Here is a 71,772-nt window from a genome sequence, read left to right as displayed (position 1 = left end):
CTGGGCATTGCTCTCTGTGTCCAGCCACCAGCATTTTGAATTGTGTCTGTGAGCATCTGCTGTACTTTATCTCCATTTATTTTGGGCATCCATGAGGATGTTGTGTCCTGAGTTGTAGAAAGAGCCAAAGAGAAGGAACTTTTGGTGTCTGAGCATGCTCACTCATTTTTCTGTAGAAATGGAATGGTGGTTCATTTTTCCATTTGCACCACTTCTGCTGTGAGAGGTTTCCTAGGAACACTCTACTTTCAAGTAGTGGGGGAGCCTGTACCCATCCTGCAGGGTAGCTTTCGTCTCCATGCTGCACAGAACATTCCCTGACTTGTGGATTTTATCACTCAAACATGGCACCTTTAGTGGTTTAGATTAAATACCCAGTTGTGCAGTTGCAGGCTTGTAGGGTAGCTCTATTTTCAATTTCTTGAAGAACCTCGACACTGTTTTCCAGGATGGCTTCTCCAGCTTGCATTCCCACCACTGTGTGAAAGTGTTCCCCTTTTCCACATCCTTACCAACACCTGTCATTTCCTGACTTGTTCATTTTAGCCATTCTGACTGGTGTAAGGTGGTATCTCATTATGGACTTGATTTGTATTTTCCTAATATCGAGGGATGTTGAGAACTTTTCTAAATGTCTGTTGGCCATTTGGATGTCTTCTTTGGAGAGATGTCTGTTCATGTTTTTGCCCTATATCTTTTTTTTTTAAAGATTTTATTTATTTATTTGACAGACAGAGATCACAAGTAGGCAGAGAGGCAGGCAGAGCAAGAGGGAGGAAGCAGGCTCCCTGCTGAGCAGAGAGTCAGATGTGCGACTCAATCCCAGGACCCTGAAATCATGACCCGAGCCGAAAGCAGAGGCCTTAACCCACTGAGTCACCCAGCCGCCCCTGCCCTATTTCTTCTTCTTCTTCTTTTTTTTTTTTTTAAGATTTTATTTATTTATTTGACAGAGATCACAAGTAGGCAGAGAGGCAGGCAGAGAGAGAGAAAGAGAGAGAGAGAGAGAGAGAGAGAGAGAGGAGGAAGCAGGCTCCCCGCTGAGCAGAGAGCCCAATGCGGGGCTCGATCCCAGGACCCTGGGATCATGACCTGAACTGAAGGCAGAGGCTTTAACTCACTGAGCCACCCAGGCACCCCCCTGCCCTATTTCTTGATTGGATTATTTTTTCTGTGGGTGTTGAGTTTGATAAGTTCTTTCTAGATTTTGGATACTAGCCCTTTACCTGATATGTCATTTGAAAATATCTTCTCTCATTCTCTTTCTTGTCCTGGTTTTGTTGACTGTTTCCTTTGCTGTGTAAAATTTTGCTATCTTGATGAAATTCCAATAGTTCCTTTTTGCTTTTGTTTTCCTTGCCTTTGGAGACATGTCTAGCAAGAAGTTGGCTGTGGTTGAGGTCAAAGAAGTTGCTGCCTCTGTTCTTCTCAAGGATGTGGATGAATTCCTGTCTCAAATTGACATCTTTCATCCACTTGGAGTCTATTTTTTGTGTGTGGTATAAGGAAATGGTCCAGTTATATTATTCAGTATGTGGATTTCCCTTGTTCCCAACACCATTTATTGAAGACACTTTTCCCCCCATTGGATATTCTTTCCTGCTTTGAGGAACACTAGTTGAACCCTAGAGTTGAGGGTCCATTTCTGGTTTCTCTATTCTGTTCCATTGATCTGTGTGCCTGTTTTTGTGCCAGGATCATACTGTCTTTATATTACAGTTTTGTACTAGACCTTGAAGTCTGCAATTGCTTTGCCATCAGCCATGGTTTTCTTTTTCAACATCCCATTGGCTATTTGGGATATTTTCTGCTTCCATACAAATTTGGTGATTATTCATTCCCATTCTATGAAAAACGTGGATTGTATTTTGATAGAGATTGCATTGAATCTGTGGATTGTTCTGGGTAGCATGGACATTTTCACAATATTTGTTCTTCCAATCCATGACCATGGAAAAGTTTTCCATTTCTTTGTGTCTTCCTCCATTTCTTTCATGACTATGGTATGGTTTTCTCAGTACATATCCTTTGCCTTTTTGGTTAGATGGAGTCCCAAGTATCTTATGGTTTGGGGCATGATTATACATGGGATGGACTCCTTAATTTCTGTTTCTTCTGTTGCACTGTTGCTGCAGACAAATGCAAGTGATTTCTGTGTATTGATTTTATATCCTGCCACTTTACAGAATTCCTGGATGAGTTTTAGCAATTTTGGGGTGGAGTCTTTTGGGTTTTCCAGAGAAAGTATCCTATTGTCTGAAGAGACTCATAATCAGCACCAACCTTGAAGTAGTCATCAAAAATCCTCCAGGAAACAAGAGCCCAGCACAAGATGGCTTCCCAGGGGAATTCTACCTTTAGGATACTTTAGGATACTTTAGGAAAGTATCCTAAAGTATCCTAAAGGGTGAGAGTTTGACTTCTTCATTCCTCATTCGGATGCCTTTTATTTATTTTTCTTGTCTGATGGCTTAGGCTAAGAATTCTAATACTATGTTGAACAGTGGTAATGAGAATGGGTATCCCTGTCATGTTCCTGACCTGAAGGGAAAAACTCTCAGTTTTTCCCCATTGGGATTGGTATTCTCTGTTGGTTTCCCATAGTTGGCCTTTATGATGTGGAGGTATATACCCTTTATCCTTCCATGGTGAAGAGTTTTGATCAAGAAGGGATGCATTAATTTGTCGAATGCTTTTTCTGTATCTAATGAGAGGATCCTATGGTTCTTGTTCTTTCTTCTATTAAGGCAGTGGATTCCATGGATTGATTTGCTGTTGTCGAAACATCCTTGCAGCCCAGGCATAAATTCAATCTGATTGTGGTGAATTATTTTTTTAATGGGCTGTTGAGTCTCATTGGCTAGTATGCTGGTGAGAATTCTTGCATCCATATTCATTGGGGATAGTGGGCCATAATTATTTTGGGTGGGGTCTTTGTCTGGTTTTGGGATCAAGGTAATGCTGGCCTCATCAAAAGAGTTTGGAAGTTTTCCTTCCAGTTCTATTTTTTGGAGAAGTTTCAGAAGAAGGGGTATTAAATCTTTTTGAAATGTTTTGGTAGAATTCCCCTGGGAAGCCATCTTGTGCTGGGCTCTTGTTTCCTGGAGGATTTTTGATGACTGCTTCAAGGTTGGTGCTGATTATGAGTCTCTTCAGGTTTCCCTTTCTTCCTGGTTCGGTTTTGGTCGTTTCTATGTTTCTCGGAATGCATCCATTTTTTCAAGACTGATTTGTTGACATAGAGTTGGCATCCTATGTTCTTAGACTTTTTTGTATTTCCTTGGTGTTGGATGTGATCTCTCCTTCTTGATTCATGATTTTATTTATTTGGGTCCTTTTTGTGTTCTTTTTGAGAAATCTGACCAGGGGTGTATCAATCTCATTAATTCTTTCAAAGAAGCACCTCATAGTTTGTTGAATTGTTCTACTATTTTTTTGCTTTCTACTGCAATGATTTCTGCTTTAATCTTTATTATTTCTCTTGTCCTTTTGGGTTTAGGCTTTCTACACTACTCTTTCTCCAGCTCCTTTAGGTGTAGGGTTAGGTTGTCTATTTGAGGCCTTTCTTGGTTCTTGAGAAACACTTGGAGGGCTATATACTTTCCTCCTAGGACCGCCTTTGCTGGATTCCAGAGATATTGAACGGTTGTGTTTTCATTCTGTGTTTCCATGAATTTTTAAAATTCATCTTGAATTGACTGGTTGACCCATACATTCTTTAGTAGGACGCTCTCTAGCCTCCATGTATTTGAGTTCTTTCCACATTTCTTCTTGTGATTGAGTTTCATTTTCAAACCATTGTGGTCTGAAAATATGCAGGGAATGATCCCAATCTTTTGGGATAAGAATGAACGTGGAGGCCTCCCTATCTCTGGTCCCAGACCTGAGAGCTCAGGACCCCAGTCCTCAGTGCACCCTCACAGAAAAATGGTCAATCCTTTGTGTCTCCCTGGTCTCTGCCCCCACTCTGTGCTCACCGGTCCTATGACCAGGCATTTCTGTCTCTGGCGCACAACCCCATTTGGAGTCTTAAAGCCAGCAGACTCCTGCAGCATGCTCAGGCTCCATCCCTCTTGGGGGAGGAAAGGGGCTCTGTCCAGGTGTGCCGCTTGTTGGGCCCCTTCTTAAAGAGGAGTGGCCAGACTGTGCTGTGGATCAGTTTATGGTAACCTCCAGTTTAGAGCCCACTCCTGGGCTCATTCTTTGGAGCCAGCTTCCCTGCTCTGATGCCTGGGAGCTCTGCTGCCCTCAAGCACCCCCGTTCTTCCTGAGACCCCAAGGATCCTGAGACCACACTGTCCTGTCGAGGGTTCCACCCCCTGCCCAGCCACCAGAGCGACATCCCTCACCAGAGCAGACTTCTAAAAGTTCCAATTTTGTGCTCTGCTGTCCCTAGCACCTGGCAGTAGCCGGCTGACAGAGACTCCTCCCTGTCAGGGTTTATCTTCCCACCTATCAGCTTAGACTCACTTTTCTCTAGTTCCTACCATGTGGGAAGTGATCACTTTTCTATTTGTAGTGTTGCTGCTATTGTTTTCTTGGATCTGTGCTTGAATTTGCAGGTGTTCGGGATGGTTTGATAGCTATCTAGCTAAAGTCCTTGTGGCAGATGAAATGAAGGTGTCCTACTCCTATGCCATCTTGGACTCTCTCTCTTTTCTTCATTCTCCAGAATGCTTTGGATACGGTGGACATGTAAAGATTATTAACTCTTCCAGTTAATGAGCATGGCGTATGCTTCCATCTATTTCCATCATCTTCCAAATCTTTGGCCCATACATTCACCCACTGACACACACATATTTTTCCTTCCTTTTCTACCATGTGTTCAGTATACCAGGTCTTTCTCATTCTTGGTTACTTTTATTCCTAGATTTTTTTTTTTTTTTTTTTTTTTTTTTTTTTTTTTTGCTTGATGCAATTGTCAATGGCATTGCTCTCTTAATCTCTTAGTGAAAGTTGGTTATCAGTATATAGAAATACAAGTCGGGGCACTTTAAATTCATCATGAATTGACTGGTTGACCCATTCATTCTTTCAGGATGCTCTCTGTCCTCCATGTATTTGAGTTGTTTCCACATTTCCTCTTGTGACTGAGTTCCATTTTCAAAGCACTGTGGTCTGAAAGTATGCAGGGAATGATCCCAGTCTTTGGGGATGAGAATAAACATGGCAACTTCCAGTCTCTGGCCCTGGAGCTGAGAGCCTGGGGCCCCACTCCTCAGTGCACCCTCACAGAAAAGTGGTCAATCCTTCGTGTCTCTCTGGTCTCTGTCCACACTCCGTGCTCATTGGACCTGTGGCCAAGCATTTCTGTCCCTGGCACATGACCCCGCTTGAAGTCTCCAAAGCCAGCAGACTCCTGCAGCATGCTCAGGCACCACTCCTCCTGGGGGAGGAAGGGGGTTCTCCCCACTTGTGCCACTTCTTGGGCCCCTTCTCAAAGAGGAGTGGCCAGACTGTGTTGTGGATCACAGTTGATGGCAGCCTCCAGCAGCCTCCAGCTTTGGTTGTCTGTGTGGTTTTTTGTTCCCTGGAGGCTTTCCATACCGGGTCAGAGGACCAGAGCAAAAACGGCTGTACCCAGATTTCTGGCCTTGAACTGAAAGATTGCAGCCCCCCTCTCCAGTCAACCCTCTGGGACAAAGAGTTTTCACTTTTGTGGGTGCCAAACTTCACAGACTCTTGTGGTGCACACCCACTGCACTCCCCTGGGGGGAGTCCCAGGGACCCAAGAGCACCACTGCCCTTTGTGTACTTAGGTCTGCTAGCTATTGCCAGCTCATGCATACACCCTGCTCTGCTGCTCCTGGGTCACGGCTGGCTGCTGTCCTGTCCAGGGCCACCCCCACCCTGAGAGTTGTTGCCACACATGGGCACAGCTGTTTGCTCCTCCCTGGGGATGGTAAATGGCCTGCAAGTTCCAGTCCTTTTCAGGGTGCTCAGGGGAAGAGTGGTCACCCGACTGGTCCAGCTCACAGTGAGCCAGGCTGAGAGTCCCTCTTGGGCTTGCTGACCGTAACCAGTTTCCCTGCTCCAATGCTTGGCGGCTCTACCAGCTCAGGCACCCCCATTCCATCTGTGTCTCCTGGGATCCTGAAACCACAGTGACTCACCTAGAATTCTGCCCTTTTCATCCTCTGAACCCCTTTCAGAGAGGGATGTCTCTCACTGGAGCAGTTTTCTAAGGGTTCTGATTTTGTGCTTCTGATGTTCTATCACTTTCCAGGAGCCAGCTTATGGAGGTTCCCTCCCTGCTCCATTTATCTTCTTACAACTACTTGCAGATTCAGGACTCTGCACATCCTGCCTTGCAAAAAGCAGTCACTGTTTTACTTGTCGAGATCCGATATATTTTCTTACATCTCAGGCTGAATTCATGGGCATTCAGAATGGTTTGATAGATATCCAGCTAAATTCAAGGAACCGGATGTAATTAGGTCCCCTACTCTTCTGCCACTTTGCCTCATCTTGAAAAGATAGTCTTTTAAAAAATTGTCCTGTTATAATCAGGACCATACACTAACACCCCAAAGTATTTTCATCTGGACCTCTTTATCTCACTTTATATCCTCACAAGGGATCACAGACCTTACTGCTAAACTATAAAAATTCTAGAAGAAAATTTAAAATTGGATATTTTAAAAAATGGGTATTCTCCTCAAATTTCTCTATAGATACAGTACCTATTTAAAAAGCAGGATTTTTTTTAGAAATTGACAAGCTAATCTTAAAACTTATATGGGAATACAAAGAACTGAGAATAGCTAAAACAGATTTGTAAAGAAAAAAGAAAAAAACGGAGAAATTATATTCTCTGATTTCAAAACTTATTATGACCTTGAGAGATAAAAACAGTGTACTAGTGATGTAAGGATAGACATATAGAGCAATGGAACATAATAGAAATATCCACAAATAAAGACTTATATTTTAAGGATTTCTTAATTGATGTTTGAGAGTGGATTGGTATTTTTTCCCAATTATCAATAAAGGAAAAGAAAAGTCACAGTAGGTTCTGAGTGAGTTTGGTTTACATTTCTGAAGCAAGATTCTAGATGTCAAAGCAGTTTTACAAATACCATTCTGGGAACCATTAAAGAGACAGGAGAGAGGCCTCTTTGAAGGATTCACAGGGCAGTGAGCTGCCCAAGACTGCCCATCAGCGAGGGAGTCACACTGGGAGGTCTGTGTATATCTGAGACATTTGTTTTATGACCTGGTGAGATCTTCATAACCTTTTACCTTGGCTGGTTTCCTGAATTTGTCAAAGGGCAGATGGAAAGAGATCCTTCCACCTCTGAAAACATTTATTGTGACACAGAAGGGAAAAAAAGGTCAGATTGATAGTGTGCTAGGAAGCAGGGTGGAGGTCAGGTCCTGGGGAGAAATCCTAGCTGTGACTCCATGGGGGACAGCCCTTGCCATGGAAGGGAACTATGCAGAGAAAGGGAGGAGGGAAAAGAGAGAGGTCAATGTCTAGGTTTGTATTCTGATTCCTTGAAAGGACAGTGTTTCTCAGGATCCAGATCCTGGCTGGGTAGGGAATCCCCTGAATCAGTAACTCCTGGGAGAATCTGAGGCTGGCCTTTCTGGTAGCTCCCTGCTGGAGATCCCCTGTGGCTGAGACGAGTGTGACAGTGGCACAGTTAACCCTCCCAGTCCTGGGCGGGCTGCCATCCTCCCCCAGGCTCTGCCTGCTGCACTCACAGGCTCTTTGCCCATGGCTGCCCCATGGTCTAGGTACTCCCTCTAGGGAGGATCCTACCTGCATAGGACCCAGAGCTCTCCTTGCAGGCTCTGCTTTCCTTGGTCTGTCTGCACCTCTTCCCTGATATGTACCCTCCTTGTAATGCACAGGCATGCATGTCAACCCCCCCCCACCCCTTTCCACTGGGAGAAGATGAGCAGAAGGACAGCCGTCGAGATTTGAGCCTGAAGAATTGCTCACCTGCTCCTCCCAATGTGACTGGGTGAGCTCACTGCATGGCGTGCAGTGGGGAAACGGACACTTACCTCATTAGAAAGCTAGAACAGTGCATCAGGGGCCATTTATGAACACCTGTACAGCTCCTGAAGTCTAGCAAGTACTTGTTAAATGTTATTTTCCAATTTTGTTATTCACTTACTCATTTTTTTTTTTTTTTAGTTCATTCATGCATTTGCTAAATGCTAAGTATTTACTGTACCAGACAGCATGCCTGGGAAGTGCTAGAGATCCAAATTAGTCAAGACACAATCATGGACTCCCCCACCCCACCCCAGGTCTCCAGTGTTTCATGGAGGCAAATAGACAAATAAGCAGATGATCTTCCTGCTGGAGACACTTGCTCTGAGGGGCTTGGGGAAGGTGAACAATTGGACAGAGGATGGGCACATGATCCAGACTGGGACAGGAGGTAGGGAAGGCTTCCTGGAGGAGGCACAGCTTACATCTTGTCTCTGTGTAAAGAGACAAGGTGTCAGGGGACACCTGGTAGAGCTGGAAGGAGATGCATGCTTTGTGACCTGGTGGCAGGGAACTCGGAACTGTGCACAGAAGCTGCTAGACTTGCAGATCTGCCGCTCGGATCTGGGCTGCGGGTACAGCTCTGACAGACACCATTCCTGAGAGAGGTGGCTCCTGGGATCTCCATGCAGGAGCTTCTCTCGAGATTCCCTGCTCCCCCGAGAAAGGAGGCCTCTGCCCCAAGATGGTGTAGGCTGCCCAGGCAGGAAAGGCTAGAAGGGGGAGGAGGAGAAGAATGATTTAATGCTAAGCAGCTTTAGACACCTCCTCTCTGCTTCCCTTTCCAGGAAGGAGGCAAAGGGCTAAGAAGGTAATGAGTGCAGCTAAAATGTGGAAATGAGGAGCCCAGGCTTGTGAGATTCCCCTCTATTCCTGCTGTGGGCTTGTCCCTGCCTCCATCCACCTGATCTGATCTTTTCTGCTCAGTTTTTTGAAAAAAGATTTTATTTATTTATTTGACAGACAGAGATCACAAGTAGCCAGAGAGGAGGAAGCAGGCTCCCCACTGAGCAGAGAGTCCAATGTGGGGCTTGATCCGAGGACCCTGAGATTGTGACCTGAGCTGAAGGCATAGGCTTAACCCACTGAGCCACCCAGGTGCCCCCCTTTTCTGCTAAGTTACTGGTGATGTTTCAGAATCCACAGATCCTATTGGATGATGAATGTGGGGTGGGGGTGGCAGCTTCTGCAGATCCAAGATGACAGTCTTGATTTATGCACAGAGCAGATGGTAGGAACCTGGAGAGACCTCTGAAGGGAGACTGGCAGGGCCCACTGTTTCCTGTCTGTTCCATCAGACTCTTTTCTCCCTCCACTCTCATCCTATATGTTTGAAATAGCATCTACCCCAAAATACATTTAACTAAAAATTTTCCAAGTTTATGGCTATCTAATAGGAGCTTCAAATAGGAGAACCTGATTTATGTTGAGTTTTTTGAAACCCTGGACTGGTGCTTACCAGAAGTGCCATTACTCTGTATAGGCAATTCTAGAAACCACATTCTCCAGGATGGAAAGTCCTGCAGTAAAATGGGATCATTTGACATCTACCAGTGCTGAAGATACAGTAAATGGCCACTAAGAACACAGCAAAAAAGATGATAGTGACATTTTAATGGGATTTTTACTTTGAAAAAATTGGGAGTTCCTTTCATAAAGGCTTTCTTGGAGATGTGTTTTGTGGCACTGTCCTGGGAGTTTGGGGGAGGGCAGGGATTCCTCTGGAATGTTAGGAGGATCAGAGTAGTAAAGTAGTTTCTCTGAGGGCACACGGCCTGTGCCCTCCCTTCTTGTCTGATCCAAACCTCCAGAGCCAGGGAGGGAGGAGCAGCATGGTGTGTGTGATATCACAGAGCACAGGGAGTAGAGAGTGTCCAGCAGTAAATCCGGGGAAACAGAGTCACCGCAGTGTGAGAGCCTATGTGTATTGTTCTGCTACATGGGAGGTGGGCTTAGCCCTTGATTGTTGGGCCAGGATTGTTCTAAGTACTAGATTTGGGCTGCTGGTTCTGAGCCAGGAACGGAAGTGTGCTAGAGAGCTCAAGACCCAGGGATGTAAGGTCTATTTTACAAACTGTGTTCTGAATTCTCACCAATCATGTCACGTTCACTGGAAAACAAACATCTCAGGTGGTGAACAGACTTGCCCAAGTTAAGGGAGCAAGTGGCACCCCAGGACTGAAACTCCCATCTCCTCTCAGAGTAGGCTGTGTATCCTGTGTGATCTGGAGGCATGCCTCCCACTCTGCGCGGCTGGTGTGAACTGTCTGGTCATGGTCTCATCACTCCTCATGGACTCCTACCTCCTCTCCTGGGCCTCTCGCTCTACCTGGCTGGTGTGAACAGGCTGATCACGGTCTCATCACTCCTCACGGACTCCACATCCTCTCCTGGGCCTCCCATTCTGCATGGCTGGTGTAAATAATCTGGTCATGGTCTCATCACTCCTCACAGACTCTACATCTTCTCCTGGGCCTCCCACTCTGCCCAACTGGCTTGAACAGGGTGATCACGGGCTCATCACTCCTCACAGACTCCTACATCTTCTCCTGGGAAGCCTTGCTCTCAGGAAAGCCCCTGAGTGATGCATGGGGCAGGTTCTCAAAAGCAGCAGGAGAGGACCATCTAGTAGTAAAGGTCTTGAAGTAGGTGAGGGCCCAAAGCTCTGGGCAGGGCAGTCATAAGTCAAGACTGTAGTGGTGGGTTGTTAAGTGGGGAAGTTCTCCACAGAGAGGGACCATTCTATGTTGGGAAGAGGAGGGCGGGTGGAATGGAGGACAGGAATGTTTTGATCAGAGAGTATTCTCTGTGTGTACTGACTCTGTCCAAGTGAAAGTGAAAGACAATTCATGACATCTTAGGAGGACAAAGGGTGTGGGCACAGTGGTTCAGGCAGGGGATTTCTAACTCAGCTTGTGCATAAGCTGGATACCAGTCCTATTCCTCAGCCTTCTGTGTCTGCTCTGTTGGTTGTAGACATGGCATCTGGCTCTTCTCGCCTCCATGTAAGCTGGGGTTGAAAAGTGAGGATGGGGAGAGGGAAAGCACCGCCAAGGGTTGGGGAGTGATTTCAGGAGTCCACGAGGGACAGAGCTTGGGGAGGTGGGGGCAGAGTGGCTGAGAAGGCATCCTACAGGGCCCGAGACAGGCTCTGATCTCTACAGGAGCGGAAGGAAGGTTCTGGGAATAGAAGTGACTTGTTTGGCTCCTCAGTGCTCTTCTGTGTCAGGCCCGACCAGCACTGTTAGGGGAGAATGGTGGGAAGTGGGAGTGGGCTTTGGGCCCACAGTGCTTGATTTGAACCTATGGAAATGTTGTCTGGAGCCCTTTGTCCTCCTTTTGATTAGGAACCTTGGGCTCTTCAACATCTTCTCCTCCCAAAAAAGAGGTACACAAAACTCCTTCACTCTAAGGTGTTAATGACCAGATCTGTGAGCCTTTAAGGAACACGTGCAGTACATGTGGGCTGGCATGGGGGAGCTGCTTAGCACAGAGGGGCATTGGTCCTGTGAGGAAATGTCTGTGACGTCCAGACTGGGAAGATGGTTTTAAATAGAGCAGGAAGGAGGTCCTCCCAGGCTTGCCAGTGACAACACAGAAGTGCACTGGCCAGCTTCAGGCTATGGAAGGAAGACTTCGATCTGGCCCTACCTTCTGTGAGTGAGGCCCTGGTCTAGCTACAGGAGACCATATTCTGCAATAGGTAGATAGAAACACAAAGGAAGTCCAGGGGAACAAGTCACACTGAACACTGTGTCACTGTAATGTGTGAGTTATTACACGGCCATGGGACAGTAAGAAAGAAATCAGGAGTACGGAGAGTATGTGTCCTGTCCAGGGTTTCCTTCTAAAGTAGTCATGGAGGGCAGTGTGTGAGTGTCCCATGAGCTGACAAGTCTTGATAATTCTCTTTGGGAGCTGCTTTTGGCATCCAGTATATAACTGTGGGTGCTTTGTAATTGGATTTAGTTTTTGGCATTTGACAACCTTTATCTGGATAGGAGGCGTGTGGAGAATGTGGGAAATCACTAATGACATTGGGATGAATGAGACGTATGGTTGTAAAGGAAAAGAATGATTTTCCTGTGTTATAAGCTTGAAATTCCTAAAGAGAAGTTCCACAAAAGGGAAGGACATAGCCTGTTGTATAGGAGCTGGAGGGCAGGGCCAGGCAAGGAGGTGACAGTGGTGTAAAGGTGGCAGGCGTTCCAGGCACCTTGATTTGTGGTCTCTTGGCCTTTGTTGTCCAGGTGAAGGTCTATTCCAAGGGAAGGACATTAATGACTTTCACAGCTAACTTGGAGGACAGAGTGAGGAAGATCAACGAACATGTCTGGGCTAAAACCAAGATCCCGTGCAGGACTGTTGCTGGGCTCCAAGATGCTTAAGCCCCAGAGGAAGCTGTCGTCTCACGGCATTGACAAGGAGATGACTGTCCACCTCACTCTGAAGGTGGTGACACCCAGTGATGAGGAGCTGCTGGTGTCTCTGGTGCAGTCAGGTGAGGGGCACAGAGGCACCTCCTCCAGGTGTGAAGGTCCAGCTCAGTGGCCCAGGTGAAACAGATGATTGAGACCAAGACAGAGATCGAGCCTGAGCAACAGATTGTGACTTGCAATGGCAAGAGGCTGGAAGACGGGAGGACCATGGTGGATTATGGCATCAGATGGGCACTTCACTCTGGCTGGCAGACTACTGCATTGGGGGGTGAGCCTGCTGTTAGCTCCTACTCCTCCCACATCCTTTGATGATTTTCCCAAATGAACGAGAAAGAGAAAGGGAAAGTTAGGGGTGAAGTGGGAAGGAGGACTGCAGAAAACTTTTTAACTCCATGATTTTTTGATTGAACACAATTGATTAGGTGTCTGGGTTGTGTATATTACTGAAAATAGAAAATAGTATTTTAAGGCACAGTAGAGATAGCATCCGAACCAGCTTGCAATTTAATCCTCTCCCTTGTTCCTCTGATTTTTAGAAAAATTCATATTTCTTCTTCTGCCCAACAAGATAGTAAGTTTCACATTGGGATCCATGTTTCCCTAATTTCCCACCGATACATTTTATCTGTAATATCACTCAATGTGTTGAATTAAATTGAATTTCTGCTTGTAGAGAACAGTGAAATGATTTATATTGAAGTGTGTTAATTCCTCTGATATGATTACAATCTAAGTAATAAAGAATTTAGAAATTCATCTAAACTACCTTCTCTGTCCTTATTTAACGTTGTTTGGTAGGAAATGAATCCCAGCACAGTGTGCTATCTTACTCTTTACGCCCCACTGCGAATTCAGCTCTTCTTATTTCTGGAGATGATAGTGGGCGTGGGAAGACACCTCTCCTGGGGACTCAGAGATTTTGTTCTCTAGTGGGGGGTCCCTGGGGGAGGTATGGTTGTGGAGCCGTCTCTGTCTTGCCTGCCTTAGGGTCTAGCAGGTCTTCTCTGGGGGGGGGTATGGTTTGGGTGGGGGCTTTCGATTGGTCTCCCGTTGACTCCCAAGGTTGTGCCCAGGTCCTGGCTGACAGAGCCTTTTCTTGGCTGCCTCTTGCACCCCCCACCCCATGTCTGCTCCTCCCTGGGGAATGTGGGTCTCTTCCTCCATCTTCCTCCCTCCCTCACTCCTTTGTCTCACTGTCCCTCTTGTGTCTCATGACTGGTCAAGAACACATTTTCCACACCACCTAAGACATGTCTAGTCCCTTCTGCTCTTTAAACTTGCTCAAGAACCACCTTGTGCAGAAGAGATCCCAGCTGAACCCCAGCGGCACAACCCCCACTTAGGGGAATTCCTTGTTCTGCTTTGGGCTCTAGTGCTCTTGGTGGCACTAGTGACCTGGTTAGGTGGGCATTAGGTCGGACTGATTTCCCTAGACAAGCAACTGCAGCTCCTTGTTTTGGATGGGTCTCCGGCAGGGTAGAGTCTGGGATTTCTCTGTCAACTTGGGGGACTCCTGAGGCCAGACACTGTGGGGTCTCAACAGTGTGCGCCATCAGACTGGGGGAGAGGGAACGTTAGTTGTCCTGTAGTACAGGATCTTGCCAGCGTATGGACTCTCTGGGCGTTGTCACTGGACCCCTGAGGATGGGGAAGTTCCTCTCGAAGTAAGCTCTCTCTCTTCTTCAGCTTAAGAGAGAGCCAGAAGGCCACTTCCCCTCCCTGAACCTGTAGATGCAGCATAGAGGGATTTGCCCAGAAGGAGAGGAACATCTTGCCGGGGGAGGATGGGGCCTCCCCAAGGACCTCAGACTCCCTGAGGACACATCTTGCCGATTCTCACAGGGAAATGGACAGGCTGAGGGCTCGCTGCCTTCCCAGTGGATATTCCCATCTGTGGGCCCTGGGCTCGCCCTTTCTTCCCTCCTCGACCCCGCACTCACCGTCCAGCCTGCCCTCTCCCCACACTGCCCAGGAGCTTCCTGGCTGCCGCCTTCACTTCCTTGTTCCTGAGGGTGTAGATGAGCGGGTTGAGGGCCGGGGTGACCACGGTGTAGAAGAGTGAAGCGAACTTGCCCCGCCCCTGGTCGTAGCGGCGCGTGGGCTGTAGGTAGGTGTAGATGGCGGAGCCATAGAAGAGGCAGACAGCGGTCAGGTGGGACCCGCACGTGCCCAGCGCTTTCCTGCGGCCGCCCCGGGACCGCATGCCATAGATGGCACGGGCCACGGCGCCGTACGAGGCCAGGATGACTGCGGACGGCAGCAGCAGGATGACCACGCGCGCAGCGAACATCTGGCGCTCGGTGGTGTCGCGGCCGCCACCACAGGCCAGCTGCAGCAGCGCGGGGAGCTCGCAGAAGAAGTGGTCCAGCCGGTGGGGTGCGCACAGTGGCCGTGCGGCCAGGAGCGCGCTCTGCGTGGCGGAGTTGGCCAGGCCGCCTAGCCAGGAGGCGCAGGCCAGCGCGCGGCACCGGCGTGGGGAGGCGAGCTCGGCGTGGCGCAGCGGGTGCACGACAGCGGCCGCGCGGTCGAGCGCCATCACCGCCAGCAGCAGGCACTCGATGGAGCCCAGCGCCAGCGACGTGCACAGCTGGGCCAGGCAACCTGCGCGGGACAGCCACAGCTCTGCGCCGCACAGGCTGGCCAGCAGCGCTGGCGCCACGCTCGTGGTGAAGCCCACGTCCACCAGCGCCAGGTGGCACAGGAAGTAGTACATGGGTGTGTGCAGGCGCGGGTCGCGCACGGCCAGCAGCACGAGAGTCGAGTTGCCTGCCAGGGTCAGGAGGTAGCAGAGCAGGACCAGGGCGAAGAGGGCGGGCTGCAGCGTGGGCCAGTCGGAGAAACCCAGCAGGAGGAAGTGCTCCTCGGTGCTGTGGTTGGCCTGCGGGAGGAAACTCCCAGAGGGTTTGGAAGGAGGCTGAGCGAAAGGGTGAGTTTACCCCCTGGGAGCTATTGCGAGCCAGGCTGGGAACGTGGCGATTGAGGAGCTGGATGGGAGCGGGAGCGAGGAGTGCGGGGGTGGGGTGGGCAGGGGATCTGATGGGAGAGAGCTGAGCCCACCTCGCTCTCTCAATTACAGACTGGAGCCCTGGCTTTGGGAAGCTAGCCCTACCTCAGTACAGCTTGGCTGATGAATTATTTAGCAGACACTTAGGGGAGAAGGAATTTCCACTTGTGGAAGAACCGATTTAGACTGGGAGAGGGAAGATTGCCCAAGGTCACAGCTACTGAGTAGCCCTGTGGGGCTTGTAGTCGGGCTTGTCTCCTTTCCAAATCAGTGCTTTTCCTGCTCCTACCTGGCTTCTGACTGCACTCCTCGGGGCCAAAGTAGAAATCTAATCTTCCTCCCATAGACTAGTCCTTAAGATACTGGAAGACAGAGTCCCCTCTGAGCCTCTCTCCCTTCCTTCCGAAGTGTATAGTGCCTGCAAGTAAGTGCAGTGCCCTAGGCTGGGTAGAGCCATCACTTGGGAGATTAGAACCATCTATTGCCTTCTTTGTTTTAGGGATTCTACTTCTGAGAATACAACCATTAGCTTCTGACTACTGAGTGCTGCTCTGTGGGGAGTCTGTGTTCTAGGCTGTCACCAGTGTCCATTGCCCCTCTGGCTTCTCCTTAGTGTGAAGGTCATGATCTGGGGGCCTTGAAACCCAGAGTCATCTGGCAGAACATGAAGCTAGAACCCAGGAGCCCTGGGTCCCACTAGCGTAATTGTCTTGGGCCAGTTGGATTATTTGATATGGAGAAGTCACTGCATTTCCCTTTGCCTTCATGTTTCCATGTGTAAGAGAAGGAGTATGACCTAGGTGATCTCTAGGGCTCCTGTCTTATCACCTGGCTTTCATTGCAAAAAAAAAAAAAAATTGTCATTTGAATAAAAGGGGACCCAACACAGAAGCCTTTAACCCTAAAGAGTGACACTGAGTCACATTTCCTAATGGTACAGAAACTGTCCAGTAGATGCGATGACTAAATGTTACAGCAAAATCTCGCTCCTGCACACTTCCTGGCAGGTGTGTGGAGATAGGTAAACTTCATAGTCACTATTCTGAGTTTAAAAATCATGATCCCCCAATTTTCTTTAAAATGTTTCAGGAAAAATCTCCCCCCCCCACCCCGAGAACATTGTGCTTATAGGGATCCATTTATGCTCACAAGATGGAACAGGTGTTCATGGTGTGAGTCAGAGCAAGGGTGGGGGCGTCAGACCGCCGGAGCTCCAGTCTTGGCTCTGCCATTTCCTAGCGGAACAACCCTGGGCACATGGCTTCACTTGTCTGTGGCTCCGTGTCCTCACTTGAAAGTGGACTTGATGGAGGGTTGAAGCACGGAGAGCTCTTAGAATAGGCACAGGACCGAGTGGGTGTTTAGTAAGTGCTTGCTCTTATCATCCACACACACATCAGTGGGGTGCTCCCACACCAGTTAGGGCCAGAGATGGCTGTGAGTTTAGGTCTTTTTATTGATTAACTCTGGTCTTTATTCACCTGGAAGTGAGGCAATACTCCTGTTCTAAGAGGAAGGTGGGCGGGCAGCTGAGGTTAAATAACTCATTCAGGCCACACTGTTTGTTAGTGCTTGTCAGGATTTCACCTGAATCTCACTGATTCCAAGAGCCTTGCTTTATATCTGGGCACATTTCTTTAAGCCAGGCTCTACTCTGCCAGAGGCTGTGGAGGATGGAAGGACATGCGAACCCTAAATTCGCTGCAGAGCCCTGGGGCCATAGGGGAGAGGAATACAGGTGAGAGCTGACATTCAGGCTGATGGCCCAATATTGCTAGAGATGTTGTTCTAGAGAGTCCAGATTTCTAATTCTGAGATCATGTAGACACACACACGTTCAGCCAGCCAATCCCTGAACAGTTCCCCTCCAGATACACCAAACCCCGAAAACAGAGACAGAACAATAAAATCACACAGCCAACACCTGTACCCCATGGACACACACATTCCCAAATACTCAGATACATATGTGCACATACATGTCCCCTCATCACTCCCCTGAAGCTTCCAGAGGCAAATCTGTTGTAAAAATATTCTAGGATGTGTCCCCAAACCTTATTCAGTATTCTAGAATGTGCATATCATCTGCAAGACCATCTTCCTACCTTCATGTTCGGGTCTCTGGAACTGATGTTCCACTGCTTCTTTCCAGATGATCAGTCAGTCTGTTGTGTCCACTCTAGATCCTCAGAGTTGGAAATGGCTGTTGTTGGGTGGGTGGGCGATGAGAGAGCAAATGGCATGACTGTTGATTTTGAGAATGGGTGCCTGAGGTCAGAGTCAGGTCCTTCCTTCAGGAACAGGACATGGAGTGGCAAGCCCCTTGCTTGTCAGCGGAAGAGTGAACATAAGGTCTTCAGCAGAGAAGCCAGCCAGGTCTGGAGAAGCACCGAGATTCAGGCAGAGTGGCGGTGTCTGTTCCCAGAGAGCCAGCACCAGGATGAGACCAGGCAAGGACTGGCGTCTTGGGCCGGTCGCAGGTTGGCAGTGGCTGCAGCTGGCTGCGGAAATTGTCTTCCGGATTCTAAAGGGCTCAGAAGCCATGGAGCAGGGATGTTGGTGAGCCACTCACTGGAGAGGAGGCAGGGGAATCAATTCTCCCTGCTGTTGAGAAGAGAGGATGGGGCCCTGGGGAACCCCTCTCCCACTCCCATAATGAGCACCTGTGCGGATTTGTCCAGAAGGGAGTCCCCCAGGGCAAGGAGAGGAACATTCTGGAGGGAAAGGCCCTTGAGGGTGGTGTGTCCCTGGCTGTGTGGAGGCCAGAGGCAGCCCCGGGCTTCCTCTCCAGCCCCTGTTCTCCTAGCATAGTGGTGTAGGGTTTTGTTCTGGGGATGAGGGACCTTGAACAGCTGCATGACCTCAGTGACTCTCGGTGTCAGTATGAAAATGGGGGAGACAGTCCTTGTCTGTGGGAGGGGCTTGAGGTCTGGCAAGGTCATCCTCAGTTCTGACCCTCCTGTCATTCCCCTTCACCGCCACCCTTTCTTGTGGCTCTCACTGCCTTTGCTCTGTCACTGGCTCAGCCCCTCTCCCAGGAGGGCCTGTCCTAATTCTGGACAGATCTCTCTCCACATAGACGATGCATCTCTACTCCCTCCTGCAGTCCCTCCCTTGGCTGGCGTCTGGAGGTTTGTCATGGTCCCCAAGGTGGCCTGTCTTCACTGCTCTCTCGAGCTTGGGTTCCCCGGTCAGTCCTTGTAATTACTGCTCTGCACACTCCCTCCTGGCACTCCTGCCTCTTCTCCTTTGGTTATATCCTGTTGGCTAGATCATTATCCTATTTGAATGAAATCCTAATCCTGCCCTGTCCCCATATTTGTTCAGCCGATTGTGGCTGGAGGAAAGGCCAAAACCATCTGAAAAGCATTGGTTTGCCTTCATGACCATTAAGGTTATTTTTAATTTTTCCCGCTTGCTGGAGACATACTACATTGGTTAAGTTTAAGGCGTACAATGTGGTGATTTGTTACACAGATGTACTGTGAAGTGTTTGCCACACTACTGTTTGTGTACACAAGCTCCAGGTCACACAGTTATCGCCACACTGTCGCTGTGGTCAGAACACTCACACGCCCTCCTGCAGCAGCTGTGAGCGCATGATATGTGTTTCCCACACTCACCCCTCCGCACATCCGATCCCAGAACTCATCCTAACTGGAAGTTTATCTTCTTTGACCAGCATCTCCCCTTCTGCCCTGCCCTCAGCCACTGGCGACCCCCATTTGAATCTTCTACATACTCAAGTGCTTTTGGATCCCATGTATAAATGGCACCAAGCAGTGATTGTCTCTCTCTGTCTGATTTGTCCCACTTGGCGTAATGCTGTGTCTGTCCGTGGGGCCAAAAATGGCAGGATTTCCTTTGTCATGGCTGAGGACTGTCCCATTGCATCATTTTCATCCACATATCCATCCAGTGCCACTGGAGTTGTTTGCACGGCTCGTAAGGAGTGGGGCGGCGAGCATGGCAGTGTGGATATCTCTTTGAGTGAATTTGTCTCTTTTGGATGTATCCCCAAGTGGAATTTCTGGATTGCTGGATGTGGTAGCTTTTTTGTTTGTTGGAGAACTTGTGTACTGTTTCCCTGGTGGCTGAGCTGGTTCACATCCCCCCACCAGGGTTCCCTGTTCTCCACATTTCTACCAACACTACTTCTCACTTTTCCTTCAGATAAGAACCCTTCTGACAGGTGTGAGGTGATGTCTCATTGTGGTTAAGATTAACGTTTCTCTAATGATTAGTGCCACCAAGCACCTTTTCATGTGCCTCTTGGCATTTGTACATTTTCTTTGGAAAAATGTCAATTTGATGGGGTCTGTGATCAAAGGAGAAAGACATACAAAGCAAAGGTCAAGCAAAGCTTTATTTCATGCCAGCACTGAGAATCAAACCAACGGGCCCCTGCATACCTCTTTCCATCGACCATGTAGCTACTCCTGTCTGTGAACAGAGTCATCTCCGCATCCGGGAGAGCAGTGTCTCTGAGATCTGGCCTTATTCTTGTGACCTGGGCTAGGACCTCCCCACAGTCATGTGGGTGGTCAGCCAGCTCCTCTGGCAGCAACGTGGCTGGATTTAGCACCCCCAGGGGCCAGAAAGTCACTTTCAGTTCATTGAGGAGGAGGGCCTGATACCCCATCGCTTGGGCATTTGTCATCCATCAGTCTGGTGGGGTCCAGAGAAGGCCCTCGATAGCATGAGTGGTGGTCAAGATGAGATTTTGACCCGAAGTCAATTTACTTGCATCCTTGACCAGGAGGGCCATGGCAGCAATTATGTGGAGGCAAGGGAAGAACCCAGCTGCTACTGGATCTAGTTTCTTGCTAAGATAGGCTATTGGCCTTTTCCAAGGCCCTAGAGTCTGGTCAAAACTCCTTTGGCCACCCCTGCCTTTTCATCCACATACAAGTGGAAGGGCTTGGTAACATCTGGGATGGCCAATGCTGGGGCACTCAGCAAGGCTGTTTGCAATTCCCAAAATGCTCCTTCTGCCTCAGCTTTCCACTCTACCATAGTGAGCCCCTCCTTTGCCAGTTCATAGAGAGTCAGGCAATCTCCGTAAATCATGGTATCCACAGCCCACAGTAGCCCACTGTCCTGAGAAACTCCCTCACTTGTCAGGGTGTGGTGGGGCGGGGGTATTGGGTGATCACCTGTTTCCTGGACTCAGTGAATGCACTCCCTCATGGAGATCAAAGCCTAAATAAGTGGCATGGCTCTGACAGAGCTGTGCTTTCTTTGCTGACACTCAATACCCTTTTTCTTGTAGAGTCTGTAAGAGAGCTCTCGTCCCCTGCAAGCATGATTCATAGTCCTCACAAGCTATTTCTGCTATTCCCACTAACTCAGTCAGATTCTTCTCTTCAAATCCTTTAATTTTCTGAAGTTTCCTCCTTATATCTGGGGCTGACTGACTGGCAAAGGCAAGATTATCAGAAGAGGAGAAAGGGATATAGGCTAGGTGGGGGCTCCCTCTCCTGTCCTGTGGAGTAGCCTCACGGAGAGGCAGCATCGGCGCTGATGGAACCAGTGAGGTAGAGGGTGGCAGAGGGCGGGTAGAGGGAAGGGGAAGGATCAGGGCAGTCTTTCTGCTTGGTAGTCCCATAGGTGGATCCTGACCGCATATGAGGTGGACTGGTAAGGGTGTCTCAGGACTGAGAGTCAGGTTTAGGGGATAGATAAGGAGGGGAAATTCCACATCCTCCACATCTGATGGAGGCAGGACAATCTTCCCTGGTTCCCCCTCATCTTTCTGTTCTGGTTTTGATGATCTAACCTGCCTTAGAGGGAGAGAAATTATTTTGTTAGTAGGGGGAAGGTGAGACTTGAGCCATGATGGTGGCTCTTCTATCAGATATTGCCAGGCCATGATATATGGTATTTGGTCTTGATGGAGATCGAAGACCTTACTCTGGGTAGAGTAGATTTGAGCCAAGGCAAACATTTCTTCTGGCGGCCACCCTGTGGAGAAAGTGAGCCACTCTAACTGGCAGAGTGTTTTTAGTTTTCCCAGGTAAACCTTGTCAACCCGACTGGGTGGCTTAACCTTGAAAATCCTTGAAATGCTGGAGAACAAGACTTAGGGATATCTCAGGTCCCTTACTCCCCGCTTGCCCAATTTCTTCAAACACAACAAACAACACAACAGACAACAAAAAGACATGACAGACAACTGCAGACCCAGCGGCCCTTCCTCAACCAGATATCAAGCCAAAGGGTGTGCAAGATATAATCCTAACTCAAAAACACAACCTGCCTCTGGTGGGGTTTTTCTCAGTCCCCTGACTGCCTAGGGGGACTTGAACTCCCTGGCAATCTACCAGTAGAGGGATGGGGGCATCCCTGCATCCACTCCAGGCTTGGAGAGCAATACTGTGTCCAGTTTCTCCCCAGTGAGCTATACCCCTAGAGCACCGTAAACACACAGACAAACAGAACAGGATCTCGAAGAATGGGGTCTCAAGATCTTACATCCGGAGTCTTTTCCCAGAAATTCTGATACTCGTTCAGTTCTCGTCTTTTGATCCCGGACGAGCCCCCAAATGATGGGGTCTGTGATCAAAGGAGCGAGACTGATACAAAGTGAAAGTCAAGCAAAGCTTTATTTCATGCCAGCACCAAAAATCAAACCCACTGGCTGGGGCCGTCTCTTACAGAGAGAGTGACCACCCCCAGCTTCACAGACTAGCTTTTATAGAGCAAAGGCCATGTGGTTGAGCCTGGCCAATGAGATTGTTTCCACCTGGCCTGACTCGTCCTTGCATTCTGGGCTCTGTTATCTCCACCTGACCTGACCTGTCCTTGTATTTGGGCTCTGTTATCAGAGACTGGTCGACTTGCTTTTAAGTAAGTTCCTCTGGGGGGGGGGGCAGGGTCAGGTTAAGTTTTACTACACAAACAACAAAATGGCTGTTTAACCGAGATGGAGTTGCTCTGGCTAAATAGGCCCCTACAAATTCAAGTCCTTTTCCCATTAATTGGATCATTGCTTTTCCTATTTAGCTGTATGTGTTCTTTATGTACTGACATATACATTTATCAGATACCTGGTTGCAAATATTTTCTCCCACTTCTAGGATGCTGTTTCACTTTGTTGATTTCTTTTCCTGTGCTGGAGCTTTCTATTATTTTATTATTTACTTATTTATTTGTACTTTAATTCAAATTTTAATGTTTATTAAAAAATCTTGAATGCATGGGGGCACCTGGGTGGCTCAGTGGGTTAAGCCGCTGCCTTTGGCTCAGGTCATGATCTCAGGGTCCTGGGGTCGAGTCCCGCATCGGGCTCTCTGCTCAGCAGGAAGCCTGCTTCCCCTCTCTCTCTCTGTCTGCCTCTCCATCTACTTGTGATTTCTCTCTATCAAATAAATAAATAAAATCTTTAAAAAAAAATCTTGAATGCAGTGGTTCAAATTACTTCCTAAATTTCCTACTTAGTTACTATTGAATACAATAATTTCACACACACCCCAGTGATAAAATGTAACCCTTTTTAAAAAAATTGATTTTATTTATTTGACAGAAAGAGAGAGCGCAAGTAGGGGGAGCAGCAGGCGGAGGGAGAGGGAGAAGCAGCCTCCTCGCTGAGCTGGGAGCTGGATGTGGGGCTTGATCCCAGGACCATAGGATCTTGACCTGAGCTGTAGGCAGACACTTAACAGACTGATGGACCCAGGTGCCCCAAAATGTAATCCTCTTAAAAAATTTACACTCATTCTAACTGGTGTAAGGTGGTATCTCAGTGTGGTTTTAATTTGAATCTCCCTGATGGCTAGTGATGATGAGCATTTTTTCATGTGTCTGATAGCCGTTTGTATATCTTCATTGGAAAAGTGTCTGTTCATATCTTCTGCCCATTTTTTTTTTTATATGATTGTCTGTTTGTGTGTGTTGAGTTTGAGGAGTTCTTTATAGATCCTGGATATCAACCTTTTGTCTGTACTGTCATTTGCAAATATCTTCTCCCATTCTGTGGGTTGCCTCTTTGTTTTGTTGACTGTTTCCTTTGCTGTGTGGAAGCTTATGGAATATTATGCCTCCATCAGAAAGGATGAATACCCAACTTTTGTAGCAACATGGACAGGACTGAAAGAGATTATGCTGAGTGATAATTGGCAGAGAGAGCCAATTATCATATGGTTTCACTTCTTTGTGGAGCATAACAAATAGCATGGAGGACATGGGGAGATAGAGAGGAGAAGGGAGTTTGGGGAAATTGGAAGGGGAGGTGAACCATGAGAGACTATGAACTCTGAAAAACAATCTGAGGGTTTTGAAGGGGAGGGGGGTGGGTATTATAGAGGGCACGGATTGCATGGAGCACTGGGTGTGGTGCAAAAAACAATGAAAAGAAATAAAAAATTTTAAAAAATTTAAAATTTAAAATTTAAAAAAATTTTACACTCAATATGTTTTATTTCTTTTCCTCACTACATAAGTTTTAATGTATTTTATTTTATTTTATTTTTTACTATTTTCAGTTAGCCAACAGATAGTACATTTTAGTTTTTGATGTAGTATTCAATGACTCATTAGTTGCATATAATACCCAGTGCTCATCACAACATGTGCCCTCCTGAAAACCCATCACCTGGTTACCCCATACCCCAACCCACTCCCTTCTGTAACCCTCAGTTTGGTTCCTATGATTAACAGTCTTTCATGGTTTTTCTCCCTCTCTGATTTCTTTCCTTTCAGTTTTTCCTCCCTTCCCCTATGGTCCTCTGTGCTGCTATTCCTTATGTTCCACATATGACTGAACCATATGATAATTGTCTTTTCTGCTTGACTTATTTAACTCAGCATAATACCCTTCAACTTCATCATTGTTAATGCAAATGGTGGGGAATCATCCTTTCTGATGGCTGAGGAATATTCCATCATTTATATGGACCACATCTTCTTTATCCATTCATCACTTGAAGGACATCTTGGCTCCTTCCACAGTTTCGCTATTGTGGACATTGCTGCCATGAACACTGGGGGACATGTGCCCCTTCTTTTTGCCCCTATTTGTATCTTTGCAGTAAATACCCAGGAGTACAATTGTTGGGTTGTAGGGTAGCTCTATTTTTAATGTCTTGAGGAAACATGTCCATACTGTTTTCCAGAGTGGCTGTAGCAGCTTGCATTCCCACCAACAGTGTAAGAGGGTTCTTTCTCTTTTCTCCACATCCTCTCCAACATATGTTGTTTCCTATTTTGTCAGTCTTTTGCCATTCCAACTGGTATAAGGTGGCATCTCAATGTTGTTTTGATTTGTGTTTCCCTGACAAGTGATGTGGAGCATTTTTTATGTGTCTGTTGGCCATTTGTATGTCTTCTTTGGAGAAGTATCTGTTCATGTCTTCTGCTCCTTTCTTGAGTGGATTATTTGTTTTCTGGGTTTGAGTTTGAGAAGTTCTCTATAGATCTTGGATACCAGCCTTTTATCCATAATGTCATTTTCAAATATCTTCTCCCATTCTGTGAGTTGCCTCTTGGTTTGGTTGACTGTTTCCTTGGTTGTGCAGAAGGTTTTGATCCTGATGAAGTCCCAAAAGTTCATTTTTGCTTTTGTTCCCTTGCCTTTAGAGACGTGTCTTGCAAGAATTTGCTGTGGCCAAGGTGAAAGAACACATCCTGTGTTCTTCTCTCAGATTTTGATGGATTCTTGTCTCACGCTGAGGTGTTCCATACATTTTTTTAAACATTATTTTATTTTTTCAGTGTTCCAAGATTCATTGTTTATGCATCACACCCAGTGCTCCATGCAATACATGCCCTCCTTAATACCCACCACCAGGCTCACCCAAACCCCACTCCCTTCCCCTCCAAAACCCTCAGTTTGTTTCTCAGAGTCCACAGTCTCTCATGGTTCATCTCCCCCTCTGTTTTCTCCCAATTCACTTTTCCTTTCCTTCTCCTAATGTCCTTCATGTTATTCCTTATGCTCCACAAGTAAGTGAAACCATATGATAATTGACTGTCTCTGCTTGACTTATTTCACTTAGCATAATCTCCTCCAGTCCTGTCCATATTGATATAAAAGTTGGGTATCCATCTTTTCTGATGGAGGCATAATTCTCCATTGTATATATGGACCATATCTTTATCCATTCATCTGTCGAAGGGCATTTTGGCTTTTTCCACAGTTTGGCGATTGTGGTCATTGCTGCTATGTACATTGGGGTAGAGATGGCCCTTATTATCACTACATCTGTATCTTTGTGGTAAATACCCAGTAGTGAAATTGCAGGGTCTTTCATCCATTTTGAGTTTATCTTTGTGTATGGAGTCAGGGAATGGTCTGGTTTCATTTTTCTGCATGTGGCTGTCTAATGTTCCCAGTACCATTTATTGAAGAGACTCTTTTTTCCATTGACTATTATTCCCTGCCTTGATGAAGATTAGTTAACCATAAAGTTGAGGGCCCATTTTTGGGCTCTCTATTCTGTTCCATTGGTCCATGTGTCTGTTTTTGTGCTAGTACCATATTGTCTTGATGATCACAGCTTTGTAATAGAGCTTGAGGTTGACAATGTGTTGCCCCCAGCTTTGGTTTTTTTTCAACATTCCTCTGGTGATTTGGGGTCTTTTCTGGTTCCATATCAATTTTAGGATTGTTTGTTCCAGCTCGTGAGAAATGCCAATGGTATTTTGATAGGGATGGCATTGAAAATGTAGATTGCTCTGGGCAGCATAGACATTTTCACATGTTTATTCTTCCAATCCATGAGCATGGGGTGTTTTCCCATCTCTTGTGTCTTCCCCCTCCATTTCTCTCATAAGTGTTCTGTAGTTTCTAGAGTACAGATCCTTTACATCTTTGGTTAGGTTTATTCCAAGGTATCTTACAGGTTTTGGTGCTATGGTAAATGGAATCAATTCCTTAATTTCTCTTTCTTCAGTTTTACTGTTAGTGTATAGAAATGGAAGTAATTTCTGTGCATTGATTTTGTATCCTGCCATGTTGTTGAATTGCTGTGTGAGTTCTAGTAATTTGGAGGTGGAGTCTGTTGGATTTTCCACATAAAATATCATGTCATCTGTGAAGAGAGAGAGTTTGACTTCTTTGCCAAGTTGAATGCCTTTTATTTCTTTTTGTTGTATGATTGCTGAGGCTAGGACTTCTAGTACTATGTTGAATAATAGTGGTGAGAGTGGCATTCCTGTTGTATTCCTGACCTTAAGGGAAAAGCTCTATTTTTTTCCCCATTGAGAATGATATTTTCCATGGAGTTTTCACAATGGCTTTTATGATATTGAGGTATGTTTCCTCTATCCCTACACATTGAAGAGTTTTCATCAAGAAAGCATGCTGTATTTTGCCAAATGCCTTTTCTGCATCAGTAGAGAGGGTCATATGGTTCTTGTCTCTTCTTTTGTTAATATGCTCTATCACATTGATTGATTTGCAAATGTTGAACCATCCTTGCCACCCAGGCATAAATCCCACTGGTCCTGGTGAATCATCCTTTTAATGGATTGTTGGATCCTATTGGCTAGGATCTTGTCAAGTATTTTAGCATCCGTGTTCATCAGGGATATTTGTCTGCAATTCTCCTTTTGGATGGGGTCTTTGCCTAGTTTTGGGATCAGGGTAATTCTGGTCTCATAGGATGAGTTTGGAAGTTTTCCTTCTATTTCTATTTTTTTGAAACAGCTTCAGTACAATAGATATTATTTTGTTTTTAAATGTTTGGTAGAATTCCCCTGGGAAGCCATCTGGCCCTGGACTCTTGTTTTTGGGGAGGTTTTTCATTACTGTTTCAACTTCCATGCTTGTTATTGGTCTAGTCAGATGATCTATGTCTTCCTGTTTCAGTCTTGGTAGTTTGTAAGTTTCCAGGAATGCATCCATTTCTTCCAGATTTCTTAATTTGTTGTCATTAATAATTTGTTGTCAATAATTGTTTCTATTTCCTTGGTGTTAGTCATGATCTCTTCCATTTCATTTATGATTTTATTGATTTGGGTCCTTCTCTTTTTTCCTGGATAAGTCTGGCCAGAGGTTTATCAATCTTATCAGTTTTTTCAAAGAACTAGCTTCTAGTTTCATTGATCTCTTTTACTTTTTTCTGGTTTCTGTTTCATTGATTTCTGTACTGATCTTTGTTATTTCTCTTCTCTTGCTTGGTTTAGGCCTGATTTTCTGTTCTTTCTCCAAGACCTTTATGTGTAAGCTTAGCTTGTGATTTTGGGATTTTTCTAATTTTTGAGAGAGACTTGGATGGCTATGTATTTCCCCCTTAGGACTGCCTTTGCTATATCCCGTAGGCTTTGACCAATGTGCTTTCATTTTCATTGATTTATAATGAACTGTTTAAGTTATTTAATTTCTTGGTTGACCCAATCATTCTTGAGCAGGATGTTCTTTAACTTCTAAGTGTTTGAGTTCCTTCCAAATTTCTTCTTGTGATTGAGTTCCAGTTTCACAGCATTGTGGTCTGAAAATTGGGAGGGAATCATCTCAATCTTTTGGTGTCAGTTGAGACCTGATTTGTGACCCAGAATGTGGTCTGTTCTGGAGAAAGTTCCGTGTGTATTTGAGAAGAATGAGTATTCTGGTTTTTTAAAGATGGAATGGTCTGTATGTGTCTGTGAAATTTGTCTGGTCCAATGTGTCATTCCAAGCTCTTGTGTTTTGTTTATTTTCTGCTTTGATGATCTGTCTATTGCTGAGAGTAGAATGTTGAGGTCTACTACTGTTTATGTATTATTATCAATATGATTATTTATTTTGGTTAATGGTTGGCTTATGTAGTTTGCTGCTTCCATGTTGGGGGCACAGATATTGACAAATGTTAGATCTTCTTTTTGGATAGACCTTTTAATTATGATATGGTGTCCTTCTGCATCTCTTTAGTTTAGTTTAGTCTTTAGTTTGAAATTTAATTTGTCTGATAAAAGAATTGCTACCCAAGCTTTCTTTTGAGGTCTGGTGGCATGAAAAATGGTTCTCCATCCCCTCACTTTCAGTCTGGTTGTATCTTTAGGTTCAAAATGAGTCTCTTGTAGATAGCATATGGATGTGTCCTGTCTTTTTATCCAGTCTACAACACTGTGCCATTTAATGGGAGCATTTAGGCCCTTCAGGTGGAGAGGGACTATTGAAAGATATGATTTTAGTGCCATGATATTGTCTGTGAAGTTGTTTCTATAGATTGTCTTTGTAAATTTCTGGTCTATATTACCCTTGGGTCTTTCTTTCTTTCTTTTTTATTTTAATATTTCTTGTAGGGCCAGCTTTCTGGTCACATATTCTTTCAGTTTCTGCTGGTCCTGGTATGTCCTTGTCTCTCCATCCATTCTGTGTGACAGCCTTGCTGGATAAGTTATCCTTGCCTGCATGTTCTTCTCATTAGTATCTTTTTCTTAAATTTATTTTTTATTTTCAGCACAACAGTATTCATTATTTTTGCACCACACCCAGTGCTCCATGCAATCCGTGCCCCCTATAATACCCACCACCTGATACCCTGACCTCCCACCCCCCTCCCCTTCAAAACCCTCAGATTGTTTTTCAGAGTTCATAGTTTTTTCCCCTTCCAATTTCCCCAAACTCCCTTCTCCTCTCTATTTCCCCATGTCCTCCATGCTATTTCTTATGCTCCACAAATAAGTGAAACCATATGATAATTGACTCTCTCTGCTTGACTTATTTCACTCAGCATAATCTCTTCCAGTCCTGTCCATGTTGCTACAAAAGTTGGGTATTCATCCTTTCTGATGGAGGCATAATACTCCATAGTGTATATGGACCATATCTTCCTCATCCATTTGTCCGTTGAAGGGCATCTTGGTTCTTTCCACAGTTTGGTGACCTTGGCCATTGCTGCTATAAACATTGGGATACAGATGGCCCTTCTTTTCACAACATCTGTATCTTTGGGGTAAATACCCAGAAGTGCAATTGCAGGGTCATAGGGAAGCTCTATTTTTAATTTCTTGAGGAATCTCCACACTGTTCTCCAAAGAGGCTGCACCAACTTGCATTCCCACCAACAGTGGAAGAGGGTTCCCCTTTTTCCACATCCCCTCCAACACATGTTGTTTCCTCTCTTGCTAATTTTGGCCATTCTAACTGGTGTAAGGTGATATCTCAAGGTGGTTTTAATTTGAATCTCCCTGATGGCTGGTGATGATGAACATTTTTTCATGTGTCTGATAGCCATTTGTATGTCTTCATTGGAGAAGTGTCTGTTCATATCTTCTGCCCATTTTTTGCTATGATTGTCTGTTTTGTGTGGAGTTCTTTATAGATCCTGGATATCAACCTTTTATCTGTACTGTCATTTGCAAATATCTTCTTCCATTCCATGGGTTGCCTCTTTGTTTTGTTGACTGTTTCCTTTGCTGTGCAGAAGCTTTTGATCTTGATGAAATCCCAAAAGTTCATCTTCGCTTTTGTTTCCTTTGCCTTTGGAGACATATCTTGAAAGAAGTTGCTGTGGCTGATATCAAAGAGATTACTGCCTATGTTCTCCTCTAGGATTCTGATGGATTCCTGTCTCACATTGAGGTCTTTTATCCATTTTGAGTTTATCTTTATGTACGGTGTAAGAGAATGGTCGAGTTTCATTCTTCTACGTATAGCTGCCCAGTTTTCCCAGCACCATTTATTGAAGAGACTTTCTTTTTTCCACTGTATATTTTTTCCTGTTTTGTCGAAGATTATTTGACCATAGAGTTGAGGGTCCATATCTGGGCTCTCTACTCTGATCCACTGGTCTATGTGTCTGTTTTGATGCCAGTACCATGCTGTCTTGGTAATCACAGCTTTGTAGTAAAGCTTGAAATCAGGTAACGCAATGCTCCCCATTTTATTTTTGTTTTTCAACATTTTCTTAGCGAAATGGGGTCTCTTCTGATTCCATACAAATTTTTGGATTATTTGCTCCAGCTCTTTGAAGAATACCGGTGGAATTTTGATCGGAATGGCGTTAAAAGTATAGAATGCTCTAGGCAGTATAGACATTTTAATAATGTTTATTCTTCCGATCCAAGAGCATGGAATGGTCTTCCATCTTTTTGTGTCTTTTTCAATTTCTTTCATGAGTGTTCTGTAGTTCCTCGAGTACAGATCCTTTACCTATTTGGTTAGATTTATTCCCAGGTATCTTATGGTTCTTGGTGCTATAGTAAATGGAATCAATTCTCTAATTTCCCTTTCTGTATTTTCATTATTAGTGTATAAGAAAGCCACTGATTTTTGTACATTGACTTTGTATCCTGCCACATTGCTGAATTGTTGAATGAGTTCTAGTAGTTTGGGGGTGGAGTCTTTTGGGTTTTCCATATAAGGAATCATGTCATCTTGGAAGAGAGAGAGTTTGACTTCCTCATTGCCCATTTGGATACCTTTTATTTCTCTTTGTTGTCTGATTGCTGTTGCTAGGACTTCTAATACTATGTTGAACAGGAGCGGTGAGAGTGGGCATCCTTGCTGTGTTCCTGATCTCAACGGGAAGGCTGCAAGCTTTTTCCCATTGAAGATGATATTTGCTGTGGGTCTTTCATAGATAGATTTTATGAAGTTTAGGAATGTTCCCTCTATCCCTATACTTTGAAGCATTTTAATCAGGAACAGATGCTGGATTTTGTCAAATGCTTTTTCTGCATCAATTGAGAGGACCATGTGGTTCTTCTCTTTTCTCTTATGGATTTGTTCTATCACATTGATTGATTTGCGAATGTTGAACCATCCTTGGAGCCCAGGGATGAATCCCACTTGGTCATGGTGGATAATCTTTTTAATGTGTTGTTGGATCCTGTTTGCTAGGATCTTGTTGAAAATCTTAGCATCCATATTCATTAGTGATATTGGTCTGAAATTCTCCTTTTTGGTAGGGTCTTTGCCTGGTTTGGGGATAAGGGTAATGCTGGCTTCATAGAAAGTCTGGAAGTTTTCCTTCTGCTTCAATTTTTTGAAACAGCTTCAGGACAATAGGTGTTATTTCTTCTTTGAAAGTTTGGTAGAATTCTCCAGGGAATCCATCAGGTCCTGGGCTCTTGTATTTTGGGAGGTTTTTGATCACTGCTTCAATCTCGTTACTAGAAATCTGTCTATTCAGGTTGTCAATTTCTTCCTGGTTCAATTTTGGGAGTTTATGGTTTTCCAGGAATGCATCCATTTCTCATTAGTATATTGAATATGTCTTGACAGCCCTTTCTGGCTTGCCAGGTCTCTGTGGACAGGTCTGACATTATTCTAATGTTCCTCCCTCTGTATATAAGAAATCTCTCCCCCAAGGCTGCTTTCTCTATTGCTTCCTTGGTTCTAAGATTTACAAGTTTTCTATTTTGAATTCTAATTGTGTATTTATAAACTATTTTTGATTTTCTATGTACACCCTCATATTATCTGTGAATAGACAGAATTATACCCCCAATTCTAATTCTTTTTGTTTTTCTTGCCTTATAACACTTGGTGGATTCTCCAATGCAATGTTGATTAGAGTAGCATTGTTTGAATATTTTTAAAAATTTTTTATTTTTATAAACATATATTTTTATCCCCAGGGGTACAGGTCTGTGAATCGCCAGGTTTACACACTTCACAGCACTCACCAAAGCACATACCCTCCCCACTGACCATAACCACACCCCCCTTCTCGAAACCTCCCTCCCCCCAGCAACCCTCAGTTTGTTTTGTGAGATTAAGAGTCACTTATGGTTTGTCTCCCTCCCGATCCCATCTTGTTTCATTTATTCTTCTCCTACCCACTTAAGCCCCCATGTTGCATCACCACTTCCTCATATCAGGGAGATCATATGATAGTTGTCTTTCTCCGCTTGATTTATTTCACTAAGTATGATCCGATCTAGTTCCATCCATGTTGTCACAAATGGCAAGATTTCATTTCTTTTGATGGCTGCATAGTATTCCATTGTGTATCTATACCACATCTTCTTGATCCATTCATCTGTTGATGGACATCTAGGTTCTTTCCATAGTTTGTCTATTGTGGACATTGCTGCTATAAACATTCGGGTGCATGTGCCCCTTTGGATCACAATGTTTTTATCTTTAGGGTAAATACCCAGTAGTGCAATTGCTGGGTCATAGGGCATTTCTATTTTCAACATTTTGAGGAACCTCCATGCTGTTTTCCAGAGTGGTTGCACCAGCTTGCATTCCCACCAACAGTGTAGGAGTGTTCCCCTTTCTCCACATCCTTGCCAGCATCTGTCATTTCCTGACTTGTTGATTTTAGCCATTCTGACTGGTGTGAGGTGATATCTCATTGTGGTTTTGATTTGTATTTCCCTGGTGCCGAGTGATACGGAGCACTTTTTCATGTGTCTGTTGGCCATGTGGATGTCTTCTTTGCAGAAATGTCTGTTCATGTCCTCTGCCCATTTCTTGATTGGATTATTTGTTCTTTGGGTGTTGAGTTTGCTAAGTTCTTTATAGATTTTGGACACTAGTCCTTTATCTGATATGTCGTTTGAAAATATCTTCTCCCATTCTGTCAGTTGTCTTTTGATTTTGTTAACTGTTTCCTTTGCTGTGCAAAAGCTTTTGATCTTGATGAAATCCCAATAGTTCATTTTTGCCCTTGCTTCCCTTGCCTTTGGCGATGTTCCTAGGAAGAAGTTGCTGCGGCTGAGGTCGAAGAGGTTGCTGCCTGTGTTCTCCTCAAGGATTTTGATGGATTCCTTTCTCACATTGAGGTCCTTCATCCATTTTGAGTCTATTTTTGTGTGTGGTATAAGGAAATGGTCCAATTTTAATTTTCTGCATGTGGCTGTCCAGTTTTCCCAACACCTTTTATTGAAGAGGCTGTCTTTTTTCCATTGGACATTCTTTCCTGCTTTGTCAAAGATTAGTTGACCATAGAGTTGAGGGTCTATTTCTGGGCTCTCTATTCTGTTCCATTGATCTATGTGTCTGTTTTTGTGCCAGTACCATGCTGTCTTGATGATGACAGCTTTGTAATAGAGCTTGAAGTCTGGAATTGTGATGCCACCAACGTTGGCTTTCTTTTTCAATATTCCTTTGGCTATTTGAGGTCTTTTCTGGTTCCCTATAAATTTTAGGATTATTTGTTCCATTTCTTTGAAAAAAAAAAAAAGGATGGTATTTTGATAGGAATTGCATTAAATGTGTAGATTGCTTTAGGTAGCATAGACATTTTCACAATATTTATTCTTCCAATCCAGGAGCATGGAACATTTTTCCATTTCTTTGTGTCTTCCTCAATTTCTTTCATGAGTACTTTATAGTTTTCTGAGTATAGATTCTGTGTCTCTTTGGTTAGGTTTATTCCTAGGTATCTTATGGTTTGGGGTGCAATTGTAAATGGGATTGACTCCTTAATTTCTCTTTCTTCTGTCTTGTTGTTGGTGTAGAGAGATGCAACTGATTTCTGTGCATTGATTTTATATCCTGACACTTTACTGAATTCCTGTACAAGTTCTAGCAGTTTTGGAGTGGAGTCTTTTGGGTTTTCCACATATAGTATCATATCATCTGCGAAGAGTGATAATTTGACTTCTTCTTTGTCGATTTGGATGCCTTTAATTTCCTTTTGTTGTCTGATTGCTGAGGCTAGGACTTCTAGTACTATGTTGAATAGCAGTGGTGATAATGGACATCCCTGCCGTGTTCCTGACCTTAGTGGAAAAGTTTTTAGTTTTTCTCCATTGAGAATGATATTTGTGGTGGGTTTTTCATAGATGGCTTTGATGATTTTGAGGTATGTGCCTTCTATCCCTACATTTGAAGAGTTTTGATCAGGAAGGGATGCTGTACTTTGTCAAATGCTTTTTCAGCATCTATTGAGAGTATCATATGGTTCTTGTTCTTTCTTTTATTGATGTATTGTATCACATTGACTGATTTGCGGATGTTGAACCAACCTTGCAGCCCTGGAATAAATCCCACTTGGTTGTGGTGAATAATCCTTTTAATGTACTGTTGAATCCTATTGGCTAGTATTTTGGTGAGAATTTTCGCATCTGTGTTCATCAAGGATATTGGTCTATAGCTCTCTTTTTTGATGGGATCCTTGTCTGGTTTTGGGATCAAGGTGATGCTTGCCTCATAAAATGAGTTTGGAAGTTTTCCTTCCATTTCCATTTTTTGGAACAGTTTCAGGAGAATAGGAATTAGTTCTTCTTTAAATGTTTGGTAGAATTCCCCCGGAAAGCCGTCTGGCCCTGGGCTTTTGTTTGTTTGGATATTTTTAATGACTGTTTCAATCTCCTTACTGGTTATGGGTCTGTTCAGGCTTTCTATTTCTTCCTGGTTCAGTTGTGGTAGTTTATATGTTTCTAGGAATGCATCCATTTCTTCCACATTGTCAAATTTGTTGGTGTAGAGTTGCTCATAGTATGTTCTTATAATAGTTTGTATTTTTTTGGTGTTAGTTGTGATCTCTCCTCTTTCATTAATGATTTTATTTATTTGGGTCCTTTCTCTTTTATTTTTGATAAGTTTGGCAAGGGGTTTATCAATTTTATTAATTCTTTCAAAGACCAGCTCCTAGTTTCGTTGATTTGTTCTATTGTTTTTTTAGTTTCTATTTCATTGATTTCTGCTCTGATCTTTATGATTTCTCTTCTCCTGCTGGGAGCCCTCCTGCTGGGCTTAGGGTTTCTTTCTTGTTCTTTCTCCAGCTCCTTTAGGTGTAGGGTTAGGTTGTGTACCTGAGACCTTTCTTGTTTCTTGAGAAAGTCTTGTACCGCTATATATTTTCCTCTCAGGACTGCCTTTGTTGTGTCCCACAGATTTTGAACCGTTGTATTTTCATTATCATTTGTTTCCATGATTTTTTTCAATTCTTCTTTAATTTCCCGGTTGACCCATTCATTCTTTGGAAGGATGCTGTTTAGTCTCCATGTATTTGGGTTCTTTCCAAACTTCCTCTTGTGGTTAGATCTAGCTTCAGAGCATTGTGGTCTGAAAATATGCAGGGAATGATCCTAATCTTTTGATACCGGTTGAGTCCTGATTTAGGACCGAGGATGTGATCTATTCTGGAGAATGTTCCATGTGCACTAGAGAAGAATGTGTATTCTGTTGCTTTGGGATGAACTGTTATGAATATATCTGTGATGTCCATCTGGTCCAGTGTGTCATTTAAGGCCTTTATTTCCTTGCTGATCTTTTGCTTGGATGATCTGTCCATTTCAGTGAGGGGGTTGTTAAAGTCCCCTACTATTATTGTATTATTGTTGATGTGTTTCTTTGATTTTGTTATTAATTGGTTTATATAGTTGGCTGCTCCCACGTTGGGGATAGATATTTAAAATTGTTAGATCTTCTTGTTGGACAGACCCTTTGAGTATGATATAGTGTCCTTCCTCATCTCTTATTATAGTCTTTGGTTTAAAATCGAATTGATCTGATATAAGGATTGCCACTCCTGTATTCTTCTGATGTCCATTAGCATGGTAAATTCTTTTCCACCCCTCACTTTAAATCCAGAGGGGTCTTCAGGTTTAAAATGAGTTTCTCTAGGCAACATATAGATGGGTTTTGTTTTTTTATCCATTCTGATACCCCGTGTCTTTTGATTGGGGCATTTAGCCCATTCACATTCAGGATAACTATTGAGAGATAGGAATTTAGTGCCATTTTATTGCCTGTGTGGTCACTGTTACTGTATATGAACTCTGTTGCTTTTTGATCTACCACTTGTAGGTTCTCTCTTTGCTTAGAGGACCCCTTTCAAAATTTCCTGTAGAGCTGGTTTGGTGTTTGCAAATTCTTTCAGTTTTTGTTTGTCCTGGAAGCTTTTAATCTCTCCTTCTATTTTCAGTGATAGCCTAGCTGGATATAGTATTCTTGGCTGCATGTTTTTCTCATTTAGTGCTCTGAAAATATCATGCCAGCTCTTTCTGGCCTGCCAGGTCTCTGTGGATAAGTCAGCTGCCAATCTAATATTTTTACCATTGTATGTTACAGACTTCTTTTCCCGGGCTGCTTTCAGGATTTTCTCTTTGTCACTGAGACTTGTATATTTTACTATTAGGTGACGGGGTGTGGGCCTATTCTTATTGATTTTGAGGGGCGTTCTCTGTACCTCCTGAAATTTGATGCTCATTCCATTTGCCATATTGGGGACATTCTCCCCATTAATTCTCTTCAGTATACCTTCTGCTTCCCTGTCTCTTTCTTCTTCTTCTGGAATTCCAATTATTCTAATGTTGTTTCGTCTTATGGTGTCACTTATCTCTCGAATTCTCCCCTCGTGGTCCAGTAGCTGTTTGTCCCTCTTTTGCTCAGGTTCTTTATTCTCTGTCATTTGGTCTTCTATATCACTAATTCTTTCCTCTGCTTCATTTATCTTAGCAGTGAGAGCCTCCATTTTTGATTGCACCTCATTTATTGCTTTTTTTATTTCAACTTGGTTAGATTTTAGTTCTTTTATTTCTCCAGAAAGGGCTTTTATATCTCCTGAGAGGGTTTCTCTAATATCTTTCATGCCTTTTTCGGGCCCGGCTAGAACCTTGAGAATCGTCATTCTGAACTCTAGATCTGACATATTACCAATGTCTGTATTGATTAGGTCCCTAGCCTTCGGTACTGCCTTTTGTTCTTTTTTTTTTTTTTTTTTGTGGTGAAGTTTTCTGCCTTGTCATTTTGTCCAGATAAGAGTATATGAAGGAGCAAGTAAAATAATAAATGGGTGGCAACAACCCCAGGAACATATGCTTTAACCAAATCAGAAGAGATTCCAAATCGTGAGGGGGGACAAGGGCATAAAAGGAGGTTCAAAAAGAAAGAAACAAAAAAAAAAGAAAAAAAAAAGAAAAGAAATAATTAAAAGAAAATGAATAAAGAAAAATATAAAAAATAAAAAATATATTAGATAAACTAGTTAAAAAACGTTAAAAAAGAAAAGGGTAAAAGTTAAAAAGAATTTTTAGTAGAAGTATAGAAAAAAATGAAAAAGAAATAAATTAAATTAACTGCAAGACTAAAAAAATCACAGGGAGAAAGCCATGAGTTCCGTGCTTTGCTTTCTCCTCCTCTGGAATTCTGCTGCTCTCCTTCGTATTGAAACCACACTCCTTGGTAGGTGAACTTGGTCTTGGCTGATTTCTTGTTGATCTTCTCGAGGAGGGGCCTGGTGTAGTGATTCTCAAGTGTCTTTGCTCCAGGCGGAATTGCACCTCCCTTACCAGGGCAATCTGCTGTAATTACCGAGTAATCTGCTTGGGTTTGCTTTCCGGAGCTTTTGTTCCCTGAGCGCTTCTGTAGAGTTCCGGAGGACGGGAATACAAGTGGCGGCCTCCTTGTCTCCAGCCCAGAGGAGCCGAGAGCCCGGGGCCCCACTCCTCAGTGTGACCTCAGAGAACAGCGCCCAGTTACTCCTGTGTGTCTGACCTCCGACCGCGCTCCGAGCTCACGGAGCCTGCGACCAGTTCAAGGTAACCCCGAGCTATGATCTTACTGTCGGCTCTGTCTCTGTAGCTGGTTTTCCCGTTCCAATACCCGCAAGTTCTGCGACACTCAGACACCCCCAATCCTTCTGTGACCCAGCGGGACCTGAGGCCATGCTGACCCCACGTGGGCTTCGCCCCAGTTTAGCCTCTGCAGCGATGTCCCTCAGCGGAACAGACTTTTAAAAGTCCTGATTTTGTCCTCCGTTGCTCCTCTGCTTGCCAGGAACCAGCCCCTCCCCCTGGGGTCTATCTTCCCGTCGCTTTGGATTCACTCCTCTGCCAGTCCTACCTTTCAGAAAGTGTTTGTTTTTCTGTTTCCAGAATTGCTGTTCTTCTTCTCTTTGATCTGCCAATGGATTTGCAACTGTTTGCCATCTTTAGATAAGCTATCTAGCTGATCTCCTGCTAGCTGAAGTAATCTCAGCCTGCTACTTCTCCGCCATCTTGACTCCTCCCCCTGTCTGAAGATTTTTAAAAAAAGATTTTCTTTATTTATTTGACAGGCAGAAATTAGAGGTAGGCAGTGAGGCAGGCAGAGAGGGAGAGGGGAAAGCATGTTCCCTGCTGAGTAGAGAGCCCAATGTGAGTCTCAATCCCAGGACCCTGAGATCATGACCTGAGCCGAAGGTAGAGGCTTAACCCCCTGAGCCACCCAGGGGCCCCTCATTTGAAGATTTTAATATACCTTTCTCAATATCTGATAGAAAAAGGAGACAAAACATTGGTAACTAATGTGATGTAATTGACATATGTGGAACATTACATTTTAAGTGCTGAATACATTATTTTACAGTGGTCCTAGGCTATTTACACAAATAAATGTTATGAATAAAGTCTACACATTTTAAAAGCCTGAAATTAACTGGATTATATTCTTAGACCACAGGGGAATTGAATCATAGGCATAATGAAAAGAAAACCAAGAAGTCCCTCAATGTTTAAAAGTTAAATGTAACTTTGCTACATATCCTGTGGGTCAGAGAGGTAATCGCTAGGGAAATTCTCAACCTTTTCTACATCAGAGTTTGCAGACGATCCCACTCTGTCTGTGAAGAGCAGTGTAATTAACCAGACAGGAGTTGAGCCTTAAGTCGGAGTTCTGCCTGCCTCAGCCACGCCTGGCAGCCTTGGCCTGTGGTCCTCTCAGAGCTGCCCTTTCTGGTGGCCCTGAGCTAAGAGGAACAACATGGCTGTATGGAAATGGGAAGCTGCACAGCCCTAGTGATGACAGTGCTATTGTATTGTCCTCACCAGTCCAACAGCATGCTCTCTGAGTGAAATATGACACGATAGCTGGTTCTTGGCCCTCCTTAAGGGTTGAAAATCATCTTGGGAGTCCTCTATTAGAAATACAGATTCAACATGTGTTCTTTCTTCTGGAAAAGAAATAGACTGAAATAGTCATCATGGCTTCCTGAGCACCCTCTCTTGAGAGTCATTACACTGGCTCTTTGTGGAATTCTTCCTCTTAAACCTCCAAACTTGGATGTAGATATTATCAGTCACATTTTATAGATGCTTATACGGGGGCTCAGAGATGATTCAAGTTACAGAGGATTTTAGGGTCAGAAACCTAAGTGGGATCCCCAAACTGACTCCAAATCCCTTGTTATTCCATATGTGGTACTATTTCCCTCTTATCTCTGGTCTTCTGGATCAGGAAGCATGTCAGGTTTCAGGATTTTATTGTTGTGTGGCCAAGTGGAGCATATTTTGTTGGTCTTTAAACCTCTGCCCTGCATGATCATTAAGAGAATTATCTCAGTGGAGGACCTCTGAGTAAGGCACTCAATGATTCCTAGGAATAGAGACATTATAATAGATATTATATTATATATGTTATGTATAATATATATTATATTATAATGATATTAAATTGATATATTAACAATTAAATTGGTATTAAAATTAGTGAAAGATCTATCTTTCTAAAATTGATTCAGGGTCTGGTATATTCAGAGTCTGCTGTAAGACAGGTCTGAAATAGGGGCACCTGGGTGACTCAGTCGTTAAGCCATCTACCTTCAGCTCAGGTCATGATCCCAAGGTCCTGAAATTGAGCCCTGTGTTAGGCTCCTTCCTTGGTGGGGGCCCTGTTTCTCCCTCTCTCCCTGCTTGTGTTCCCTCTCTCACTGTCTCATTCTCTCCAGCCAATAAATAAAATCTTAAAAAAAGACAGGTCTGAAATAATATTTTAAAACACTCAGCTCAGCCTTCTTCTACAAAGTTAGATGATGATTATAAACATTACTAAAATACTCTCTTACCAATGATTACTTACTTGCCAACCATTGTAGTGTTTATATGGTATGACAATGACTTACATTAGTTAAAATCTGCAGGGAAAGAACTAAGACAGTGTATCCAAGCTTTAGGGGGACTTCATGTTTAAATTAGTGTTGAGACAATGAGCTACTCTGTTTTATTCTGTAGTGTAAGGGAATGGTGCCAGACATCTCTAGGATGTTGGGAGGTTCTAAATTCTGACTTCAACTTATCTGTGTGCTTCAGAGGTGTGGGCAGGAGAAGGGAAGGAGCCCACCAGTGAACACCTCTGTTACCTGTGTTGACCATGGAACAGGTAACCTTCTGTAGGCGTCATTTTGATTTCTTGGTACTATTGTTAAAGGTGCTTTTGTCTCAAGTTCTTCCCTTTGGTAGTAATTAGAATGATAATAGAAATTTTTATCTATTACCATCCACAAGCTGGATCCTGGGCTAACAAGAAAGCTATCCTTTAACATTTTACCAAGCTTGAAATGACTGGGCAAAACCTCAGAGCATGGGCCCTATCTCTGCACCAAGCCCATGTTGTATATCTGCTTCCAGAAGAAAAAGATAATAAAAAAATGCCATTGCAAACATGAAGAGAAGAAACAAAAAATAAAAGAAACTCCCCCACTCCCATAAGATTAAAGTCATACAGCCATGCACATACTGAAAACATAAGAAAAAGTCTGTAACTTTCTAGAATGTTCTTTCTAATGATGATGTGTAACTCTGCATGTATAACAAAACAGAACAAATATATAAACCTGCCCCAAATGTTCCTCCCCTGGAGCACTCCCTTCCTTGTGAAGATTGTGTCTCCCAGGCAGCTGTCCTGATTTGGGTATAAATAAATCTCTCTTCCTTTCTCTCTAAAATGTTTAAAAGAGTTTGTTCCTTTAGTGTTGACAATAACAATATGTTTTTTTCTAAGTGAAAAACCAACGTTCCTGGTTCACACCTCCAACAGCCCAGAAGGACATTGTTCTTGTTCATCCTGGAGCTTCCCTGCAGAGCCAAGCATATGTGTGTATTTTTCAGCACAAATGGGCATCTTAGAAGGACGCTCGGAAGGTCTGAGAAGCACTCTCCACTCCATGGGTGAGGCCAGAACGCGAAGCTCCTCATGCTTAGAGCATTATTTTTTGGGTCTTAAAACTGCCTTGGAAATGGGGGAAACCACTGCATTCCCCAAAGCCCAAGTCCTGGAGGGTCTGAGAGCAGCTGAACTTGCTGGGAGCCAGGAATAGCTCCGCAGACAGGGCCATAGCAGGAAGGGAAGGGGCAGTGCTTTATGGGTGGTCTGCAGTCACAGGGGTCCACAGAAGGGGCCGGCTAGTCTGAGGGGCCCTGCCCATGACCATGACCAGCACAGAGCCAGGTGTTGGGTCAAGAAGGCCTGTTGGGGACCACCTGCAGTCACAAGGAGGCAGGTGTAAGGGCGGCTGGGTACAGGCAGGCGCAGCATCCAGTGGGCTCGGGGCACCACCCTCCTCGACCAATTACCTTGTGAGGGGTGGAGCTACCTCTCTGTGGGTGGATCTGGAGCTGCGCAGGGCTGCAGAAGAGGGAGAGGCAGGACAGGTGAAGGCGAGCTCTGAGAGACCTTGGGCCGGTGAGTGCGGGCTGTGTGGTGGGGTGGGGTCTGGGGATAGTGTGCGCCCTGAGTGGGAGGCAGGGTCCTCGAAGGGCATATCAAGTGAGTTCACTGTGCGAACTCAGATGAGTTTTCTTTTTCCCTTGAAAGTTTCTTCTGCCGGATACACATCAACTGGCCACATTCCCCATCTGTGAAGTCCGGGGCGCCCCCTTACCCAAGCTTTTGTGGGATGGGTTGTGGACATTTCAGGGTTTCCTGTGTTCCCCAGGAAGAGTGCATGTAAAGACAGCCCACTGTCCCCAGCTTCAGGGGGTGTCCCGTTCCCTGGCACAGTGCAAGTAATGGACCTTGAGCAGCACCCCTAGTTCAGCACGGTGTTTCCTGTTCCCTCAGGCACAGGTGTGGCGCTAACAAGCCCCAGAGCTTCAGCATTGTTTCCCATGTCCCCTGGGGGTGGTGGTAATGGGCTGTCAGGGTGGGGCAGGAGGGTCCTCCGGATTCCTGCCCCCCAAGGCACAGGTATGACAGTAACAAGTCCCAAGCCATCCCCCAGCTTCAGCATTGTGCTTCCTGTCCGTGGGGGTTGGTGGCAATGGACTGTCAAGATCCTCTGGGAGGGTCTTCTAGGTTCCTCTTCCCCCAGGCACAGGTGTGGCTATAAGAAGCCCCAGAACCATCCCCAAGCTTCATCATTGTGTTCTGTGTCCCCAAGTCTGTTGGTAATGAGCTCTCAGGATGGTGCATGTGCAGCCTCCCAGTGCAGGTCTCGAGCCTGGGGGTGGGGGTGGGGTGCAGACCAGACCCTACTCAAGTTGCATAAGGAACCATTGAGTTGAGTGTTTTCTGGTAGAGTAACTTTGCTTCTCCAAAAAGGACAATGGCTTTAGTTGAATTTAGAACAAAGCTAATTACTACTTAAGAAACAAGCGTGTGTTTCCCCTTCTCCCAGGAATTGGAGCAGGTGTGCAGGCCTTAGGTCAGAGGTGCCTGCTTATCTGCACCTGACAACACTTCTCCACTCTGGCTCCACTGAGACCCGAAGTTTTGAAATCAGCATCTGAGTCCGTCATGCAGCTTGTCTCAGGACGTCAGTGCTCCAAGAAGGCAGCAGGTACGTTGGGTGCAATGCCCCATTCATGTCAGGAGGGGAGGTAGAAGGTCTCTTTCACCCCAAACATCCTGGGCTTTTCTTTTGTCTCCAGTAGAGCCACAAAGTCGTGCTAAAGCAGCTGTCAGCAATCTAGGGGGTTGCCAGGGGTCCTGAGTTTCCCTGCAGGGAGCACCTGGCAGGGGATCTCATTGTCTCTGTTTATTTCTGGCTTAGGAAGGTATTTGGAACATCTCTTTCCCAGGCAATCCCTTGGATTCGAAAGGGAAGATGAGATGGACTCGGTATGTGTTTGGAACCTAGAATGCATTCCTTCATCTAACAGTGTTGATTCTGTGGGTCCTAGGCTGTGGTGGAATGGCCAGCATCTAGAGTGAGGGAGCTTTTTGTGGTCAGATGTAGACTTTGATAATTTCATTTTTCAAAGAAGTTTCATAATTGATTAGTCTTTTCATCAAAAGAGTTACAATTAGGATCAAGGGAAGATTCAAAACAATTCAAAGTAGACATTTACCGTTAAAAGTTAAGCTTGACTTTCTAGCTTGACTCAGTGTATTGTCTAAATATTTTGACATGCTGTATTTTCTCTGCAGTTTCCTTGGTGGTGGAGTCAGAAGGAGAGTCTTTGGGAATTCTCCTGGATAGAGGCATGCTGGTGGCTTCAGGGGGCTTGGCGGACATCAGGAGCCCTGGGGTGAGTTCTGGAACTGCTTGCTTGATGCTGGTAAGTCAGTTATCCCACAAAGTTTCTGTTTCCTCCTTAAGAAGTTGCTGGCATGTAGCATCCATGGAAAGTCTTTTTATACAGAAACTGTTTTGTGTAATGAAGAGCAAGTAAAAACAAGGTAATATGGGCTGTATTATTCTGTGATGTAATAGTTTTAAAAGCCCCTGTCATAGGCTATGGTATTGCACAGGGAGTCCTCAGAAAGCTGCAATGAAAGATTCAGATCTCAGAGCAGGTTCACTGAAAAGAAATAAAAATAAATAAATAAAAATTTAAAAAAATTGGTAAAGTACAGCCTCAGAGCTGTAACAGGGCACAGTGCCCTTTGTGAGTGGGAGAAATGGAGGAGGAGTGTAGGTTATTGAGTAGCTCGGGGAGCAGCTCGTTGTGCTCCCAGAGAAAATATACCCTTCCTGGGGAGGGTGGCTTCTCACCTGGTGGCCCCTTCTGGGCTCTGAAACCTGACCCTTGTGACTAGAACTGGGGAATTTATGAAGAAAACAGTGAATTCTGGAGGGTGCCAGCATCCTTTGCACTCGGACAACTCCACGGAGCAAAGGAACCCATCGCCTGTGAGGCGTGTCAGGATCCCTGAGGGTCTGGGCTTTGCTTCCTGTGAAGAGATTGTGTCTTCATCCTTATCTGAACCAGAGCCATGTTGTCTGGCTGTGGAGACCCCGACCTTTACATGACCACATCATCATTATTCTTGTTATTTTAAGCAAGCAATATAGACATTGACTTCGAGTTCCAAATACCAAAAGGAAAAACACAAGGGCAGATACATATATGAGGACTGAACTTGTGGCCCCTCTCATTAGTATGGGCAGTGTAGGGCGGCCCGGATGAGAACATGGAGTTCTATTTGGATAGAAGTGAGCTGTGCACACGGAGTCCTTTATTCTATCCTTTTCCTTAATTCCTGAAGGGAAAATGGAGTGGTGCCTGGAGCTTGGCTTCTGATTTGAAGGAACGGGAGACTAGAGATTTGAAAGAGCTGTGTTCATGCTGACATGGTTTTCCATGCCCAGCGAGTGAGGGTTTGAAGCCTGAACTTGGAAACATTGGTGTTCAGGGAAATATGTGGTCCAGGTATCCTGCACACAGAGTCACCGGCTGGCCTGCCTAAATGGACCAATTCCTGCCTTTTGAAGGGCAGCTTGAAGGTGGCTCAAAATCCTAGGTCACTGGAGGAATGATCTGTGAGGGACACCTCTGTACGCCAGTGTGCACAGATCCAGGGAATTCCAGAGCTAACACGAAACACGTTTCTAAGGCTGGAGTTGGCTTCTCTGTGAGCAGCACTGCGCTGGGGAGGGAAGCCATCTCCGGGTGTTGGGAGTCACCGTGGCAGCAGGTGTGGGCCTGGCAGGGGAGTCAGATCAGAGCTGGGAGACTGTGAGCCATGGTGGTGGACTTCGGTCTAGACGCACAGGTCAGCTTGCTCCAGGGACGGGGCCCTGCTCCCCAGCCAGCCCTCCTGCTGCAGATATGATAGGAAACTTGCTTCCTGTTAGGTTCTCAGGCCCTCATCTCAGCAGAGGGCTGGTGGGAAGCAGCCCACATGCAGCTGGGAGAAAGGAGGAATTGAGGTAACCTCCTAGCTCCCTGGGTTGTCCTGAGCGAGGCAAAGGAGGAGGTTTCTGGGGGAAGAAAGTAGTCTGTGTTCCATCTGCTGAGGAAGGTGCCTTTCTCAGTGGACCTGCTGATGTTTGTGTCTGGAAGAATTCTGAACATCTACCCCCTCAGCAAATTTCTCACTTTTTCTCTTTCTTTCTTCTTCTTTTTTTAAAATTTATTTATTTTTTAAAATTTCTTTTCAGTGTATCAGAATTCATTGTTTATGTACCACACCCAGTGCTTCATGCAATATGTGCCCTTCATGATACCCACTACCAGGTTCCCCCAACCTCCCACCCCTGCCCCTTTAAAACCCTCGGATTGTTTTTCAGAGTCCATAGTCTCTCATGGTTTGTCTCCCCCTCCAGTTTCCCCCAACTCCCTTCTCCTCTCCATCTCCCCATGTCCTCCATGTTATTTGTTATGCTCCACAAGTAAGTGAAACCATATGATAATTGACTCTCTCTGCTTGACTTATTTCATTCAGCATAAGCTCCTCCTGTCCCATCCATGTTGATACAAAAGTTGGGTATTCATCCTTTCTGATGGAGGCATAATATTCCATGGTATATATGGACCACATCTTCCTTATCCATTCGTCCGTTGAAGGGCATCTTGGTTCTCTGCAGTTTGGTGACCATGGCCATTGCTGCTATGAACATTGGGGTACAGATGGCCCTTCTTTTCACTGCATCTATCTTTGTGGTTAATACCCAGTGGTGCAATTGCAAGGTCATAGTGTAGCTCTACATTTAATTTCTTAAGGAATCTCCACATTGTTCTCCAAGTTGGCTGTACCAACTTGCATTTTCACCAACAGTGTAAGAGGGTTCCCCTTTCTCCACATCCTCTCCAACACACATTGTTTCCTGTCTTGCTAATCTTGGCCATTCTAACTGGTGGGAGGTGGTTTCTCAATGTGGTTTTAATTTGAATCTCCCTGATGGCTAGTGACAATGATCATTTTTTCATGTGTCTGTTAGCCATTTGTATGTCTTCACTGGAGAAGTGTCTGTTCATGTCTTCTGCCCATTTTTTGACATGATTATTTGTTTTGTGTGTGTTGAGTTTGAGGAGTTCTTTATAGATCCTGGATATCAGCCTTTTGTCTTTACTGTTATTTGCGAATATCTTCTCCCTTTCCATGAGTTGCCTCTTTGTTTTGTTGACTGTTTCCTTTGCTGTGCAGAAGCTTTATATAAATGGTGCTGGGAAGATTGGACAGCTATGTGTAGAAGAATGAAACTTGACCATTCTCTTACATCATACACAAAGATAAACTCGAAATGGATAAAAGGCCTCAATGTGAGTCAGGAATCCATCAGAATCATAGAGGAGAACATAGGTAGTAACCTCTTTGATATTGGCCACAGCAGCTTCTTTTAAGATATGTCTCCAAAGGCAAAGGAAACAAAAGCAAAAATGAATTTTTGGTACTCATCAAGATCTTTCTTTCCTTTTTTAAATTTAATTTTATTTTTTCAGTATTCCAAGATTCATTGCTTATATTCCACACCCAGTGCTCCAGGCAATCCATGCCCTCTTTAAGACCCACCACTAAGCTCACCGAATCCCCACTCCCTTCCCCTCCAAAACCCTCAGTTCGTTTCTCAGAGTCCACAGTCTCTCATGGTTCATCTCCCCTCTGTTTCTCCCCAATTCACTTTTCCTTTCCTTCTCCTAATGTCCCCCATGATATTCCTTATGCTCCACAAGTAAGTGAAACCATATGATAATTGACTCTCTCTGCTTGGCTTATTTCACTCAGCATAATCTCCTCCAGTCCCGTCCATGTTGATACAAAAGTTGGGTATTCATCTTTTCTAATGGAGGCACAATACTCCATTGTATATATGGACCATATCTTCTTTATCCATTCATCTGTTGAAAGGCATTTGGCTCTTTCCACAGTTTGGTGACCATGGCCATTGCTGCTATGTACATTGGGGTACAGATGGCCCTTCTTTTCACTACATCTGTATCTTTGGGGTAAATACCCAGTGATGCAATTGCAGAGTCATAGGGAAGCTCTATTTTTAATTTCTTAAGGAATCTCCACACTGTTTTCCAAAGTGGCTGCACCAACTTGCATTTCCACCAACAGTGTAAGAGGGTTCCTCTTTCCCCACATCCTCTCCAACACACGTTGTTTACTGTCTTGTTCATTTTGGCCATTCTAACTGGTGTAAGGTGGTATCTAATGTAGTTTTAATTTGAATCTCCCTGATGGCTAGTGACAATGATCATTTTTTCATGTGTCTGTTAGCCATTTGTATGTCTTCATTGGAGAAGTGTCTGTTCATGTCTTCTGCCCATTTTTTGACATGATTATCTGTTTTGTGTGTTGAGTTTGAGAAGTTCTATAGAGATCTTGGATACCAGCCCTTTATTTGTAATGTCATTTGCAAATATCTTCTCCCATTCTGTGAGCTGCCTCTTTGTTTTGTTGACTGTTTCCTCTGCTGTGCAAAAGCTTTTATCTTGAGGAAGTTCCAATAGCTCATTTATGCCTCTGTTTCCCTTGCTTTTGAAGGCATGTCTAGCAAGAAGTTGCTGTGGCTGAGGTCATAGAGGTGACTGCATATGTTCTCCTCTAGGATTTTGATGGATTCCTGTCTCATGTTGAGGTCTTTTATCCATTTTGGGTTTATCTTTGTGTATGGAGTCAGAGAATGGTCCAGTTTCATTTTTCTTCATGTGGCTGTCCAATTTTCCCAGAACCACTTACTGAAGAGACTGTTTTTTTTTTTTTTTCCCATTGACTATTCTTTCCTGCCTTGCTAAAGGTTAGTTGACCATAGAGTTGATGGTCTATTTATGGGTCCTCTATTCTGTTCCATTGATCTATGTGTTGTTTTTGTGCCAGTACCAAACTGTCTTGATGATCACAGCTTTGTAATAGAGCTTGAGGTTGGCAATGTGTTATCCCCAGCTTTGGTTTTCTTTTTCAACATTCCTCTGGTGATTTGGGGTCTTTTCTGGGTCCATATCAATTTTAGGATTGTTTGTTTCAGCTCCATGAAAAATGTCAATGGTATTTTGACCGGGATGGCATTGAAAGTGTAGATTGCTCTTGGCAGCATAGACATTTTCACCATGTTTATTCTGATCCATGAGCATGGAACACTTTTCCATCATTTTGTGTCTTCTTCAATTTCTTTCATGGATGTTCTTTAGTTCTTCAAGTGCAGATCCTTTATCTCCTTGGTTAGGTTTATTCCAAGTTATCTTATGGTTCTTGGTGTTATAGTAAATGGAATCAATTCTCTAATTTCTCTTTCTGTATTTTCATTGTTAGCATATAAGAAAGCAACTGATTTCTGTGCATTGATTCTGTATCCTGTCACATTACTGAACTGCTGTATGAGTTCTAGTAGTTTGGGGCTAGAGTCTTTTGGGTTTTCCATATGAAGTATCATGTCATCTGCAGAGGGAGTTTGAGTTCTTCTTTGCCAGTTTGATACCTTTTATTTCTTTTTGTTGTCTGATTGCTGTTGCTTGGACTTCTGGTACTATGTTGAATAACAGTGGCAAGAGTGGGCATCCTTGTCATGTTCCTGATCTCAAAGGTAAGGCTGTTAGCTTTTCCCCATTGAAAATGATATTCGCTGTGTGTTTTTCACACATAGATTTTATGAGGTTGAGGAATGTTCCCTCTATCCCTATATTTTAATTAGGAACAGGTAATGTGTTTTGTCAAATGCTTTTGTTGAATTATTTGAGAGGACCATGTGTTCTTCTCTTTTCTCTTACTGACTTGGTCATGGTGGCTAATCTTTTCAAGGTACTGTTGGATCTTTTTAGCTAGGCTTTCAAATACAAATCTCCCCCACTTTTCTCAAAGTTCATGGTAAGTCACCTGGTTTTTCGGAGAGACCTACGTTATTACCCAGCCTCAGTAGCAGAAGAAATCTGAAGAGGATTTCCCTCCTATGAAAAAAGTCAAAACATGGGCATTACATTCAGCATCTGTTTTGTGGGGAACCCCTACAGAGGTGGTATGCATCCCAACCAGCTCCTTCCTGGACACTGCTCTTCGTCTAGCCACCAGCGCTTTCAATTGTGTCTGCAAGTATTTGCTGTGCTTTATCTCCATTTATCTTGGGCTTCCATTAGGATACTGTGTCCTGAGGCCTAAGAAGAGCCAAAGAGAAGGAACTTTTGGTTTCTGAGCGTGCTCACTCATTTTTCTGTAGAAATGAAGCAATTCCTTGTTTTGTTTATGCCATTTCTGCTGTGAAAGGTTTCCTAGGAACACTGTACTTTCAAGTAATCGGGGAGCCTGTACCCATCCTGCAGGGTTAGATTTCGTCTCCATGCTGCACAGAACATTCCATGACTTGCGGGTTTTATCACTCAAACATGGCAGATTGAACTACCTTCACCCTTTTCCCCCTTCCCTGAATCTGGCAACCACCAATCTGTTCTCGGTATGCATGCATTCAGTATTTTTTGGATTCCATGTGGAGTGTCCCCGAGAGCCTCTGGTGTGTGTCTTTCTGTGTCTGAGTGACTTAGCATAAGGCTCCCAAGGCTGATGTTTCCATGTCTGGTTATGTGAATAATGCTGCCATGAACATGGTAGTGTCTCTCTCTTTTGGAGAGAGTGCTTTTGTGTTTTCCAAGCAAATACTCAGTAGAGCAATTATCAGGTCATGCAATAGTTGTATTAATTTTTTCCAGAACCTCCACAGCATTTGTCACAGTGGCTGCACCTATTTCCATTCCCACCAACACTATGCAGAGTCCCCTTCTGTACACACCCTTGACAGCACCAGGTGTCTGTCTCTGGGATGATTGCCATTCCTAGAGTTGTGAGGTGATAGCTGATGGGGGTTTGACTTCTGTTTCCCTGAGGGCAATTAGTGATGTTGAACAGCTTTCTCTGTGTCTGTTGGTCACCTGGATGCCATCTTTGGAAAGTATCTATTCACATGTTCTCCCCAGTTTTTATTCAGTTTTTGTTTGGATTTGAAGGGGGTGTTTTTGTATTTTGGATGTTAACCTCTTCTCACACGTAGGATGTGCAGATATTTTTTCTCATTGGGGAGGTTGCCTTTTAAAGGTCTGATGGTTTCTTTTGTCATGCAGAAATTTCAGTTTAATGTCCTTCCACTTGTTTATTTTTGCTTTTGCTGCCTTTGCTTTTGGTGTCTGATGTAAAAGGCTCTTCCCCAAAACCAATATGGAGAAACTTACTATCTGTTTTTTTTTTTTCTTAGAGTTTTATGGATGCAGTTCTTATGTTCAAGTCATTCATCCATTCATGAGTTGTATGTTCATGTAAGACAGTGATCCCATCACATTCTTCTGCATTTAGTGTCCAGTTTTCCCAGTACCATTCACTGAAGAGACAGTCCTTTCCCCATTCATTGTGTGTTTTCTGGTGCTGTGTCATAAGTTAAGACCCTACATGTGTGGGTCACTTTCTGAGGTTCTTTTCTTTTCTTTCTCTGTTCCCTCCCTCCCTCCCTCCCTTCCTTCCTTCCTTCCTTCCTTCCTTCCTTCCTTCCTTCCTTCCTTCCTTCCTTCTTTCTAGTCTTACAGTTTATTTGTTGAGAAAATACTTTTCCTGTCAAAATATATGCAGTGTGGATTTCATTGGTGACATCTTCATACTCTTTGTTATGACTTTTCTCTGACAACTGTGTTTTTTTGAAAATGAGTAGCTAGATCTGTAGCTTTCAAAAGGTTGAACAGTTGGGCAGAACTATGTAAGTAGTATTCTATTCTACAGTCAGACACCAGATTGTGTCTGATTGTGATCTTTTGTGATGTTCTCATTTGTGATGATGGATATCTATGTTTCCTTTTTTGTGGTAGGTTTTAAAGTGAATTTAATTTTTCCTAAAAGTGTGGATTCTAAACAACCCTTCTTTTATAATACATATTTATCTAAAGGAGCATGTTTAAAAATGCATTTATTGGAAGCAAACGTTGGAGCAGGACATCATTATTAATTCCCATTCAGAGTTAATAATTCTATAAGAATTAAGTTTAAATATCCCTTTAATACATGAATGAAGACTTTGCCAAGAGTACTATGCTAATCAGTTTCCAAGCTTTCTGTTGTGTTCCATTGACCTGTGTGTCTGTTTTAATGCCAGTCCCATGCTGTTTTGATGACAACGGCTTTGTATTCTAGCTTGAAATTGGAGTGTGGTGATTCCAGATTGCTTAATCTCTTGTTTGCTTGCTTGCTTTCATATCAGTGAGATTATTTATTTATTTTATTTATTTACTTAGTTTACATTTGTATTCTAAATGCTTTTCTTTCACTTTTTAAATAATGATCATATAGTGTGTTATTTGTTTTATGGGTGCAGGTTTGCGATCTTCTGTTTTACAGAGCAGACAGTGCTCACCACAGCAATACCCTCCCCATGCCCATTGCCAGCTACCCCGTTTACCAACACTCCTCCCCTTCAGAAACCCTCAGTTTGTTTCCTGAGATTAAGTGGCTCTTATGCTTTGACTCCCTCTCTAGTTTTATCTTGCTTCCCTTTTTTCCTCACTTCCCCTATGATCCTCTGTCTTGTTTCTTAAATTCCACATATCAGTGAGATCATAGGATAATTGTCCTTCTCTGATAGACTTATTTCACTTATCATAATACCCTCTTGTTCCATCCATGTCATTGCAAATAGCAGTTTTTCATTTTTTGATGGCTACACAATACTCAATAGTATATCTATCCATATATATCCACTCATCTGTCGATGGACGTCTGGGCTCTTTGCATACTTGGGTTCTTGTGGCATTGCTGCTATACATGTTGGGGTGCAAGTGCCCCTTGAGATCACTCCATTTGTATTTTGGGTAATTACTCAGTAGTGCCCTCTCTAATACCCATCACCTTGTTCCCCCAACCTCTCACCCCCGCCCTCTGCCTCTTCAAAACCCTCAGATTGTTTTTCAGAGTCCATAGTCTCTCATGGTTCACCTCCCCTTCCAATTTCCTTCAACTCCCTTCTCCTCTCTAACTCTCCTTGTCCTCCATGCTATTATTGTTATGCTCCAAAAATAAGTGAGACCATATGATAATTGACTCTGCTTGACTTATTTCACTCAGCATTATCTCTTCCAGTCCCATCCATGTTGCTACAAAAGTTGGGTATTCATCCTTTCTGATGGAGGCGTAATACTCAATAGTGTATATGGACCACATCTTCCTTATCCGTTCGGTTTTTCTCATTCTTGATTACTTTTCTTCCTAGATTTTTGTTGTGTGATGAAATTGTCAATGGCATTGCTTTCTTAATTTCTCTTTATGAAAATTGGCCATCAGTAAACAGAAATGCAAGTTGGGGCATTTTGGTGGCCCAGTCAGTTAAGTGTCTGCCTTCAGGTCACGTCATAATCCTGGGTTTCTGGGAATGAGCATGGCATTGGGCTCCCTGCTCAGCAGGGAGTCTGTTTTTCCCCCACCCTCTGCTGCTCCCTTTGCTTGTGTGCTCTCTCTCTCTGTCAAATCAATACATTCTTTGAAAGAAAGTAATGCAACAAGTGTCTGTATATTGACTGTATCCTGTAGCTTTACTGAATTTGTTTATTGTAACAGTTTTTTTTTTTTTGGTGGACTCTATTTTTTTCATTTTCCTTCTGACTTTTATTTTTTATTTATTTATTTTTAAAATTTTTTTTATTTTTTATAAACATATATTTTTATCCCCAGGGGTACAGGTCTGTGAATCGCCAGGTTTACACACTTCACAGCACTCACCAAAGCACATACCCTCCCCACTGACCATAACCCCACTGCCCTTCTTGAAATCTCCCTCCCCCCAGCAACCCTCAGTTTGTTTTGTTAGATTAAGAGTCACTTATGGTTTGTCTCCCTCCCGATCCCATCTTGTTTCATTTATTCTTCTCCTACCCACTTAAGCCCCCATGTTGCATCACCACTTCCTCATATCAGGGAGATCATATGATAGTTGTCTTTCTCTGCTTGACTTATTTCGCTAAGTATGATCCGATCTAGTTCCATCCATGTTGTCGCAAATGGCAAGATTTCATTTCTTTTGATGGCTGCATAGTATTCCATTGTGTATATATACCACATCTTCTTGATCCATTCATCTGTTGATGGACATCTAGGTTCTTTCCATAGTTTGTCTATTGTGGACATTGCTGCTATAAACATTCGGGTGCACGTGCCCCTTTGGATCACAATGTTTTTATCTTTAGGGTAAATACCCAGTAGTGCAATTTCTGGGTCATAGGGCATTTCTATTTTCAACATTTTGAGGAACCTCCATGCTGTTTTCCAGAGTGGTTGCACCAGCTTGCATTCCCACCAACAGTGTAGGAGGGTTCCCCTTTCTCCGCATCCTCACCAGCATCTGTCATTTCCTGACTTGTTGATTTTAGCCATTCTGACTGGTGTGAGGTGATATCTCATTGTGGTTTTGATTTGTATTTCCCTGATGCCGAGTGATACGGAGCACTTTTTCATGTGTCTGTTGGCCATGTGGATGTCTTCTTTACAGAAATGTCTGTTCATGTCCTCTGCCCATTTCTTGATTGGATTATTTGTTCTTTGGGTGTTGAGTTTGCTAAGTTCTTTATAGATTTTGGACACTAGTCTTTATCTGATATGTCATTTGCAAATATCTTCTCCCATTCTGTCAGTTGTCTTTTGATTTTGTTAACTGTTTCCTTTGCTGTGCAAAAGCTTTTGATCTTGATGAAATCCCAATAGTTCATTTTTGCCTTTGCTTCCCTTGCCTTTGGCGATGTTCCTAGGAAGAAGTTGCTGTGGCTGAGGTCGAAGAGGTTGCTGCCTGTGTTCTCCTCAAGGATTTTGATGGATTCCTTTCGCACATTGAGGTCCTTCATCCATTTTGAGTCTATTTTTGTGTGTGGTGTAAGGAAATGGTCCAATTTTAATTTTCTGCATGTGGCTGTCCAATTTTCCCAACACCCTTTATTGAAGAGGCAGTCTTTTCTCCATTGGACATTCTTTCCTGCTTTGTCAAAGATTAGTTGACCATAGAGTTGAGGGTCTATTTCTGGGCTCTCTATTCTGTTCCATTGATCTATGTGTCTGTTTTTGTGCCAGTACCATGCTGTCTTGATGATGACAGCTTTGTAATAGAGCTTGAAGTCTGGAATTGTGATGCCACCAACGTTGGCTTTCTTTTTCAATATTCCTTTGGCTATTTGAGGTCTTTTCTGGTTCCCTATAAATTTTAGGATTATTTGTTCCATTTCTTTGAAAAAAAAAAAAAGGATGGTATTTTGATAGGAATTGCATTAAATGTGTAGATTGCTTTAGGTAGCATAGACATTTTCACAATATTTGTTCTTCCAATCCAGGAGCATGGAACATTTTTCCATTTCTTTGTGTCTTCCTCAATTTCTTTCATGAGTACTTTATAGTTTTCTGAGTATAGATTCTGTGTCTCTTTGGTTAGGTTTATTCCTAGGTATCTTATGGTTTGGGGTGCAATTGTAAATGGGATTGACTCCTTAATTTCTCTTTCTTCTGTCTTGTTGTTGGTGTAGAGAGATGCAACTGATTTCTGTGCATTGATTTTATATCCTGACACTTTACTGAATTCCTGTACAAGTTCTAGCAGTTTTGGAGTGGAGTCTTTTGGGTTTTCCACATATAGTATCATATCATCTGCGAAGAGTGATAATTTGACTTCTTCTTTGTCGATTTGGATGCCTTTAATTTCCTTTTGTTGTCTGATTGCTGAGGCTAGGACTTCTAGTACTATGTTGAATAGCAGTGGTGATAATGGACATCCCTGCCGTGTTCCTGACCTTAGTGGAAAAGTTTTTAGTTTTTCTCCATTGAGAATGATATTTGTGGTGGGTTTTTCATAGATGGCTTTGATGATTTTGAGGTATGTGCCTTCTATCCCTACATTTGAAGAGTTTTGATCAGGAAGGGATGCTGTACTTTGTCAAATGCTTTTTCAGCATCTATTGAGAGTATCATATGGTTCTTGTTCTTTCTTTTATTGATGTATTGTATCACATTGACTGATTTGCGGATGTTGAACCAACCTTGCAGCCCTGGAATAAATCCCACTTGGTTGTGGTGAATAATCCTTTTAATGTACTGTTGAATCCTATTGGCTAGTATTTTGGTGAGAATTTTCGCATCTGTGTTCATCAAGGATATTGGTCTATAGCTCTCTTTTTTGATGGGATCCTTGTCTGGTTTTGGGATCAAGGTGATGCTTGCCTCATAAAATGAGTTTGGAAGTTTTCCTTCCATTTCCATTTTTTGGAACAGTTTCAGGAGAATAGGAATTAGTTCTTCTTTAAATGTTTGGTAGAATTCCCCCGGAAAGCCGTCTGGCCCTGGGCTTTTGTTTGTTTGGATATTTTTAATGACTGTTTCAATCTCCTTACTGGTTATGGGTCCATTCAGGCTTTCTATTTCCTCCTGGTTCAGTTGTGGTAGTTTATGTTTCTAGGAAAGCATCCATTTCTTTCAGATTGTCAAATTTGTTGGTGTAGAGTTGCTCATAGTATGTTCTTATAATAGTTTGTATTTTTTTGGTGTTGTGATTTCTCCTCTTTCATTAATGATTTTATTTATTTGGATCCTTTCTCTTTTATTTTTGATATGTTTGGCCAGGGGTTTATCAATTTTTATTAATTCTTCCAAAGAACCAGCTCCTAGTTTCTTTGTGATCTCTCCTCTTTCATTCATGATTTTCTTTATTTGGGTCCTTTCTCTTTTCTTTTTGATAAGTCTGGCCAGGGGTTTATCAATCGTATTAATTCTTTCAAAGAACCAGCTCCTAGTTACGTTGATTTGCTCTATTGTTTTTTTGGTTTCTATTTCATTGATTTCTGCTCTGATCTTTATGATCTCTCTTCTCCTGCTGGGCTTAGGGTTTCTTTCTTGTTCTTTCTCCAGCTCCTTTAGGTGTAGGGTTAGGTTGTGTACCTGAGACCTTTCTTGTTTCTTGAGAAAGTCTTGTACCGCTATATATTTTCCTCTCAGGACTGCCTTTGTTGTGTCCCACAGATTTTGAACCGTTGTCTTTTCATTATCATTTGTTTCCATGATTTTTTTCAATTCTTCTTTAATTTCCTGGTTGACCCATTCATTCTTTGGAAGGATACTGTTTAGTCTCCATGTATTTGGGTTCTTTCCAAACTTCCTCTTGTGGTTGAGTTCTAGCTTCAGAGCATTGTGGTCTGAAAATATGCAGGGAATGATCCCGATCTTTTGATACCGGTTGAGTCCTGATTTAGGACCGAGGATGTGATCTATTCTGGAGAATGCTCCATGTGCACTAGAGAAGAATGTGTATTCTGTTGCTTTGGGATGAACTGTTATGAATATATCTGTGATGTCCATCTGGTCCAGTGTGTCGTTTAAGGCCTTTATTTCCTTGTTGATCTTTTGCTTGGGTGATCTGTCCATTTCAGTGAGGGGAGTGTTAAAGTCCCCTACTATTATTGTATTATTGTTGATGTGTTTCTTTGATTTTGTTATTAATTGGTTTATATAGTTGGCTGCTCCCACGTTGGGGGCATAGATATTTAAAATTGTTAGATCTTCTTGTTGGACAGACCCTTTGAGAATGATATAGTGTCTTCCTCATCTCTTATTAGAGTGTTCAGCTTAAAATCTAATTAATCTGATATAAGGATTGCCACTCCTGCATTCTTCGGATATCCATAGTATGGTAAATTCTTTACCACCCCCTCACTTTAAATCTGGAGGTGTCTTTGGGCTTAAAATGAGTTTCTGTAGGCAACATATAGATGGGTTTTGTTACTTTATCCATTCTGATACCCTGTGTCTTTTGATTGGGGCATTTAGCCCATTCACATTCAGGGTAACTATTGAGAGATATGAATTTAGTCCCGTTGTTTTGCCTGTAAGGTGACTGTTACTGTATATGTTCTCTGTTCCTTTCTGATCTACCACTTGTAGGCTCTCTCTTTGCTTAGAGGACCCCTTTCAATATTTCCTGTAGAGCTGGTTTGGTGGTTGCAAATTCTTTCAGTTTTTGTTTGTCCTGGAAGCTTTTAATCTCTCCTTCTATTTTCAATGATAGCCTAGCTGGATATAGTATTCTTGGCTGCATGTTTTTCTAGTTTAGTGCTCTGAAAATATCATGCCAGCTCTTTCTGGCCTGCCAGGTATCTGTGGATACGTCAGCTGCCAATCTTATATTTTTACCATTATGTTACAGACTTCTTTTCCCGGGCTGCTTTCAGGATTTTCTCTTTGTCACTAAGACTTGTATATTTTACTATTAGGTGACGGGGTGTGGGCCTATTCTTATTGATTTTGAAGGGCATTCTCTGAACCTCCTGAATTTTGATGCTCGTTCCCTTTTTCCATATTGGAGAAATTCTCCCCAATAATTCTCTCCAGTATACCATCTGCTCTCCTCTCTCTTTCTTCTTCTTCTGGAATCCCAATTATTCTAATGTTGTTTCGTCTTATGGTGTCACTTATCTCTCAAATTCTCTCCTTGTGGTCCAGCAGCTGTTTGTCCCTCTTTTGCTCAGGTTCTTTATTCTCTGTCATTTGGTCGTCTATATCGCTAATTCTTTCTTCTGTCTCATTTATCCTATCAGTGAGAGCCTCCATTTTTGATTGCACCTCATTAATAGCTTTTTAAATTTCAACTTGGTTAGATTTTAGTTCTTTTATTTCTTTAGAAAGGGCTTTTATATCTCCTGAGAGGGTTTCTCTAATATCTTTCATGCCTTTTTCAAGCCCGGGTAGAACCTTGAGAATTGTCATTCTGAACTCTAGATCTGATATATTACCAATGTCTGCATTGATTAGGTCCCTAGCCTTTGGTACTGCCTCTTGTTCTTCTTTTTGTGGTTAAGTTTTCCGCCTTGTCATTTTGTCCAGATAAGAGTATATGAAGGAGCAAGTAAAATACTAAAAGGGTGGCAACAACCTCAGGAAAATATGCTTTAACCAAATCAGAAGAGATCCCAAATCGTGAGGGTGGAGAAAGGGGATAAAAAGAGGTTCAAAAAGAATGAAAGAAAAAAAAAAGAATTAAAAAAAGAAAACGAATAAAGAAAAGTATAAAAAAGAAAAAATATATATATTAAACTAGTTAGAAAAACGTTAAAAAAGAAAAGGGTAAAAGTGAAAAAAAATTTTAGCAGAAGAAGAGAACAAAAATGAGAAAGAAAAAAATTAAATTAACTGCAAGACTAAAAAATCACAGGGAGAAAGCCATGAGTTCCATGCTTTGCTTTCTCCTCCTCTGGAATTCTGCTGCTCTCCTTGGTATTGAAACCACACTCCTTGGTAGGTGAACTTGTTCTTGGCTGATTTCTTGTTGATCTTCTCGGGGAGGGGCCTGGTGTAGTGATTCTCAAGTGTCTTTGTCCCAGGCGGAATTGCACCACCCTTACCAGGGGCCGGGCTGAGTAATCCGCTGGGAGCTTTTGTTCCCTGAGCGCTTTCTGTAGAGTTCCGGAGGAGGAATACAAATGGCGGCCTCCTGGTCTCTGGCCCTCAGTGTGCCATCAGAGAACAGCGCCCAGTAACTCCTGTCTGCCTGACCTCCGGCCACGCTCCAAGCTTACCGAGCCTGTGACCAGTTCAAGGTAACCCAGAGCTGTGAGCTTACTGTCGGCTCTGTCTCTGTAGCCGGCTTTCCCATTCCAACACCCGCAAGCTCTGCGACACTCAGACACCCCTGATCCTTCTTTGACCCTGTGGGACCTGAGGCCACGCTGACCCCGCGTGGGCTTCGCCCCGGTTAGCCTCTGGAGCGATGTCCCTCAGCGGAGCAGACCTTTAAAAGTCCTGATTTTGTGCGCTGTTGCTCCGCCGCTTGCCGGGAGCCAGCCCTTCCCCCCGGGGTCTATCTTCCCGTCGCTTTGGATTCACTTCTCCGCCAGTCCTACCTTTCAGAAAGTAGTTGTTTTTTTGTTTCTAGAATTTCTGTTCCTCCTCTCTTCGATCTGTGTATGGATTTGCAGGTGTTTGCAACCTTAAATAAGCTCTCTAGCTGATCTCCTGGTAGCTGAAGTAGTCTCAGCCTGCTACTTCTCCGCCATCTTGACTCCTCCCTTTTTGTGGACTCTTTAGGGATTTCTACATATAGTATCATGTCATCTGCAAATAGTGACCATTTTCTTTTACTATTTATATTTCATGTCTTTTTTTGTTTGTTTTGCTTGTTTGTCTAAATGGTTTATCTAGGGCTTTCAATAAGATGATGAATGAAAGTGGTAAGAGTGGGCATCTTTATCTTGTTCTTGCTGGTAGTGGTAAATTTTTCAGCATTTCACCCTTGAGCATAATGTCAGCTGTGGGCTTTTCATATAGGCCTTTGTTTGGTGGAGGTTTCTTCCCCTGTACCCAGATGGTTTAGAGTATTTTTTTGTTTGTTTGTTTAGAGTCTTTATCATAAATGCATATTGAATCATGTCAAGTGTTCTTTCTGTATCTATTGTAACAATCCTAGGATTTTTAAAATTTAATTTCTATTCAGTGTAACAGAATTCATTGTTTATGTACTACACCCAGTGCTTCATGCAATATGTGCCCTCCATAATACCCATCACCAGCCTCCCCTAACCTCCCACCCTAAACCCTACAAAACCCTCAGATTGTTTTTCAGAGTCCATAACCTCTCATGGTTTATATCCCCCTCCAGTTTCCCCCAACTCCCTTCTCCTCTCCATTTCCCCATGTCTTCCGTGTTATTTGTTATGCTCCACAAGTAAGTGAAACCATATGATAATTGACTCTCTCTGCTTGACTTATTTCATCTAGCATAAACTCCTCCTGTCCCATCCATGTTGATACAAAAGTTGGGTATTCATCCTTTCTGATGGAGGCATAATATTCCATGGTATATATGGACCACATCTTCCTTATCCATTCGTCTGTTGAAGGGCATCTTGGTTCTTTGCACAGTTTGGTGACCATGGCCATTGCTGCTATGAACATTGGGGTACAGATGGCCCCTCTTTTCACTACATCTGTATCTTTGCGGTAAATACCCAGTGGTGCAATTGCAGGGTCATAGGGTACCTCTACATTTAATTTCATAAGGAATCTCCACATTGTTCTCCAAATTGGCTGCACCAACTTGCATTCCCACCAACAGTGTAAGAGGATTCCCCTTTCCCCACGTCCTCTCCAACACATGTTGTTTCCTGTCTTGCTCATCTTGGCCATTCTAACTGGTGGGAGGTGGTTTCTCAATGTGGTTTTAATTTGACTCTCCCTGATGGCTAGTGATGATGAACATTTTTTCATGTGTCTGTTAGCCATTTGTATGTCTTAATTGGAGAAGTGTCTGTTCTTGTCTTCTGCCCATTTTTTGATATGATTATCTGTTTTGTGTATGTTGAGTTCTTTATAGATCCTGGATATCAACCTTTTATCTGTACTGTCATTTGCAAATATCTTCTTCCATTCCATGGGTTGCCTCTTTGTTTTGTTGACTGTTTCCTTTGCTGTGCAGAAGCTTTTGATCTTGATGAAATCCCAAAAGTTCATCTTCGCTTTTGTTTCCTTTGCCTTTGGAGACATATCTTGAAAGAAGTTGCTGTGGCTGATATCAAAGAGATTACTGCCTATGTTCTCCTCTAGGATTCTGATGGATTCCTGTCTCACATTGAGGTCTTTTATCCATTTTGAGTTTATCTTTATGTACGGTGTAAGAGAATGGTCGAGTTTCATTCTTCTACATATAGCTGTCCAGTTTTCCCAGCACCATTTATTGAAGAGACTTTCTTTTTTCCACTGTATATTTTTTCCTGTTTTGTCGAAGATTATTTGACCATAGCGTTGAGAGTCCATATCTGGGCTCTCTTCTCTGTTCCACTGGTCTATGTGTCTGTTTTGATGCCAGTACCATGCTGTCTTGGTGATCACAGCTTTGTAGTAAAGCTTGAAATCAGGTAACGCAGTGCTCCCCATTTTATTTTTGTTTTTCAACATTTCCTTAGCAATTCGGGGTCTCTTCTGATTCCATACAAGTTTTAGGATTATTTGCTCCAGCTCTTTGAAAAACATCTGTGGAATTTTGATCAGAATGGCATTAAAAGTATAGAATGCTCTAGGCAGTATAGACATTTTAACAATGTTTATTCTTCCGATCCAAGCGCATGAAATGGTCTTCCATCTTTTTGTGTCTTATTCAGTTTCTTTTGTGAGTGTTCTGTAGTTCCTCAAGTATAGTTCCTTTACCTCTTTGGTTAGGTTTATTCCTAGGTATCTTATGATTTTTGGTGGTATAGTAAATGGAACCAAATCTAATTTCCCTTTCTGTATTTTTTAATGTATAAGAAAGTCACTGATTCTTGTACATTGACTTTGTATCCTGCCATGTTGCTGAATTGCTGTATGAGTTCTAGTAGTTTGGAGGTGGAGTCTTTTGGGTTTTCCATATAAGGAATCATGTCATCTTGGAAGAGAGAGAGTTTGACTTCCTCATTGCCCATTTGGATACCTTTTATTTCTCTTTGTTGTCTGATTGCTGTTGCTAGGACTTCTAATACTATGTTGAACAGGAGCGGTGAGAGTGGGCATCCTTGCTGTGTTCCTGATCTCAACGGGAAGGCTGCAAGCTTTTTCCCATTGAAGATGATATTTGCTGTGGGTCTTTCATAGATAGATTTTATGAAGTTTAGGAATGTTCCCTCTATCCCTATACTTTGAAGCATTTTAATCAGGAACAGATGCTGGATTTTGTCAAATGCTTTTTCTGCATCAATTGAGAGGACCATGTGGTTCTTCTCTTTTCTCTTATGGATTTGTTCTATCACATTGATTGATTTGCGAATGTTGAACCATCCTTGGAGCCCAGGGATGAATCCCACTTGGTCATGGTGGATAATCTTTTTAATGTGTTGTTGGATCCTGTTTGCTAGGATCTTGTTGAAAATCTTAGCATCCATATTCATTAGTGATATTGGTCTGAAATTCTCCTTTTTGGTAGGGTCTTTGCCTGGTTTGGGGATAAGGGTAATGCTGGCTTCATAGAAAGTCTGGAAGTTTTCCTTCTGCTTCAATTTTTTGAAACAGCTTCAGGACAATAGGTGTTATTTCTTCTTTGAAAGTTTGGTAGAATTCTCCAGGGAATCCATCAGGTCCTGGGCTCTTGTATTTTGGGAGGTTTTTGATCACTGCTTCAATCTCGTTACTAGAAATCTGTCTATTCAGGTTGTCAATTTCTTCCTGGTTCAATTTTGGGAGTTTATGGTTTTCCAGGAATACATCCATTTCATCTAGTTGCTTAACTTATTGGCATATAACTGTTGATAATAACTTCTGGTGATTGTTTCTACTTCCTTGGTGTTAGTTGTGATCTCTCCCTTTTCATTCATAATTTTATTAATTTGGCCTTTCTCTCTTTTCTTTTGGATTAGTGTGGCCAATGGTTTATCAATCTTACTGGTTCTTTCAAAAAACCAGCTTCTAGTTTCATTGATACGTTCTACTGTATCTCTGGCTTCTACCTCATTGATCTCTGCTCTAATCTTGATTATTTCCCTTCTTATATGTGGAGTTGGTTTGATTTGTTGTTGTATTCTCCAGTTCTTTAAGGTGTAGTGACAGCTGGTGTATTCTGGATTTTTCAATTTTTTTGAGGGATGCTTGGGTGGCTATGTATATCCCCCTTAGGACTGCCTTTGCTGTATCCCATAGGTTTTGGACTGAAGTGTCTTCATTCTCATTGGTTTCCATGAATTACTTCAGTTCTTCTTTGATCTCCTGGTTGATCCAAGCATTCTTAAGCAGGTGGTTTTTAGCTTCCAGGTGTTTGAGTTCCTTCCGAACTTTTCCTTGTGATTGAGCTCCAGTGTCAAAGCACTGTGGTCTGAGAATATGCAGGGAATAATCTCAGTCTTTTGGTATTGCTTAAGTCCCGATTTGTGACCCAGTATGTGGTCTATTCTTGAGAAGGTTCCATGTGCACTTGAGAAGAATGAGTATTCTGTTGTTTTAGGGTGGAATGTTCTGTATATATCTATGAGGTCCATCTGGTCCAATGTGTCATTCAATGGTCTTGTTTCTTGATTTTATGCTTCAATGATCTATTTCTTTTTTTTTTTTTTTTTTTGATCTGTCTATTTCTGAGAGAGGCATGTTAAGATCTCCTACTATTAATGTATTCATATCAATATGAGTCTTTATCTTGATTAACAGTTTTCTTATGTAATTGGCTGCTCCCATATTGGGGCATAGATATTTACAATTGTTAGATCATCTTGGTGTATATCTTTAAGAATTATGTAGTATCCTTCTCTATCTCTGACTACAGTCTTTAGTTTAAAATCTAATTTATCTGATATGAGAATCACTACCCTGGCCTTCTTTTGAGGCCCATTGGAATGAAAGATGCTTCTCATCCCTTCATTTTCAGTCTGGGTGTATCTTTAGGTTCAAAATGGGTCTCTGGTAGACAACATATGGATGGGTCCTGTCATTTTATCCAATCTGCAACCCTGTGTCATTTTATGGGTGCATTTAGGCCATTCACATTGAGAGTAATTATTGATAGATATGTTTTTATTGACATCGTGTTACCTTTGAAGTCTTTCTTTCTGTAGATTGTCTCTATATTTCTGTTCAATGCTGTTCTTAGGATATTTTCTCTTTTATAGAACCCCCCTTAATATTTCCTGCAGTGTCGGCTTGGTGGTTGCATAGTCTTTTAAGCCTTGCCAGTCTTGGAAACTCTTTATCTCTCCATCCATTTTGGATGTCAGTCTTGCTGGATAAAGTATTCTTGGTTGCATTTTCTTCTCATTTAGTGCCCTGAACATATCTTGCCACCCTTTCTGGCTTGCCAGGTCTCTGTGGATAGGTCTGATGTTATTCTGATGGGCTTTCCTCTGTAAGTAGGAAGCCTCTTTTTCCTAGTGGCTTTCAAGAGATCGTATCTACAATTATGATTACTCAGTTTGACTATCAGGTGCCTTGATATTTTTTTGGAATCTATAATCTTGGGTGGAGACTGTTCGGCCTCTCATACATGAACGCTGGTTCCATTTGGGAGATTAGGAAAATTTTCATGAAGAACTTGTTCCACTATATCTTCCAGACCTCTTTCTTTCTCCTACCCTTCAGGGATTCCAATAATTCTGACGTTGGAACGTTTCATGGCATCATTATTTCCCTGATTCTGTTTTCATGGCTTCTAAGATATTTGTTCCAGGCTTCCTCCTGATACTTTCTCTCTATCTGTTTGTCCTCCATATCACTAATTCTATCTTCTGTCTCAGTTACCCTAGCTTTGAGAGAATTTAGATTAGATTGGAACTCATTGAGAGCATTGTGAACCTCATCCTAGGTAGCTTTCAGATCTGCCCTAAGATTGTGAACATCATCCCTGGTCGCTTTCATTTCTGCCCTAATCAATTCCTTTTGATAGCTTTCTCTAACCTAGCTATTGCCTGGATTATTTTTAGCCCGAATTCTCTTTCCGACATATTGTCTATGTTGATAGCCATTAGCTCTGTTGCAGAAGGCCCATCCGTTATACTTTTCTTCTGTTGGACATTCCTCCTCCTAGTCATTTTGGTGAGAGATGACTGAACATATGTAGCTGGATGTATCGACCATGGTGCAGTCAAGGTGCACCCTGGAATGCTTCTGAGCAATCAGGATTCCCCACCCAAATGAGAGAAAAAAGAAAATAAAAAAAAAAGAGAGAGAGAGAGAGAGACAGGAAAAAAAGGGAAGATAAAAGAGAAGGTTTAGCCCAAATGGGCCCCAAGGTAAGGTTTATGAAGTATACAAACAAAAACAGACAGACAAAAAGACTGATAAAAGTATATGACAAGAAAAAAATATGCAAATAAAGGAAGAACCTCATCAAAAAGAACCCTAAGTATAAGATTTATATACTATCAGGACAAACCCAAAACACAGAAACACTGGCAGAAGAAAAAGATGGGAGAGTGGTTATAAATTCTCAGTGTGGGTGAGGAAGGTTGTTTTGATTCTTCCTGGATGTATCTTGATATCTCCGTTAAAGGACTCAACTTTCCCAAGATAATGGGGGATTAAAAATTGGTTTACCTATAGGTGTAGCATTGATTGGGGAAAGGGGATTATCTTGAAGTTTAACTCTATAAAGAATATTAGAAGATAAAAATAAAGGAATAAACTAGATTAAACTAAACTAAAATTTAAAAAACTAAAAAAAAAAAAAGAAATGCAAAAGAAAAACACAGGTGTATGTATCAAAAAGTTCAGGTTAGAAAGTTTTAATGGAATTTGATGTACTGGACATCTCACTTTGATGGTAAATAGGTTAAAAAATTATCTATATTAAAAAAATGAACCAAAATAGTGGGAACGAGTTAAAAATAAAAGTTGTCCTATGAAGTAGTGGTGGTTGTTATTTTGTAGTCTTTTTTTTTTTTTCTTTCCTGGTTGGTTTACTGAGGGAGGGGCCTGCCACGTGGGTTTTCAGTTAATGATGTTCCCTAAATTAAGTTCTCCTGCCCCCCTCAAGGGGGTGGGCTCTGAGGAAACTGATTTTTTCAGGCGTTTGTTCTCTGAAGGTTTTTATGTTTGTTCACTTTTTTTTTATGTCGCCTTGACCACTTTTGATGGTTTTTGTAGGTTTAGAGGAAAGCAAACTGCACCCTGACCTCCCTCTCAGTGAGAAGCCTCAGTCTGCTCCCCTGTGGGTGCTGCAGAGCTCATAGAAGTTCCCCCTTGGCTGCTGGCAGATCAGGTTCCCAGTCGCGGTCCCTGGGGATGCAGGATCTTCTGCTTGTACCCAAAACCATGGCAGTGGCGGCTGTCTGGGCAGCTCCAGACCACCAGAGAGGTTCCAAGCAGCGAATGCACACTGAGATTTTCCTGCTGGCCTGGCCTAGGAGTGCCTGGTCTTTCTGGATCTAAAAGCGCCGGGTGGGCCTTCACACACTTCTCTCAGGGGAGGCTGAGGGGTGTGCGTCTCAGGCTCTGTAGCACGGCGTGGCATTCTGCTGTTTGGTGAGGCTCCCAAACCTCACAGGAGCCAGACCCCTTGTGTTCTTGAGTGCGCTGGTGGCTCAGGGACCAAGACTTGGTTTCTCTGCTGCACTCTCTCTGGCTCAGCACCAGGGATGGCTGTCCTGGGTCCAGGGACTTAAGCCCCTGTCCCTAGCCACCCCGATTCCCACAATATCCCCCGTGAACCTTTGCTTTTTTGGAGTGCTTTCAACCAGTCTTCAAGTTAATGCTGGTCCCCAGATGCAGGGCACTCTCGTATTGGGGTATTACTTTCCAATCGGTCGCCTCTGGTGGCTCCCTCCCCCTTTTGTTTATCTTCCAATATCAGTCCAACGTTCCCACTCTGCTTTACCTGCCCACTGGTGTCTTCTGCCATGGTAGAGATCCAGACGTGTAGAATTCTGATCTCAGGCTGATTTCATGGGTGATCGGAGTTCTTTGGTAGGTAATCAGCTCACTTTAGGGTACAGGTTGAAATGGTGCCTCCTCCTCCTTCCTCACCATCTTGTCTCCCCTCAGAGTCTCGAATCAGTCTTTTTACCAGAGAGCAGTCTGTTCAGATTTTTTCCCCTTCATGGTTCATTCTAGGTGGCTGTTCAGAACTTATCCATTTCTTCTAGGTTGTCCAAGTTGTTGGCCTCTACGTACTCAGTACTCTCTATTGATCCTTTCTATTTTTGTGTTATTCATTGTAATAGCTCATGTTTCTTTCTTTTTAAAAAAGTTTTTCACATTTTTAATTTAAATTCAGTTAGCCAAGGTAGTTTTTGATGTAATGATTAATGATTCATTAGTTGCATATAACACCCAGGGCCCATCATCATATGTCCCCTCCTTAATACCTATTGCCCAACTACCCTGACTCCTAACTTACCTCTCTTCCAGTTTGTTTCCTATGATTAAGAGTCTCTCATGGTTTCTCTACCTCTCTGATTTCTTCCCATTCAGTTTTCCCTCCCTTCCTCTGTTCTCCTCCACACTATTCCTTACATTCCACATAGGAGTGAAATCATATGATTATTGTCATTCTCTGCTTGACTCACTTCATTTAGCATAACCCCTTCTAGTTCCTTCCATGTTGATGCAAATGTGGGGATTCATCCCTTCTGATTGCTGAGGAATATTCTATGGTATGTATGTACCACATCTTCTTTATCCATTCCTCTCTTGAAGGATATCTGAGCTCCTTCCACAATTTGGCTATTGTGAACATTGCTGCTATGAGCTTTGGGGAGCATGTTACCCTTCTTTTCACTGCATCTGTATCTTTGGGATAATTACCTAGGAGTGTAATTGGTAGGTTGTAGGGCAACTCTATTTTTAACTTTCTGAGAAACCTCCATGCTGTTTTTCAGAGTGGCTGCACCAGCTTGCATTCCCATGAACAGTGTAAGAGGGTTCCCCTTTCTCCACATCCTCACCAACAGTTGTTGTTTCCCGTCTTGTTAATTTTAGCCATTCTAACTGCTGGATCTCTAACTAACTGGTATCTCATTGTGGTTTTGAGTTCCCCGTTGACAAGTGATGTGGAGCATTTTTTCATGGTCTGTTTGCCATTTATGTGTCTTCCTTGGAGAAGTGTCTCCTCTGTCCTCTACCCATTTACTGAGTGGATTCTTTGTTTCTTGGGTATTGAGTTTGAGCAGTTCTTTGTATTTATTGGATACCAGACCTTTATCTGTCATGCCATTGGCCAATATCTTCTCCCATTCTGTAGGTTGCCTTTTAGTTTTGTTAATTGTTTCCTTTGTGTGCAGAGGCTTTTTGCCTTGATGGAGTCCCAGAAATTCATTCTTGCTTTTGTTTCCCTGGCCTTTAGGGACATGTCTTGCAAGAAGTTGCAGTGCCCAAGGTCAAAGTGGTTGTTGTCTGTGTTCTCCTCTAGGATTTTTATTTGAGACAGGAACCAATTATCTTTCTTTCCTGATTGTATTTGAGACCTCTCTCTTCCTTTGTGAGTCTAGCTAAAACTTTGTCAGTTTTGTTTATCTTTCAAAAAAAGACAGTTCATATTTTCATTGATCTTTTGTCTTTTTAGTCTCCATTGGATTTATTTCCACTTTCCATTTTGTTATTTCCTTCTATCTACTGATTTGCAGCTTTGCTTGTTTTTTTTTTTTTTTCTCCCCATTTCTTTCCTATGTATATTAGGTTGGTTATTGAAGAGCTTTCAGGTGGATTGATGAGGAACTGAATTTCTATGAACTCCCCCCTTAGAGCTAGTATGGCTGTATCCCATAACTTTTCATAGATTATCTTTTTCATTTGTCTCAAGGTACTTTTAAATTTTCTTTTGATTTCTTATTTAACTGTTGGTTGTTTACTAGCATGTTACTGAATTTCCACATATTTCTGACTGTCCCATTTTCTTCTTGTGACTGATTTCTTTTTTTTTTTTTTAAAGATTTTATTTATTTATTTGACAGAGATCACAAGTAGGCAGAGAGGCAGGCAGACAGAGAGAGGAGGAAGCAGGCTCCCTGCTGAGCAGAGAGCCTGATGCGGGACTCGATCCCAGGACCCTGAGATCATGACCTGAGCTGAAGGCAGCAGCTTAACCCACTGAGCCACCCAGGCTCCCTTGTGACTGATTTCTACTTTCTTTTTTAAAATTAATTTTTATATATATATTTTATAAACATATAATGTATTTTTATCCCCAGGGGTATAGGTCTGTGAATTGCCAGGTTTACACATTTCACAGAACTCACCATAGCACATACCCTCCCTAATAGCCATAGCTCCACCTCCCTCTCCCAATTCCCCTCCGCCCAGCAACCCTCAGTTTGTTTTGTGAGATTAAGAGTCACTTATGGTTTGACTCCCTCCTGATACCATATTCTTTCATTTATTCTTTTCCTACCCCCCAAACCCCTCATGTTGCATCTCCACTTCCTCATATCAGGGAGATCATATGATAGTTGTATTTCTCTGATTGACTTATTTCGCTAAGCATAATACCCTCTAATTCCATCCACATCATCGCAAATGGCAAGATTTCATTTCTTGGACATTGCTGCTACAAACATTTGGGTGCATGTGCCCCTTCGGATCACAGTGTTTTTATCTTTAGGGTAAATACCCAGTAGTGCCATTGCTGTGTCATAGGGTTGTTCTATTTTCAACATTTTGAGGAACCTCCATGCTGTTTTCCAGAGTGGTTGCACCAGCTTGCATTCCCACCAACAGTTTAGGAGGGTTCCCCTTTCTCTGCATCCTCGCCAGCATCTGTCATTTCCTGACTTGTTAATTTTAGCCATTCTGACTGGTGTGAGGTGGTATCTCATGGTTTTTATTTGTATTTCCCTGATGCCGAGTGATGTGGGGCATTTTTCTCATGTGTCTGTTAGCCATGTGGATGTCTTCTTTGCAGAAATGTCTGTTCATGTCTCTGCCCATTTCTTGATTGGATTATTTGTTCTTCGGGTGTTGAGTTTGTTGAGCCTTTTATAGATTTTGGATACTAGCCCTTTATCTGATATGTCGTTTGCAAATATCTTTTCCCATTCTGTCAGTTGTCTTTTGGTTTTGTTAACTGTTTCCTTTGCTGTGCAAAAGCTTTTGATCTTGATGAAATCCCAATAGTTCATTTTTGCTTTTGCTTCCCTTGCCTTTGGCGATGTTTCTAGGAAGAAGTTGCTGCGGCTGAGGTCGAAGAGGTTGCTGCCTGTGTTCTCCTCAAGGATTTTGATGGATTCCTTTCTCACATTGAGGTCCTTCATCCATTTTGAGTCTATTTTCATGTGTGGTGTAAGGAAGTGGTCCAATTTCATGTTTCTGCATGTGGCTCTCCAATTTTCCCAGCACCATTTGTTTAAGAGGCTTTTTTTCCAATTGACATTCCTTCCTGCTTTGTCGAAGATTAGTTGACCATAGAGTTGAGGGTCTATTTCTGAGTTCTCTATTCTGTTCCATTGATCTATGTGTCTGGTTTTGTGCCAGTACCATACTGTCTTGATGATGACAGCTTTGTAATAGAGCTTGAAGTCTGGAATTGTGATGCCACCAACTTTGGCTTTCTTTTTCAACATTCCTTTGGCTATTTGAGGTCTTTTCTGGTTCCATATAAATTTTAGGATTATTTGTTCTATTTCTTTGGAAAAAAATGGAAGGGATTTTGATAAGTATTGCATTATATGTGTAGATTGCTTTAGGTAGCATAGACATTTTCACAATATTTGTTCTTCCAATCCGTGAGCATGGAACAATTTTCCATTTCTTTGTGTCTTCCTCAATTCCTTTCATGAGTACTTTATAGTTTTCTGAGTATAGATTCTGTGTCTCTTTGGTTAGGTTTATTCCTAGGTATCTTATTGTTTTGGGTGCAATTGTAAATGGGATTGACTCCTTAATTTCTCTTTCTTCTGTCTTGTTGTTGGTGTAGAGAGATGCAACTGATTTCTGTGCATTGATTTTTTAAAAATGTATTTTTTATTTATTTTCAGCAGAACAGTATTCATTATTTTTGCACCACACCCAGTGCTCCATGCAATCCGTGCCCTCTATAATACCCACCACCTGGTACCCTGACCTCCCACCCCCCGCCTCTTCAAAACCCTCAGATTGTTTTTCAGAGTCCATAGTCTCTTATGGTTCACCTCCCCTTCCAATTTCCCCAAACTCCCTTCTCCTCTCTATCTCCCCATGTCCTCCATGCTATTTGTTATGCTCCACAAAGTAGTGAAACTATATGATAATTGACTCTCTCTGCTTGACTTATTTCACTCAGGATAATCTCTTCCAGTTCCGTCCATGTTGCAATAAAAGTTGGGTATTCATCCTTTCTGATGGAGGCATAATACTCCATAGTGTATATGGACCACATCTTCCTCATCCATTCATCCGTTGAAGGGCATCTTGGTTCTTTCCATAGTTTGGCGACCGTGGCCATTGCTGCTATAAACATTGGGGTACAGTCAAGTAAACAAAGAGGCAACCCATGGAATGGGAGAAGATATTTGCAAATGACAGTGCAGACAAAAGGTTGATATCCAGGATCTATAAAGAACTCCTCAAATTCAACACACCTAAAACAGACAGTCATATCAAAAAATGGGCAGAAGATATGAACAGACACTTCTCCAATGAAGACATACAAATGGCTATCAGACACATGAAAAAATGTTCATCATCACTAGCCATCAGGGAGATTCAAATTAAAACCACCTTGAGATATTACCTTACACCAGTTAGAATGGCCAAAATTAGCAAGACAGGAAACAACATGTGTTGGAGGGGATGTGGAGAAAGGGGAACCCTCTTCCACTGTTGGTGGGAATGAAGTTGGTGCAGCCTCTTTGGAGAACAGTGTGGAGATTCCTCAAGAAATTAAAAGTAGAACTTCCCTATGACCCTGCAATTGCACTACTGGGTATTTACCCCAAAGATACAGATGTAGTGAAAAGAAGGGCCATCTGTGCATTGATTTTATATCCTGACAATTTACTGAATTCCTGTACAAGTTCTAGCAGTTTTGGAGTTGAGCCTTTTGGGTTTTCCACATAAGTATCATAGCATCTGCAAAGAGTGATAGTTTGACTTTTTCTTAGTCAGTTTGGATGCCTTTAATTTCTTTTTGTTGTCTGATTGCTGAGACTAGGACTTCTAGTACTATGTTGAATAGCAGTGGTGATAACAGACATCCTTGCTGTGTTCCTGACATTAGCAGAAAAGCTTTCAGTTT

At 43.0% G+C, this 71,772-nt stretch overlaps 1 long non-coding RNA gene and 1 pseudogene across 2 annotated transcripts; one reads left to right on the top strand and one right to left on the bottom strand.

Annotated features, from left to right (window-relative positions):
• Positions 1 to 14,383: 14,383 nt before the first annotated feature.
• On the bottom strand, positions 14,384 to 16,218 carry LOC309845006 (putative olfactory receptor 2I1 pseudogene; annotated as a pseudogene). Its single transcript has 2 exons — positions 16,213 to 16,218; positions 14,384 to 15,361 (listed from the first exon to the last, which is right to left on the bottom strand). The product of its transcript is annotated as a putative olfactory receptor 2I1 pseudogene (transcript).
• Positions 16,219 to 17,134: 916 nt separating this feature from the next.
• Positions 17,135 to 43,533, top strand: LOC309844801. The gene is made up of 4 exons (XR_014300912.1): positions 17,135 to 17,189; positions 41,037 to 41,203; positions 42,652 to 42,813; positions 43,404 to 43,533. It is a non-coding gene; the product is annotated as an uncharacterized lncRNA (long non-coding RNA).
• The last annotated feature ends 28,239 nt before the right edge of the window (positions 43,534 to 71,772 follow it).

The sequence above is a fragment of the Mustela nivalis genome (genome assembly GCF_964662115.1).
Source record: "Mustela nivalis genome assembly, chromosome: 12".
Classification (NCBI taxonomy): Eukaryota; Metazoa; Chordata; class Mammalia; order Carnivora; family Mustelidae; genus Mustela; species Mustela nivalis.
This window is presented reverse-complemented; position numbering and strand designations above follow the sequence as displayed.